This window comes from Mugil cephalus, chromosome 5 (assembly GCF_022458985.1).
Source record: "Mugil cephalus isolate CIBA_MC_2020 chromosome 5, CIBA_Mcephalus_1.1, whole genome shotgun sequence".
NCBI lineage: Eukaryota > Metazoa > Chordata > Actinopteri > Mugiliformes > Mugilidae > Mugil > Mugil cephalus.
The window spans coordinates 11566352-11635374 of NC_061774.1; the positions used below are offsets into that span (position 1 = coordinate 11566352).

Sequence of the window (69023 nt, forward strand, 5' to 3'; positions counted from 1 at the left end):
GGGCCACAACACAGAAGGTGGTTGAGGACAACAGGGCCAAGGTTCTGTGGGACTTCAGCTTCCAGACTGGTCGGGGCTAACCAACCGGACATAGTGGTGGTGGACAAAGAGCAGAAGAAGGTGGTGGTGATAGATGTGGTGATACCAGCTGACACCAACATCAGAAATAAGAAACACAAAAAGCTTGAGAAGTACAAAGGGCTGGAAGAGCAGCTGGAATGGATGTGGAAGGTTAACTCTTGTGTGGTGATAGGAGCACTTGGGGCAGTGACCCCCAAACTGGGAGATTGGCTCCAACAGATCCCAGGAGCAGCACCTGAAGCTCAGTCCAGCAAAGTGCCGTCCTAGGAACAGCTAAGATACTTTGCAGGACCCTCAAACTCCCAGGCCTCTGGTAGAGGACCCAGGCTTGAGGATGACACCGATACCACCCTACGAGAGTAAGAGAGACGCTTTATTTATTTAGTTATTTGTGTCACCTACATAACACAAGGTTTTTATTTTTAAGGGTGCAACATATATCACGTACCGTTTTGCATATACTCCCATAAAACAAACGGCAGCTTAACTTTGGCAGAGACCTTTCACTCATATCTGGATTCAGCAACAATGAATTCACATCTTTTATTCTGTAGTGGTGCTCATGGTGATGTGTAGAGATTGCTATGTCTTTAGAGATTTAAACAAAATGAGATATACAAGTACATGAAAACTGCACTGATGGTGAAAACTGTCAGGGAAAACATGTGAAAGTTTGTGTTTACATTTTAGGGCGGCAACATGAGACTGTAAACAATGATGACTTTTTAGAATTAAAAGGGAAATTGTGGCCAATGTGTCACTGACAATGTGACAGTTTAACAAGCTGCAAGGACAAGTTGCAACATTTAACTTGTGAAAAACTATAACTACTTAGCTCTGATGTTCCATCAAGATTACATTTGATTTAAAGCAACTTGAAGTTGTGTTCTCCAAACCATTCCTAAACCATTTTCCTTTACGACAGGACGTATTATCCTGCTGAAAGAGGCCACTGTCGTCAGGGAATACCGTTCCCACATCTTGGCTCCATGTGCTCTGACATATACTATATATATGTAACCACAGGTCTCGTTCTTTCATGTGTACTATATGTATATAGTCGTTACATTAAATTAATATTTACACACTTATTGGTTTATGTTTTAGTGAGTTAAATACAGATTTACATTTTTGCAGTATAGTAACATTTAAAGTACAAAGGTGATTGAGACAGCAAAGATAACACCTGTGAAAGAAAAAGACCTTCATCAGTATAGTTTTGGTATTTCCTTTGTTACATGAAACATATTTTGGTTTATTTATCTTATTTGTTTAAATCTCCATTTAGTGTCAGTGCTCACCTCCATCTGGATGTCTCCTTAGGCTGATCACCTGCTGAATTTTAAAAAAATTTCCACCAAATCTATTTTTCTTCATATATCAACCCCCATATATTGATGAAGTGCAATGATAATGAATTTATCTGTGGTATTCCCTTGATGAGTTATTATGACCAGTCAGTCATGGTTCTTGGACATAAATTCTAAAATGCAAAAAAAATGGCATCTGCTGAAATGAGATGCTGAGAAGTTGGTTTAGTTGCTCTCTTTAGTGCTTTTATAAAAGCCGTCAGCTACTAAATAGGAAATCCATAAAGATTCCCCTGTCCGACAAAATCAAGCAATATATTGTATTGATGTATATTATATATTATAAGGGCCACCAGGAACAAATGTTTCAGTGTGAATAAAATAAAATAATGCATTGAATGCATTGTGACCTTTACATTTACTGTACAATTGACTGATTATTGATCCCAATAACAATGGCAGTGAGATACATTTCTTTTTTATGCTGACTGACAGTGTTTAAAAATTATTTCCTTTTATCTCCACAGTAAAATTGTGCGAGTCATGTTGTAAAGCTCACATACATGCCTTCATTCCCTGTGGTACTTCATTAGATATCTAAAACATGATGACAACAAGAGAAAGACTAGAACCAAAACAGCACGTTCAAATGCAGAAGTGAAAATGATATCACGTTGCACTTTCCAGTCACCAATCAGCACCACCCCAGGGGCTGAACGAAGAGTATTTAACTCAAGTCTGTGACTGAATACACAGAGACAGACCAGTTAACAGACTTGTCTAGAGGAGGTCTGGAGCACTATTCTACATCTCTTTCAGGTTACTGCTCTGTTGTACATGATGACTCCAAGGAAGATGCTGCCATTCACCGCTGGAGCTCTGCTTCTTCTTTTACCCTGGTTTGGTGGCCTGACCTCTGGAGAGCTCAGCCCGTCAAAATTTACCATGTGCCAAAAGTTCTTCTACAACAAAACTCCACCAGAGGGTTTTGGAACAGGATGTCAGGCGATATGCCAGCGCTACAAAAATAAATACCGCTTTGCAACCCTTTATGATCCTCAGAACCGTACAGCACTGTTCTCTGCATACCTGATGAGCTCCTCAGATGAACCGAGGCCAGAAGATGAAACTTGGATGTATGAACCACAGGTAAGATATAAGCAATCATAACTTCACTGAAACTGAGGACCTATTGTATTATTGTTAAGAATATCCAAGTAGGAATGTTCACACACAGGTGCTTGTATTTTGTAAAATAAATAAATAAAATTCTTGGCAGTCTGTCTGAAACATAACACACTTTTTTATCGTCTGAAGAGTAGACACATTCATGGGTGTGTAATAAAGACATAATGTGTTTTTCTCTCACCATCAATAAGTTGGCGTCTGAGAAAGAACGGGAAATGAAGCCTTTTCCAGATCCTGTTGGCCAAAAGGTGATAGACAGCCAGGCTGTGCTTGCAGACTACACGAATAGTGGCTACACCAAGGGTCATCTCGCTCCATCCCAGCACCTGAACACAGAGGACGACCTTAAATCCTCCTTCACTCTGACAAACATTGTTCCACAGAAAGCGGAGTCCAACAACGGGCCCTGGAGTAATCTGGAGACAGAGGTTTTGAGAAGATTCAAGAACTACTGCAATGGACAGATGTATGTGATCACTGGCACCATACCTTATAAGTCAGTACGTCTGCTCAATAACCGAGTGTCAATTCCTGAGTACATATGGTCTGCTTACTGCTGCCCATCCTTCAGGCCTGACCCAAATGTGAAAGGCTTTTTCCCTACATATGCTGCAGTGGGAAGAAATGATCCCAACACAGACTATGCTGTGGAGAGGATGTCCTTGGAGAGACTGGAGAAAGTCCTGTTAAAACGTCTGAATAAGAAAATCAGTCTGTTTTACCAGAACTGTCAGGTTTCCAAGTCTTAGCTCTTTGTTTAAATCAAGTTAACTTACCCACAGAGACACAAAACACAGGTTTCAACCTCAGACTAAATGTTTCATCAAGATGTCATGTGTCATGATGGCTGGGAAATAAATGCTCACAATAAATATGATACATAATGAATATTTCCTCTGTGTTGGGAGTGTGTTTTCAAATAAAGACTGAAATGGATAAAAAGCCTTTTGATTATCTCATTTTTTTTTTTAAATAATGTGACTAAAACACAAACATACAAAATGCTTAACTGTAAGTGACGTTCAGAGCCAACCAAGGTCATCAGCTTCAACACGAGTTAACCCAAGAACAAAACTTCACTTTATCAGTGTAGTTTTGTTCAGGGTGTACCCCGCCTCTTGCCCGATGCCAGCTGGGATTGGCTCCAGCAACCCCCACGACCCTAGTGAGAATTAAGAGGTACGGAAGATGAGATGAGATGAGTGTAGTTTTTGTATTTTCTTTGTTAAATTAAACATATTTTGGTCGTTGTGTTTAAGTCTTCATTCAGTGACAGCACTCAGCTCCTTCTGGTGGGATAAAGAGTGAGGCTGATCACCAGCTTTTCAACTCGGTGGTGAAACCATTTTTACAAGACGGGGGCAATAGAACATTATTAGTGTTGATTTATGTTTTTAGTTCATTCGTGGGTATTTCATTAGATACATAAGGCGCAATGACAATGAGAGGAAGACTAAACAAATAACGACATGTTCAAATGCAGAAGTGACAACTAGCAACATATCACTGTCTTCACGTTGCACTTCACCCTGGAGGCTCAAGTCTGTGACTAAATACACAGCTCATAAACTCACGTGAGTACACAGATTATCTTACTTGGCCATTTCTCCTCCTTCAACTCTGTGGACAAATGTTTGTTTACTGTTTAATATCTCCCACACACTGACAGGTGCCACGAAAAAGAGAAAATCAGTGTTATTCACCTCACCTTTCGGTAGTTATAATGGGATGGCTGATAGGTGTAAACCCCTCTTTTATTTATTTAAAGTCATATTCATTCTTCTATATACTTGATGAAGCCTTTCAGGGGGTGTGCACCAGTTTTTCCCACAGTGAAAACAGACCGGTGGATGATGTAGTTAGTATGAAATGACAAAACAGTCTCAAACCTCCAGACCCCACTGGAGTATGTTCAAGGATCTGTCCTCTGCTCATCCATCCCACCCTGCTCACAACATGTTCCCACTTCTCCCCACTGGTGGGCGCTAAAGACCACTTTATGACAGAGCCGTATATTTCACAGTTTGGCCAACTAGGGAATAGACCGTCCCGCTATGCTGATTGGTCAATACTTTGATTGTAGTTTTGTCATAGACAATGTACTGAGATAAGCAAAGATTTAGATTATTGTATGTATTCCAAGAACAAGTAGAGCAAATAAGTTTTGATGTTGGTCTATGAAGAAGTAGCACTCCATTTAGTTGGATCAATTAATGTGTGTATTTATACCAAGGTCTCCTCAAAACTGTAAATGAAAACTTTACAGTTAGGCTCATATGTGTTTGAAGACGGACACAATTTTTCTTATTTCTAACGGTTTACCTAAAACTATTCTATGTGTGGTCAATCAGCCAATGTAGTTGTGGAAAACCATTTTCTGGATAGATGAAACCAAGATCAACCTGTACCAGAATGATAGGAATAAAAATGCATGTGGTCCTAGAATGACATCATCTTTTTTCTCCTGGAATAGCTCATTTTCTGAAACGTACCTTGCATTTGCTAAACACAGTGGAGGCAGAGTGTATGCATGGCTTCCAGTGGTGCTGGAATATCACTAGTATCGGTACTGTAGCTAAAAACAGATGCAGCCTTTTACTCCATATATAACAATTGTCCAAACATTTCCTCCAATGTGGATGTGGATACCCTCAGAGGCTCACATGATACCATAGAAATTCTATATAACCAATGAGATTAAAAATAAAAAAAATACAGTAGGTGTACACGAAGAAAAATCTTCAAATATATCCAACAAATCTAAATTTCTTCAAATATTTAAACACAAATACATTTTGTACAGAGACTAATTCATCTTTAATGAGGTCATTTTACCACTGTATACATTCAGTTGCTATTTGGACCCAAATGAAAGTTTAAAAACCGTTTAACTTCAGAAAAGTAAATATAATATTATCCTCCTGAGAACCAAGGTAAAAAAGTGTCTTACAATTTCTGTATTTTTGTGATTTCCTATCTATTTGTGCCCAAAAAAAACACCTTACAATTTTAATATTTTTAAATTTATTTATTTATTTATTTTTTAATTTCACAGCATGTCCACTGTAGAGGATAACAGGACGATATCCGTGTGAAAATAGAAAAGAATTTAGAAAATGAGTAAAAAGGAGCTGATTATATCTTTAGAGTGATATTCACCCAAAAACAATAAAATTCTGTATCACTCTTATGTTACTTGTTGCTTACAAGGACACTGGTCACTGCCAGCTCAGGCCTCGTCTGGACCCTCGTCACTAAAGCCCCTCTCCCTTCTTTTCTCAGCTGCTTATCTTCTGGCAGCTGGCATTGCTTTGGAACCCTGTTCTTCATGATGGTTCCAGTTGCTGGAAGACCCTTTGAGAGCAAAGCCTCCACGAGGTCGATCGTTGTGAAATATCGATCAAAGAACACATAAGTTCCTGTAGGAACTGACGCGACCATTCGCAAGACTGCTGCAGCTCCAACTCCCAGCCTTTGGCCCCTGAATGTGTTCTTGCCCTGATACACCTTGAAATCCAGGACCAGGCCATTTGGGGAGGCAAGCACAAAAACCTTTAGGCCAGTAGGGTTTGGCTTTCCTGGCACATACTGTCTGACTGGGCAGCGGCCTATGAAAGAGATGATTTGCTAATCAGTGCACACCTTGGAAGGCTGAGACAACCTTGCCTCACATGGTCAAGCAAAGGTCTGACTCTCCAAAGAATGTCTGATTTCTTTGCCTCTTCAGTTACATCCAGGTCATTGACAATCTGTCACACACGCGGTGTGGTCATGTCTTATTTTGGTATGTTTTGTCTCGTGATTTCCTGTTTTATTTTGGAAAGTAACTCTCCTCTCGTTTCAGGTCACTTGCCCTTCCTCATGTGTCACCAGTCTGATTGTCTTCCCTGATTCCTGATTGTGTTTAAATAGTCTGCGTCTCCCTTGTCTTTTGCCAGTGTGTTCGTCATTTTTGTCGTTTCCACCCGTGCCTTCGTTCCATGCCACAGTCTCTCATGCCGGTCTGCCTTGAGTTTCCTCGTAAGAGTGATTTTTTGTTGTAACTTTCTAGCATAGTTCTAGTGATTAGGTTCTGTTTAGGTTTTTGCTGTTTTTGTTTCCTCCCTCTGGAGCGTTTTGTGTTTTAGTCCTTCTTGTTTTTTTCTCCCGTTTAGAGCGCCTTTTGTTTGGTTACCTTTTAGCTGTGAGTTTCTTTGTTTTCCTCCTTAGGAGTGATTTTACTTTAGTAAGGTTTCTTAGCCATCAGGAGCTGGTTTCATAGCCCTTTTATTTTCACTCTGTTCGAGTTCCGCTTCCCATTTATTCTGTATAAATAAGTCTCCTTTGCCGCCTACCCTCTGCGTTTGAGTCCTGCCTTGAACCCGGGCCTGACACAATCTTGAGTGAGCTCCTCAGCTTGTAGAACCTATCCCTTGTCATTTTCCTGTTAATAATTGGCATAAAAAATGTGTTCACTGCTTATCCATCACCCTCTGGTTTGGACTGATGACCAAACAGGCAGGAAACTCCACTACTGATCCATCCCACTCTGGTCACAACCTGTTCCCACTTCTCCCCACTGGTGGGCGCTACAGACCACTGTGTGGAAAAAACAGCCACACAACAGTTTCTTCTCTCAGGCCACATTTTATGAACAGTTATAATGAATAAGAGTTTTACGAAATACAGAGATATGTCTGAATTAATTAATTGTTCACTGTCAGTGTATTGCTTGAACACAATGTCTGCTAGAGCATATGAAGACAAAATTCCATACTGAATGCAGGCCTCCACTTCACTTATATTTATCTCATTTCATCTTCTACTACCACTCATCTGGGGGGGGGTACTTACATTTATTTTAAGCTTATTTAATTTCTGTCATTATTAGAGTGTTTGTGGACTGGAGCTTGTTCCAGCTGACATTGATTAAGAGGCAGGGTGCATAGACCAAAGAAAGGCAGCTACTCATCGGTGAATTTGAATCCACAACCCCTCTTTCTGCAAACCACTGAACTGTTTCTTCCCCCAAAATGTCACCAATTTATGGCAAGACCACAACATATGAGTGTGACTGGCGGGGGACGGTCCACACCTACTGCAGGCATCACTAACAGAAGAATAGATTCTGGTTTAGCATTTCTATGTTGATTTTTATGAAGAACTTTGCATTGAATTAAACAATGTCATGCACATACATAGATGAGGAGTGAACTAAGTTTAAGGCAGTATCCCATTGCTCATCCTCCCGCGCACTCCTTGGCAACACAAAGAGTAATACAATATTTAGATGCATTTCTTTTGACTGGGGTTTACTGATAATAGGATATCTATCAAAGTTTCGGGAGGTTGATTCGGGAAGTAAGGGAAGAGTTTTTTTTTTTTTTTTTTTTTAACAAAATGTCTAACTTGGAAAACCTGAAGAGGTGAGAGTAAAGTAGTGGAAACAATTGGATTTGTGTGAGAAACTAGAGAGGAAAGGGGAGACCATGAACATAAAATGGGCAGTAGGGAAGGTGAACCTATTTTTTCTAGGTGCACCCACTCTCATCACAACACCTGTATGGAAGTTTTTGCATATTAGCTCGTGAAGTGAATGAAATTAGGGAGCACCAAGCCTCCACCGCTCTTAAGAGACAGTAGAATCAATTTACGAATTCTTGCCAGTTTATTGCCAAACAACAATTTGGATATCATTTTATCTATTTATCAAAAAAATATTTTATAATGAGTACAGGAATGTGTTGAAACATTTGGAGGAATTTAGGGAGGATGGCCTTTTTAATTAGACATATTCGATCCACCAGAGACAGTGCACAGTGGCTCTTAAATTTAGACCCAGAGTGCACAGCAAAAATTGTTGAGTGTTGAAATTTCAGGGTTAAACATGTTAGAGTTGATTTCCATTCTCACAGTGTCATTTTAACACATTCTGATTCAAAAAGTGTTCAGTGTTTGAGTTATTTGACAGAGTTAGTCAAGCCTAAGCAAATTAACCCTATAGAGATGTAAAGAGGAGGTTAATTACATCTCTACAGATTTAATTTGCTTGGTAACCCGTGGATCAACTAATAGTTTGCTCTGCTGCGCCATTCTTCCACGTGCTTCTGCTGGTTTCACCACTGATAGACGTTGTGTTGTATGGAGACTGTAGGTGCATAATAATAATAATAATATCGGCTGTTATCATTATCGGTTTTACCGAACAGATAATGAAAACAGATAACACAATGATCGGGTTGTGCTACTGCGCGCTCCTGCTGCTGCTTGTGTGGCCCTGAGACATTTACTGGCGGGCGATTGAAGAGCACCCGGAGCCAAAACAACATTATACAACAAGTAGTTCCGAGCATTTGATTGGTCAATAAGACATTTAGAACGTGCTCTAATCAGCATTACAGCACTACTCACGACTCAGCAAGACTCATCACTAAATATATCACTCCGCCATCTCCACATTGTCACGTCCTGAAAATCTATAACATGTAAACAAATGCGAGTAAGTCCACTGGAAGTCAACTTCAATAAAGTAATACATCTGAATTTACAATTTCAGCTCTCTTTAATAAATATTCTGTTTTGCGAATCTGTTAGACCGCCTTGTTAGCACAGGTGTAACTCATTTGTGTGCGGCACGTCGGAGATCAAACAGTTCACTGAGAGCAGAGAAAATATTTTTACAGTCTAAAGGTGGACTAATATGGACTGAAGAGGAATATTCCGTTAGATAAAAACATGATGTTCATGTTGGAAATTATTCCATCGATCTTTGATCAATACATTTTGACTTTTGGACTTTACAGCTCTGTGTGGTTACTGGAAATGTTTGGAGCGTCAGCTGTTCCGGTGAGTCCCAGATACGGCGCAGGCTTCAAGGAGGCCAGTCTGTCTATGGAAAAATATATTTATCAGCAGACATGTTAATCACCACAAGACTAAACTAACGAAGCAGTTTAGTGTTTATATGTGCGCTATTTATTCAGTTTGGGCAACTTCGCGATCTTTATAAACTTTGACGGTACTAGAAAGTTTCTCCGTTGCTCGGTCGTTACTAAGGCGCGGGCTACTTGCTGGAGTAGTAAACTGTGGTCCATTACACATAAGCGTGTGCTGCTGTGACTGATTGTTTTCCAGGTATTAGTCAGGCCCCATGGAAACGGGAAGTACACTAGCCAAAAGCTTTACATTTTGAGAGCAAAATGTCCATCAACATGAATATATATTTAATTTTACACTTTATTTTGTTGGTAATTGTTGTATAATCACAATATTACCCTCCAGGGTGTGCTTAAAAGCTTCGTCTTTGTAACTCTGTCAAACCTAGTTTTAGCTGGAGCTAAAAACGAGCTAATATGAATTTCACAGTCTTTCACCGGTGTGGTGTAGTGTTTGACACACCAATGGCATGTTTGACACTGAAAAGGAGCATTTTCTTTCTAGTTTTCATTGAAACTAGTTGTGGAATACATTTTGAAGTATTTGCAGTTAATTTCATTCTTCTGACTCTTTGTCCACAGCCTTTGACTAAGAGGTGGCCTCCCTGTTGTTACTGTACTTTCTCCTTCCGCCACCACCAGGAAGATGAAGCATCCAAAAATCAGCACCTCTGATGCAATTGAGAGACTTGTGGTCTTTCATAATTTAATATTTAGAATTTTTATGATAATTTGTCATGTCACTGTCTTAGCCTCATGTGTAAATGTGGGTAAAAGGTGGATGAAACAAATTACAGTGGAATTTAGGATGTTTGAATAGTCACTTCTGTAACACTGTTTTCTCTGACTTGCTCCTGTGTCTAATGCTCAGTGTCTTTGTGTTAACCCCAGTCTTGCTGCAGTTTGGAAGAGCATCTTCAGAATCAGCAGAGCCAGCAGCCGTACCTAGTAGTGTTAGTAGTGTTGTAGTAGTGTTAATTTAACCCAGATTGGTGAGTTAAAGAAGGAACACTGACATAGTGTTGAATAATTAACTCTCAAATTTAACTCTGTAGAGTGTGGAGCTATATAAACCCTGAAAAACTGTTAAAATATCAGTTTTACAAAATAAAGTTTTGTCTCAATTAATTATCGTTCACTGTCGGTGTAATCTGTCTGCCTGTCTCTCTGTCTGTCTGACAGTCCAGCACATAATAGCAGGGTGTAAGATGCTAGCTGGGTCAGTGTACATGGAGAGGCACAACTAAGTGGCTGGGATAGTGTCCAGGAACATCTGTACCCAGTATGGAATAGAAGTACCCAGGTCCCAATGGGCCACAACATAGAAGGTGGTTGAGGACAACAGGGCCAAGGTTCTGTGGGACTTCAGCTTCCAGACAGGAAGCTAACTGGTCGGGGCTAACCAACTGGACATAGTGGTGGTGGGCAAAGAGCAGAAGAAGGTGGTGGTGATAGATGTGGTGATACCAGCTGACACCAACATCAGAAATAAGGAACACAAAAAGATGAGAAGTACAAAGGGTTGGAAGAGCAGCTGGAACGAATGTGGAAGGTTAACTCTTGTGTGGTAATAGGAGCACTTGGGTCAGTGACCCCCAAACTGGGAGACTGGCTCCAACAGATCCCAGGAGCAGCACCTGAAGCCTCAGTCCAGCAAAGTGCCGTCCTAGGAACAGCTAAGATACTGTGCAGGACCCTCAGACTCCCAGGCCTCTGGTAGAGGACCCAGGCTTGAGGATGACACAGATACCACCCTACGAGAGTGAGAGAGACGTTTATACTTTTATTTATTTGTATATGTGTCACCTAAATAACACAAGGTTTTTAATTTTAAGGATGCAACATATATCACGTACCGTTTTGCATATACTCACATAAAACAAACAGCAGCTTAACTTCGGCAGAGTCCTTTCACTCGTATCTGGATTCAGCAACAATGAATTCACATCTTTTATTCTGTAGTGGTGCTCATGGTGATGTGTAGAGATTGCTATGTCTTTAGAGATTTAAACAAAAAGAGATATACACGTACATGAAAACTGCACTGACGGTGAAAACTGTCAGGGAAACCATGTAAAAGTTTGTGTTTGCATTTTAGGACGGCAACGTGAGGCTGTAAACAATGATGATTTCTTAGAATTAAAAAGGAAATTGTGGCCAATGTGTCACTGACAATGTGACGGTTTAACAACTTGCAAGGACAAGTTGCAACACTTGACTTGTGAAAAACTATAAATACTTAGCTCTGATGTTCCATCAAGATTACATTTGATTTAAAGCAACTTGAACTCAAGTTGTGTTCTCTAAACCATTCCTAAACCATTTTCCTTCATGACAGGACGTATTATCCTGCTGAAAGAGGCCACTGTCATCAGGGACATTTCCACATCTTGGCTCCATGTGCTTCTAACATGTATTATATTGTAACCATAGGTCCCATTCCTCCACATAAGTATAATATGTATACGTATACAGTAGTTATATTAAATGAATAGTTATTGGTTCATGTTTTGGTGGGTTATATAAACATTTACATTTTTATTTATGCAGTGTAGTTACAGTTAACGCAGAGGCCATAATGCCTGTGTAAGAAAAAGAACTTTATCAGTATAGGAGGAGGGGGGGGGGGGCAGAGCAGGTAGAGAGTTTAGTTTCCTGACAGCCTGGTGGATGAAGCTTTCCCTTAGTCTGCTGGTCCTGGACTGCAGACACCACAGTCTCCTCCCTGATGGCAGCAGACTCAGGCAGGAAGCTGTGTCACGGGTGGGTGGCATCACACGTAATGCAGGGGGCATTGCCCGAGAGGCACCAATTATCCTTTCAGCTGCTCTTACTGTACGCTGGAGGGTCTTCGGGCAGGATGCGGTGCAGGCTCCGTACCAAACAGTGATGCAGCTAGTCAGGATACTCTTGATGATGCCTCTGTAGAAGGTGCACATCATGGGAGCTGGGGCTCTGACTTTCCTCAGATTGCAGAGGAAGTAGAGGCGATGTTGAGCCTTCTTTGCCAGTGATGCTGTGTTGGTATTCCAGGAGAGGTCCTCTGTGACGTGCACACCCAGGAACTTGGTGCTGCTCACCCTCTCCACAGCAGCACCGTTGATGGACAGAGGAGCATGCTGGGTGTGCACTCTCCTGAAGTCCACAACAATCTCTTAGTGGTGGTGGCTTTGTCCATGCACTTGGTGATGTAGGCAGTTACTGTCTCTGTATACTCCCGGAGATCAGTAGGTGCGTTCACATGCACGTGAAAAAAAACTGATGCATTACATATTAATCTGACTTGATATGAAGTGTGCGTATTGTTAATTGTCTTACTTCAATCCTTTCTTTTAATTGCCAAATCATCATGTGATAAAACTTCAACTTAGTGTTTTTGCTTTTTCCAGTTTTGGCACCAAAAAATACAGCAAGATGACATTTACATGATAGAAAGCAACAATGTTGGCCTTAAACTTCCCTCTGTTTTGCCTCTAGTTAACAACGTAACCTCACAGTCACGTAGGCAGTGAAGGGGTCTATATGTCAGCACAACAACAGTACCACCACTTCCACACTGATGCAGAAGCAAAGCACATCTCCATACGTCTCCATAGGGCCATACAGAATAAACTGTGATGTACCCTTCTTTTATTCTTTGGACCACATTTGATAGGTATTGATAACTGCAGACTAGGAACACCACACAAGAGCTCCAGATTTGGAGATGCTCTGAACCAGACTCGACAAATTGGCCCTTGTCAAAGTTGCTCATATCTTTTAACCTGCCCATTTCTGCTGCCTTTAACAAAATCACTTGCTGCCACTAGATCCCAAACTGATCAAGTACCTGTGGGGTGCACTGAAAATATCTCTCTCATATCTCATCTCATCTTCTACTACCGCTTATCCTTACTAGGGTCGCAGGGGTTGCTGGAGCCTATCCCAGTTGTCAGGTGGGGTACACCCTGGACAGTTCGCCAGTCTATCACAGAGACAAACATTCACACTCAGACTCACACCTTGGGTCAATTTAGGGTCACCAGTTAGCCTATGTCTTTGGAGGTGGGAGGAAACCCACGTAGACACAGGGAGAACATGCAAACTGCACCAAGAAAGGCCCGAGCTGGAGGTGGGAGGCATCAGTGCCGCTGTGCCGCCCTGCCTGATCTATGTAAATATTAATGAAATTTCCAGCAAATCCATATTTTTTCAAATATCCAGACATTGAACACAAATCTGTTTTCTTCAGTGGCGAAGTTGTCGACCTGGTGCTATTAGCCAGCTGCAAAGAGTTGCAGTAGACAAGGCGGGAGGTAACCAGGGAGTGGCTGAGGATGGCGGTGGATTTGAGCGTGAGGACGGAGGCAGTTGATACAGTGAAGGTGGAAGTAGGGGGTCCTGGTGACATGATTAATGTGGTTCTGTAGTGAGAGGGTGGAATCAAGGAGCAAGAAGCAGTCTCAGTCTCAGAAATGCTGAACCGGAAAGCAGCAGTTCCTCAAATCTTCTGTTCAGTTTAGAAAGTTGAGATGAGATGTAGATACCAGCGGGCAACGGCGGGTTTCCTGGCAGCAACATGAAGTCCTGAACACCCTCTACAACAGCAGCAGTAGCATGCATGGCCGCCACTGGTGCAGGCTTGAGGTACACTATGCAGAATACCACAACACTAATAAACTTATTGTTTGTTCCCATACATAATTTATATTGTCACCAATTAGGTGACAATATAGTGTCATAGTATACTCAATACTCACTCACAACTTGACGTAAAAATATTTTCCGCCACACACAGTCTCCCTCTCTCCCAGTTAGCGAGGATGAGGCTAAAAAAATGCCATTGCTATGATTTACAATAATGGCTGGCTGAAACAGCTCCAAATACGCTAACTCTTCAAAGTTGTACAAGGAAACACAAAGGTAAAACCTCCGGTTTTAGTTTCAGTAACAACTGTAACTGTAACAATTTTAAATGGCTTACATCTAGCTCCTCATGTTGACTAGATGGGAGATTTTACCATTGACTCTGATGGGAAGAGCAGAAGCTGTAAGAATGAATATACTGTCAAGATTGTTGTTTTTGTTTTGGTCATTGCCTATTGTGATTTTAGGTGCTTTTCTAAAAAAAAAGAAAAGATAAGGCTCAGAAGAGACATCAGACAGGTAACGAGTGGATCAGTAGATCACTGTACATTTGGTCAGTAGTACGAAAGAAGCTGAAATTGTCCAATTTTGTATTCAGGGCTACTAACATAGCAAAGAACCCAGACTTTATACCATCTACCATCTACTCCTTTCCTGGCTGAATACACTGTGACCTTTTACATTTACTGTACATTAGACTGATTGATCCCAATAACAATGGCAGAATGGGATACATTGTGTTTTATGTTGACTGACATTGTTAGTGTTTGAATTTTATTTTCTTTAATCTGCACAGTAAAATTGTGTGAGTCATGTTGTAAAGCTCACATACGTGCCTTTTTTCTCTGTGGTATTTAGATATCTAAAGCACAATGACGAGGAGAGAAAGACTGAACACACATTGGCACGTTCAAATGCAGAAGTGAAAATTACATCATTGTATTCGTGTTAACTTCCCACCCAGAAATCAGCACGTCAGGGGCTCACCGAAGAGTATTTAACTGAGGGTCAAGTCTGTGACTGAATATACAGCCGATGAATTCTCTTGAGTACACAGATCATCACAGTAGGAGCAACTAACTGCATTGTTGTGCAAGATGTGGCGATTCACAGCTGGGGCTCTGCTTGTTCTTCTACCCTGGTTTGGTGGCCTGGCTTCTGGAGAAATCTGTGTAAAATTCAAAGGATGCCGTAATTTCTTCTATAAAGAAACTCCACCAGTGGGTTTTACTGGAGTCCCGATATGTCAGCGCTACAAAGGCAATTATCACTTTGCCACCATGTATGATCGTCAGCATCGTACAGCAAGGTACTCTGCTTATTTACTCACTCCTGCAGATGGTAACCGGCCTTCTAACTCTTGGATGTATGAACCACAGGTAAGACAGAAAAATCTGTTATGAAAGTGTTTTGTCACATTTTGTAATCATTATTCATTTATATTTTACCATGTAATGTAATGATATTGATTAGCTAAATAAGAATGCAAGACTACACCAATTAGTTATTTTGGGAAATAAATCAGCAAATTAGATGAGCATGCTATCAAAATATCTCAATGTGTTAGAGAGTTTGAACACTTTGCCTCTGAATCAATAGATGTATATCCTTAAAATTTTGCTCTGCAGACTTTTACATGGGACGTGTGAATCAGTTCTTTCTCTGTTTGAAATCTAATACTGTAAATAGACCTTTCGTCTGAAAGAGGAGTGGACACACCACATTTTTGAATAAGTAATAAAGACATAATGTGTTTGTCTCTCACCACCAATAAGTTGGCGTCTAATGGAGGTGATCGAGAAATGAAGGAATTCCCACCAAATTCCATCCCCCAAGATGTGATTAGAAGCCAGGCTGTGCTTGAAGACTACACGGGTGGTAACTACACGAAAGGTCATCTTGCTCCGTCCCAGCACATGGGGACAAGCGATGACCGTGCGGCCACCTTCACTCTGACCAACATTGTTCCACAAACAAACTTTTCCAACAACGGACCCTGGAGTGATCTGGAGAAAAGGGTTTTGCAAAGATTCAGGCAATACTGCACAGGGAAGATGTATGTGATCACCGGCACCATACCTTATAAGCCAGTACGCCTGCTCAAGGGACGAGTGTCTATTCCTGAGTACATATGGTCTGCTTACTGCTGCCCATCCTTCAAATCTAAACTTCCAAACGATACGAGCTTTTTCCCTACATATGCTGCAGTGGGAAGAAATGATCCCGACAGTGGAGAGGAGATTGTGGAAAAAGATCCCTCACCCTATGCTGTGAAGGAGATGTCTTTAGCAAACCTGGAGAACATCCTGTGGCAGAATTTAAAAAAAAAAAAATTAAACCTGTTCAAAGGGCAGTGTAAACAAGGCAAGCCTTAGCTCTTTGTTCAGAACTTAAGTGATCTGCCCCCTCCCCCAGAAACATCTGTTTAAAATGCAATGTAAGCATGTAAATCCTTGCCTCTTTGTCTCTGAATAAATGTTTGACAAAAATGTTGTCTTGTCTCAAGATGGCAGGAAAAAAAAATGGAATCTGTTACTTTTTATCTGTTCTCAAATAAAGCACGTCGAAAGGGGTAAAGAGTCTTCTGATGATCTGAAATGTTTATTTCTTAACAATGTGACAAAAACACAAACATACAAAATACCATACTGTCAAATAGTCTTCAGAGGAAATCAAGGCCATCAGCTTTAACATGAGTCAACGATAAAAGACAGAAATCATAAATAAGTGAAAGCTTTGTACATAATGAGAACAGCTCCAGTTTTACTTCTCCTCCTGTACAGAAACACCATGTACAACTGACTTCCCGCCAGCTCTGGAAATGTGCCTTTTTTTAATTACTGGACAAGAAGTGTACACACACGTATGTGCTTCATTGTCTTTAAGATAATCACTGAGAATAACACAAGGATGTACCAGTCACATTCATCAGCTAAATTCTACAGAAATTAAACACCAGCTCTTACTTTCAAGGTCCATCAGATATTTTAAGGAGGAGGAGAATCTAAAAACATTGGTGGTTCTTTAGTTGCTCCACGTCACTGAAGCCTCGTCCACAGCTGGAGCACTGGAGCGTTGCCTTGTCACTGTTGTGTAAGAGCTGATGTCTCTTTAAGTATTCCACACGACTGAAACGTTTCCCACAGGCTTCACAACCGTACGGACGTTCCCCCGTGTGGATGCGCTGGTGCCGCTCCAGGTTGCCAAGGCGACTGAAGCTGCGTCCACACTGCGGGCAGCGGTGCGGCCTCTCGCCCGTGTGCACTAGGTGATGGCGTTCCAGCGAGCGCGAGTGTGTGAAGCGCTTCCCGCAGATCTCGCAGCAGTGCGGCCGCTCGGCAGCGCAGGCACACTCGTGGTTCTTAAGAGCCCAGGCGTGGCTGAATGTGTTGCCACAGTGAGCGCAAGGGAAAACGCCATCCTCCGCTCCGCCGCTCTGTAAATGGGCGCCCCCTAGTGGACAAGGGTGCTCCTCCAGCTCTGCCTCCGAGGTGAAGCCTCCCCCACACTGTGGGCAGAAGTGGAGCAGGTCCGCGCCACCCTCCTCCTCCCCTCCGCTCTCCCCGACACTCCCTGGAGCAGACAGGCTGGGCAGGTGCTCCGACTCCCCCTGCTCCATCCCATCACAACCGGGCATGACCGCAGCCGAGTCGCCCTCTCTCAACTTCTTCGACCAACCCAGCCTGAGCTCGACTCCTGCGACCACTCCGGCCCTCGCGCCGTCCTTCGACCTGCCTTGCCCTATTTGGTCCTCTCTCTCCAGAGTGGGAGGCTGAGGCTCCAGCTCTCCGTCCTGCTCCATTCCATCAAGCCCGATGTACTTCGGGGCCAAGCTGATCTCGCTCCCTCGCACTGCCTCCGAGTCGGGGCTGACGGGTTGAGAGGTCGTCATGGCAGCCTGCTCGCGGCCTCTCTCAGCCCTCAGCGCAGACTCCAAGCCCCTCAGCTCATCCATGGTCATGCCCCCCTCCGACGGTTCCGCCGAGCTCACCTCCCAGTCCTCCTCTTCTTTCTCTCCCGAATGAAGAGTCGGGGGGCGATCTGATAGTTCTCCTGAGGTGGAGGAGAAACAGAGAGAGAAGGTGTGAGTGATCGTTTCCACTACGAGCTTCTGAACATTTCACTAAATGGTTCTCCCTCAATCAGTGAGTCCTTATCTCATTACCTTCACTTTGGGCCCTGGAGACGGAGTGGAAGTTCTGGTTGGGCAGACCCATCTTCAAAGCCTCTTTGATTAGTCGGAGAGAGGCAGGTTGATAGCCCTCCTTTTGAAAGTGAACCAGAGTTAGCTACAGAGCAAATAAGCGGAGCTCGGCGCCACGGCAAACCGACATTCATCACAGCCACATATCAAGGACATAACTGTATATATACACACACATGTATCCAGTGCACCTGAAAATGAAGATATAAAGCCGTATGATAGCTCGTGTTTGTTTTGGTGGAACAGTTGGTTAGTTACCCCCCTACTAATGAAAAGACATTACTTAAAACGCGTTTTTTTTTACGCTGATCATTCAAAACACTGATTACGTAAGAGCACACCAGTTTAGTAGCATTGTGTGCAATAATGTGGCACAGACCACTTCCAGACATGGCCTGAGTGATCCGATCCCTAAATGCCTAAATGCACACTGGATGTGTCCACACATGCACCTTACGCCAGTCAGCTGTGATCAGATCACTCAGGACCCGTCTTATCGCCAGGTCTTTAAAGCAACCTTAATTATTAACCAAAACACCTTCAAAGACCTCGCATGAAGGCTAATAATACATTTGGCGTGTTCTGAATATTTAAATCAAGGAGAGGACTGAAGAGTGGATCTGTGCTTTTGCAGATTGGCTTAAGCAAAAAGCTTTTCTAAGTGGGATCTCTACTGAAAGCTTGTTGTATCTGAGAGGTGAACAGCGCCACTCAACAGGCTCTTCTGGACGCTACATATCAAATAAATAGCCTTCTCTTTATCCACTACATCTCTGCGGTGCCTTGACGGCTGATAAAGAAGAGTAAAACTCTCTCCGTTTGTGTCTACATTCTTCCTCAGTCTGTGCGAAGCCGCTGAGTGGTGCAGAGATGCTGTGCCACTTTCTCCTCCTACTCCTCCTCCTCCTCCTCCTCTGAGAAAGCCCGTCTCCCTCACCTCCTCTTTGATGTTGGCCGTCTCCTCCCCCTCACCGCTGAGGCTGCCCTCCCCTTCCTCGTCCTCCAACATCCCTCCCTCATCTTCTTCATCCCGGGGGAACTGGATAAGGTACATCTCTCTGGCCTCTTTCCCCCCTCGTCCTCCTGCTCCTGCTACCTTCCCCACGGCTCCTCCACTTCCTTCTCCTCCCCCACCACCACCGCCGCCGCCGCCGCCGCCACCTCCTCCTCCTCCTTCCTCCCACACACCTCCAGGCCAGCCTTTGCCATAGGCTGCTGCCGGGCCCTTTTTTGACTTGCCTCCTGTGGAGAAGCGAGGGTGAAGAAGGTAGAGTAGGAGTCAGGTGGGAGCGGGTACAGGAGAGATGGAGGGCATGAGGAGAAGGAAAAATTGAAATATGGGGGAGAGAGAGCAATAAGTGGGAGGAGATGATTGGAAAGCCAACAGACAGAGATGAAGGAGAGAAGAGGGTGGAGAAGCGGGAGATGAGGAGGAGGATCGGGTGGGGGGGGGGTTGGCAAAAAAAGGAGAAGAACAGAGGTTAGGGAAAAAGGAGTGAGAGCAAAGGGAGCAGGGAGAGGAGGAGGGAGCATGATGAACGAGTGAGGAGAGGGGGCGGAGAAGGACAGACAAGAGAGCGGGAAGGAGAGAAAAACACGTGACAGGGAGGAGAAGAATGAGAGAGGCAGAGAAGAGAGGAAGAAGGAGGAAGGAAAGGAGAGGGAGGACATGATGAAGAAAAAGATGAGGGTCGGATGAAGAGGCGAAAAGAGGAGGGAGAGAAGGAGAGAGAGAGAGAGAGAGACAGAGAGAGGAGAAGTGAAGAGGGAGTGTGTAATTATGGAGGGTGGCAGCGGTGGAGAGGAGCGGGGGAGGAAAGGAGGCGGGAGAGTATGCATGCAACGTGATGAAGGAGAGAACAGAACAGGAGGAGGTGGTGGGGGCAGGGAGCAGAGGAAAAGGAGGAGAGGGTGTGAAGGAGAGAGGAGCGGGAAGGGGAGGAGGCAGAGTTGGAGAGAGATTCAGAGAGGAGTGAAGGAGGTGGGGGAGGGAGAGGAGCAAGGCAGGAAGAGAGGGAGGGAGGAAGGGAGGGAGGGAAAGAGTGAGCAAAAGCACAGAGGAGTGGGAGGGACAGAATGCAGAGGAGAGAGAGAGAGAGAGGAGTGAGGAGAGGGGGAGGTGAAGGACAGAGGGAGCGATCATGAAGAGGAGGAGGAGGAGGAGGAGGAGGCGGAGGAGGAAGGGAGAAAGGGAGGAGGGAGAGATCAGCTCTTGCCAGATGGTTTCCAACAAAACAAGTGCGTATTCACATAAGCTACGACGACACAATCAGAACCTCAAAACACAGTTGTACTGAAATATGGAGGATGTGTTGATGAGAAGAATGTGTAATTGGCGTGGCAACTGTGTACGTGTGGCCAACTAAAGCAGGAAGAAAAGCTAAGTCATGTATCACTGAGCAGATAAATACTTACGGGCCGTGTGAACTTTTCGTTTCGGTCGCCCTCCGGTTCCCTCCTCCGCCGTGAGCCCGGCGCTGCGGCGGGTGGCCGCCCAGCCCAGCCCGTACTTGCGCTCGGTCCTCAGCTTGTCCTCGGTGAGCCTCAGTCGCAGCTTGAGAGCCTCGTTCTCCTTCCTGTTGAGGGACAGCTCCACCAGGTAGTCGTTCACCGTCTCCTGGAAGAGTTTGGTGATCTCACACACCGACGCTCGGATCAGACTGTCCATGACAGCCGTCAGATGCGTCTCAAACGCGGTCACCGACTCCTCCATCATCTCCGTGGGTGGTTGCTGATCTGACGGTGGTCCAGTAACAACTGATGTCAATCACAACAAGGCATCACAACAGCTCCAAGCACCGTGAACGTTAAAGTTACACATCGTCTAAGTCATCGTCTGAGGGGGCGTCAATGATCAATGTCGACTGTTAACTTTACCAGTTAGCTTGCTGCTACATCCTATAATAGCGACACTCTGTAAACATAGCATTGTATATATCCCGCTACTGCAGCTTTCCCGTTTATTTAAACGGCAGCATTGACGTTTCGCAAATCATAAATATCGGGTTGGCTTGTTAGTAAACTTGTAATAGTGATCGACACGGTCAAGCTGAAGCGGAGCAGCCGCCTCTCCGCAGGGTTAGAGAGGGCTAGCGCCGCGGCTAATTTGGCTTTATATACGTACCGTTTGTTAGATGAAACCCAGAGGAGTAACTTCGACTTAAACCGACGACACACGGTGAGATTTCGCAGTTCACAGAGGAGCTCGACAGTTGTTCGAGGGCACGAAAACACGGCGACAAAAGGGAAGCGCCATCCAACTTCTGCCCCCTCTTCTCTCTCTGAGTCCGTTTCCGTGCTGCTGCTGCTGCTGCTTATGATGACTGACAACACTGCGCATGCCCAGTGCCGGTCTTACGCGAGAACCAGTTTCCACGTCGGGTTATGTTCTCCCGTTGGGCCGCCCACTGGAAAACCAACAGCGTGGAGGACGCCCACTATAAAACAGCGCGGAGGACGCGCATTCCGAACAAAGCTCGCCTACGAAATACTAATGCAAAACACTGCCTCGCTCCACGCATAGGTTCTACTGATTACTGATGAGAAGTTCGGGTCTTTTCCGAGAGCCGACTCCTTTGCCAAGGATCACAAAGAAGAGCCGACTCTTTCGTCTCTAGAACGACTCTTTATGTTGTATCACGTAGTAACATTTTTGCCCAACACAGCAAATACATGCGTTGATAAGCCCTTTTGTATTCAGTGTTTTTATAAGACGCCTAATTTGGTTTTGTGCTGTTATTCATTTACAGTATTATTACTTTTGTTCAATATTTCAGTAAAACCTAAACTGTGCGAACACATGTACAAAACACTGCAATCAAATCCACAATCGCAAAAACAGAGCAGAACTCAAACAAATGGTATAAATGTCTTTAGTGCATATTAGCATCAAACCCAGATGCGTCAGCTTTGATGGGCTGATGCGACTTCTTCTCTCCCTGAGTATCTGAATCAGAGAATCAGAGTTTTCATCGGATAATGCGTGTGCGCATCCTCCACAACCACTGCGCTGGGGTGTGACCCCGGAACAAAAACATCCAAGAAAGCCGATCGCAGAAGAAAAAGAAGAGAAACGGAGCCACTAGAAGAACCGTCTGAGGGATAGCACGGATCTTACCTGCGCCAGAAGTAGCACGAACGTTAATGTACGAGATAAAAAAAAGTACTATTATCAGTCTGGTTGTTGTTTGAAATGCCGGTCTGCCGCATGAACGACTCTTGTTTATTATATCGCGTAATAGGTCAACTGGAAATCGGGCCGTATTAACGTGGTATTATCCCGCTGAAAAGACACGTATCGCCACCTAGTGTGGAGGAAGAGAACAGTTATTCGATTTCTTGCGCTGCATGTAAAGTGGGACAAGGACTGTAGTCAGAAAGTCGAATTTTTCGATTAAGCTCTGCATGTAAACGCACTGAATCGGATAATTAGAATTCCGATTTTAATCGGAGTAACGTGTTTACATGCACTTAAGTTCTCTTGTTATAGTCCGGTTAAGGCAATCATTTGTTTTGTTTTTATTTCACGTCCATGTAAACGCATAGAGACACCCAGATAATGCGATTGGAATTCGATTTTCTCTGGCATGTATACAGTGAATCGCATGTTTCAATCGGATAATGCGTATGCTCACGCTCATGATAATCAGATTAGAAAATTCGCTTTAGCTTTAAAGTGAATATGTCCCCAAATCATACAATTATATTTACATTGTAATATACACAGATCATGCATAACATAACAAGCCTTCTGAGGATGAGGGTGTCTTGTGGTGTCTGTCAACAGGACGTTGTTAGTGGGGGTCTTTGGGTCCTGTGGGTTGAGGGGAGGCGTCTCTGTGGATCATACCACAAATAATCAGTTTGGGATGTAGGCAGTCCACATGAATGACAGGTTCAGAAGTTTCCCAGCAGAATATTGCATTGTCACAATTTACTTTTCCTGTTAGTGGTTTAAGTGTTATGGCTGATCAGTGTATAAAATCTCCAGACAAAGCACCAACAACGGAATTTTTGTCATCAAACACAATGGCAAAAAGCAGCTAGATAACTTTGGGCTTTGTGGTTCTCCTTACATCCTCCTTAGTGCGAAGGGAGGGGGCGAATGGAGGGGGAACAAATCCCGACAGGGAAACATATTTAAATTACCCTGATCGTACAGTTGCACCCAGAAAAAAAAAACAAAAAAACAACAACAAACAAACACTCTCATCAGTTTCTACATAGTGTTGTCGCACTGGTGGCGGTAGTGATTATTGAAATAAATAAGTCAATTTAAAAGAAAAAACGTATGTAAATAACGTAAATAACTATGAAATACAAGTCGGTTTCTGTGGTATTCAGCCTGTGTTGCTAATTGTCTTCCGAGGCGAAAGGAGGCGCTGTGGTCCGCGTAAACATATTATGGCGCGATGCCTTGGAGGAAAAGAGCTGTTTGATTCTTTTTCCGCCTATGGCCAGGATATCAGCATCTGCAGCTTCGGTAGAGTGAAGAAAGAGAGCAGCGGTAAGAGCCTAACCATGCCGATGTTTGTGGTGAACACCAACGTGGCCAGGAGTGATGTACCGGCGGCTCTGCTGTCCGAGGCCACCGAGGAGCTGGCCAAAGCTATGGGCAAACCTGCACAGGTAGGCCAGGGCGCTTATTTTTCATCTATCATGAGGTTGCATAATGTATCTAAATCAAAGGGCTGTCCGCATGAATTCTTCTTATACGTGTGTCAGTTATATATTTTTGTTCCTATGAGTTATATATTTATGTGTATATATTTATGTGCCCACTTTAAAAAAAAAAAAAAAAAATATTTATATTCTTTTGTTATTATATTCTCGTGCTCTTATTTTGTATACCGCTCTTCGCCCTCTAATTGCCCTTAGGGGATAAATAAAGTTTTTTCTGATACTGAGGATTCGGATTCTAATGAGAACGATACGACTGTCACAAGAACCGCAGTGCACATTTACCATTGAACTGCTGCTTAAAAAGAAAATATGGAAAAGGTTCTGCTGACTGAACAAGGAAAAACGTGTTGTGCAATTATGCAAATAGTGATGTGACTATTATTGGTATCATTGGTAAATGATTGATCAAGTTAAAGGCAAATCTTTTTTTTTCTTTCCAAGAAACTTCGACCAAAGTGCAATAATTTTTAATGTGTTTGACATAATGTTGAGTCCACCAGAAACATAATGGTTATATTAAGAAACATAAAATAAAAGGTCCCCTCTACAGACTTAACTGTAGTGTGTATGTATGAATAGTGAAATTCCTCACTTGTTTGTCATTCTGTTTTGCTTATACTAGTACATTGCTGTGCATATCAACCCTGACCAAATGATGATGTTTGGAGGAAAGGGAGACCCCTGCGCACTCTGCTCCCTCCACAGCATTGGCAAAATCAGCGGCGCTCACAACAAGCAATATTCTAAACTCCTGTGTGGACTGCTTAACAAACACCTGGGCATCTCGGCTGACAGGTACACATAAACCAGACATTTATGCACATTTATTGTGCAGGATTAATGAGTAATGCTAACACAGTGACCTGTAACACGCTTGGATAACCTTTGCTCTCATACCTCTCTGTGTCTGTTTCAGGATTTATGTTAACTTTGTGGACATGGATGCCGCCAATGTGGCCTGGAACAACACTACATTTGGCTGAGATGGAAGTGAACATGCCAAGATGGAAGATCATTCCAGTATTTTCCTATGTCAAAGAACATAGTTAAAAACTGATTAAATGAAGAAGCACTCGGCAGTCCATTAGCCTAAATCTTAAAAGCACTTAGCTGGACCCTTAAGCTTTGCACTGATCCTTTCCCCTCTAAATGCAATAAAGCAGATCCTGTATAGCACAAACGAATCCTTGTTTTATTCTCTTCCTACATTTACAGGCCTAGTGTTCGTTGTTAACTGGAATCCTAAGTATGTGAAATGTGAATTTATCCATGCAAATTTCTCAACTGTGCTACTCACTACCATCCAAGAACACTCCGATATATGGGCCCTGGTAGTAATATAAATATTACTCATACAGAGGATTTACCCAAAGGAATGGGAGAAGATCTTCAGACTGGAAGGTTTCTTGCAAGCCCTAGGATTTCCATGAACTGGATAACTAACAATCTATAAAGACATGCTCCCTTAAGCACATGTTTTCTGGTGGAAAATGTTCCACTTGTCACAACACAATCTCGTTATTCTTAATTTTGGAAATGATATCTGTTGAAAACTGGCCTTTCTCTGCAGTAGTCACATTACCGGTATGCATATAATTGTTTAATTAATCCGGAGGTTGTTCAAATCTAGGCCTTCAACGAATAATACACTGAACATTAATATACCTTTATTAAATCGGTAATGTATATACATTGTATACAATATACATTGTAATATACTGATCTTTGATAGAGATTGAAGATTAATCAGATCAGATGAATGTCATTAATGCACGCGTGTTTTTGTGTTTTAAGCATAGACTGTATTTCCTTACCGCGTTAACGTCATCATTAAGCGCGGCGGAAAACGTTACTGTGCTCTTATTTTCCACATCTGTGCCCACATGCCCTCCCCTCTTTCTTTTTATGGTTTCATACAGGTCCTGAGAAATATATCTTGTATCGCGCAGATTTACAAAGAAACAGGTCAGTTTTTTCCTCTTATGTTCCTATTTTCTCGCTTCTCTGTGCGTGTGATCTAAATATCTCCGTATGTCGTTTATCGTTTATTCGGTCCAGATTGGTTGCTATGGTGATCGTCCAGGGAACCAAAGGCACAGCAAGGAATGCAGGCATACATATTTTCGTTTGGGGTTTTAACTGTGTCAGAAGTATTGAGCGATTCAGTAGATATTTGTGTTTACTTGCATTTACACTACCAGGGCTCTCACGTTTTGAATTTAGCTTGAAATGATTTTTATTATTATGATTTGAGCGGGACGAAGGTGAAGTGTGTTTGAAGATAATGTATTATTATATAGATATAATAAAGGACAAATTTCTTTAAACCAAAGAAATAGTGTTTTTTTTGCGTCTTTCAGGGCAAAAAATAAAAAAAAATAAATAAAAAAAATGCGCATTTGTGGAAGGCGTGATTATGTCGCTACTATTTCACCTGGCAACGAGAAATACTATTTTCTGATTGGCTGAGAGGAGAGCAGTCTGCCTTCGCTGCGTCCATTCATAGATAGATTACTAATCTCTTTTATATGCATGTGTATATATATGGGGTGTGTTACTAATGTGCGGCGAGTTTTATCACTACTCGGCGTGAGAAATGTTGTGTGCGGCGTGCGAGCGTGTGAACCTATTGAAATGCGTGAGATTTGAAAGCCCTGTACTAATATTGCGGGTCGACGAAAGATGACGGGGTCGTACGTAACCGCTTCCCGGTAGCAGTTTCGAGAAAAAATGGCGGACCTGGTGTGGTTATAATTTGTTTTCCATTGGCTTACGAAATAGAAATTGTTCGAGCATACCTAATAGTTTGACAACAAGCGCGGACAAACCGTACAAGGTAATACGTTTTTGCTTTCGGACCGTTAAGCATCTCGGGCACAGGGAGTCTTTGTACCCTTACAGTTAGTGTTTTTTTTTTTTTTCACATGCAAGTTTAATTACCCGCCATTTGTATTCACGTTAGTTTCTCACATTTTCAGTAGATAAAAGCCAGAGAATGTTCTCCAAGGAATTACGTAACAGATTTCCTGCATTTGTATACCTCCAAACCTCTTCAATAAACCCACGCATACTGGTCTGTATTAGTCAGACTAAGGACGCTGTATAAGCATGGAGTCTGTTCATAGTTTTATAATCAAGAATACATACACTAAAGCCACACAAACTTTTCACTGGGGTCCTGAAAAAAAAGGCTGCTGACGATGAACGCATCGCGTCCTCCAATATGCTGTTCAATCTGAGATATTGATTAACGTTAGCGTGTAGCAGCAGCCCTGGTACAATTACATTTCACCAACCAGCCACGACATTATGACCACTGACAGGAGAAGCAAATTGACATTGATCGTCTTGTGACAATTCGGTGTCCCACTGGGACACACAAAAACGGTTTAGGAACTAAAAAAGCACCACAACATAATCTTGACCTGGTAAAATCACACAAAATGTCAGACCAAAACATTTTTGTAACCATAGTTACCACAGGGGTTAAACGTCATATGCCTGAAATAATAACCTGGAAAGTGTATCCTCAAATGTTATGATAACGTGGAGTTGGATGCATGGGACATGGGAGGGAAATGACTGGGGTTTAGAGAACACTTATTTAAAGAATACTAATGGGTCTCAAACTTTTCTTTTTCTTTTTTTTTTTTTTTTTTAAAATAATCTTAATCTGATCTCTTTTTAAAGGGCATCTCACAAGAATCTGGGGCATCTGGCGTCTGCTGACGGTCACCTTCAAAGATGTCTGACTACCTGACAAAAGGGTTTAAGACCCAGCTGACAACAACTATGGACTCAGTCTTGAGGAGAGCCACCTTTGAGATAATGTCGATTTTTGAAAGTAGCCTGCATAACCACCGCTTGGAGCTGGCGCAGAAAGGAGAGGAGGTGGCTCAACTCAAAATAAAATTGCAGACAGCAGAGCTAAAGCTGAAAGAAGCTGCTCTGATTAAAACTCCGATAGAACAAAAGCAGAAAGAGACTGAACGCACTGTGGATACCCCGGGACAAACTTCTCGTGTTCCTGAGATTGACTTTGAAGGTATACTGTTTAAGTGTAGCTGATAACAGGACTAAATGTACTGCCATCTATCACAGAAGCTAATTTATGATTAAATATATAGTCCCCTTCAAATACAGTGAGACAGTAAATCTGATGGAGGTCACTTTGCTTTAATTAAGGTGTGACAAATATTTTTAAGTGAAATACACCTGTGTCCTGCTGGATTTTGTGCAAAAATAATTACAATTTCCCATTAGCCACAATCAGATTGTGTGTATATAAACTTCCTCATTCCTTATTTAAGAAAAAGAGGGGGTTAATATTTCATGGCTTCCATATGCCATCTAATCGTTTTGTCTCTGTATAAACGATTCTGCAGTACCTGATGACTGGTGCGCTCCCCTGGGCTGTGAGATCGCGAGCAAGCAAGACGAAGGAGTGTGTCCTAGTGTAAGACTGCGGCCTTTCTCCATCCCTCTCTGGCACATTCCGGTCGTCAAGCACGAGGTGCATAACTGAGGAGGGAAATCTAGTGGTGGTGGTGGCACTTTTATTTTGCATCACATAAAAACCCACAAAATACAGCCTCATAATTTATGTTGTCAGATTAGGTCAATCCCATGGATGGACATTTGTGTTGGTATTAAATGTTGGTAGGTTATCAAATGAAGTTGACCTTTAATGAATTGCTTGCAGGAGACTGATGCTTTGTGGTATTACTGCAGCTGGGGTGGTAGGTGTGTGATCTCGAGACCTCTCAGTTTTTCCCTCTCCTTGAGTACTTTCAGTGGCGTTCGTCTCTTCTGACCAATAGTAGTAAAGGCCGTCAGAGGCCACAGCACATACACAACTGTTATTTCCATTAACTTCTGTTCCTTTACTTTTATTTCAAATAACTTTATGTTACTTGGCATAAAGACATGTAGCACCCACCTAGACCAGACCAGGCACCCCCACCCCATAGTAATGACACTCCTTGATGGCAGCATCCATCCCCAGCAGGATGCAGCCTGACACAGGCACATACACAAAAAATGTGTTCAGGAACAACTCAACAAAAAAACATGAAAACAGCACAAGATGTTGACCTGGCCTCCAAATTCACAAGATCCCAAACTGAGAACAAATCTGTGGGATGATCCACAACTGTCCGTCCCCTCAGCCCATAGGACCTAAAGACCCCAACTAACAACATCCAGAGACCACAGGACACCCTCAGAAGGCCCATGTCTATTCTCTGATGAGTCCCAACTATTTTTTAAGCACAAGGGAGACTATAGGGAGATGGTTTTAATGTTATGCCTGATCAGTGTATAATGTCCTTATTTTAGGTGGAAAACAATGACTTCCATGAGGATACCAGTGGTGGCAGGAGATCCAAGAGACGTGAGTCTCCTTCTTAATTATGTTGTGTTGTGTTATGTGCTGTCTTGTAATATTTTTAATTTTCCTTACAGAATTTACAGATTCCACGTGCGAGACGGCATTACCGTTGAGTAACCAAAGAACACGTCTGTCTGTGAGAAATGACGTGAAGAGATCGCTCCAAGACGATGTCACCAACACACATTCTTGCCAACCAAGTTTTGAAAACCGTAAAAGAAAGGCAAGAAAAGAGCAGGAGAACACAGAGAAGAGCGAGAAGAGAGAGCAAAGACAAGATGCAGCAACTGAACCCGAGTCTAAAGAACAGGTGACAGAGGAAAATGACGCCCAAAATATGTACCGTTGCAAACACTGCAAGAAGATGTTTGATACGGAGTTTGGCCGAGATGTGCATGCACGAATGCACAATACGTGCAGAGGCTGCAGAAAGATCTTTCCTCTCGCAGGTGCTTTCAGGTCTCATAAACAATCTTGTGCAAAACTCCAAAAATTGTTAGCAAAGCAAGCCACCAGAAATGGAATCTCCAAAACTCCCTCTGAAGAAAAAAAAACCCCCGCACCAAACAAAAGACAGGAGATAACACAAAAACAGAGCGCGCCGTCCTCTAGCACCAACATTGAATTATCCACCCAGAGAAATAAATCCACCAAAAAGCACTCGTGTACATATTGCAACAAAGTTTATGACTTCCGCTACAAGCTCCAACAGCACGTTCTTATTCATACGGGTGAAAAGCCATTTCCATGCAGCATTTGCCCAAGAAAATTCCGCCTCAGTCAGACTCTAAAGATGCACATGAAGAGCAAACACAATCTCCAAAAGAATTCCAGTAAAACAAACAGAGACCTTGCTTGGACCAAACCCTTAGAGGAGACCGAGGATAATGGAGACGGCAAAGACGCAAATCAAGAAATCAAGGCAAACAACGTTCGAAGAAAGCGCAAAGGAAAGGAAAAGATAAGGTGGCAAACAATGGGCAAGTGGTGCCGAAAGGGTTTCACGTGCCTATTATGTGAGAAGTTGGTGAAAAACAAAAGAGCATTAACTGAACACTTTCGCCTCCACGCAGGAGAGAAGCCCCTCAGCTGTGACAAGTGCCCTGAAAAATTCCATACAAAAGCGCAGCTGTACGTGCACAAAAAAAAGTGCAGCTCTCCAGTGGTGGCGTTTTAACGCGAGTGCGATATGAAGTTCCCGTCGCTTTTGGGATACAATTGACATGGATCTAAATGTCAAGAGGTGTAATGTGAAACACTGAATTTTGACACGTCATCTCCCATATATGAAGTGAAACATGTTATTTATGGGAGATGAAATGGTCAAACCAGTATCCCAAATATCAAATCCTCCTCCAGGAGTTTGAATTAAGAAGCTGCAATAATATGGAAACATGCGTCTTTATCTAATTCAGTATATTGATGTAAAAGTTAAACATCCAACATTGCCTTAAAGTGCACCTACTCTATGATGAAAACATCACTGCAGTAGTCTACAGAAGTACATAATGAAACGAGAACTACCTCTGTAGAGGCTGTACAGCCAAATAGCTGCGCTTTTAAAATCTCCTGTTTCACAGTGTGCAGTACGTTAGCAGATAGCTCAACCCTGTTTTAAAATTTTTTTTTTTTTTAATTAAGTGAAATTCAACAGGTTTGCCTTCATCAGATGTTGTGCTTTTCAAGGTTACATAATTTGAACATGTCACTCAAACATTCTTCTGAGGATGTGGTTCGTTGGGGTTTTATGATGTTGACTGTATTTCTTGGAAAATGACAACGAAACGTTTATCCTGTAAAGTTCCAGCTGTTTTCCTGGGCTGTTATTTTGTATTTTATGTTATATTTTGCTGTGTTTCGTTGTTCATTGGTAAATGTAGATGCTCTTACAAGCTGATGTTTGTTTTTCCTCACGCGAAGGTGGCGTTGCCAGTGTTACGAGACATCTTATTTTAATTAATAAAATTCAAATTTTACACCTTGCCATTTAATTATATTATTTTTTTTATTCTAACGTGCTTTATTGACAAATAATGCACTGAATGTCCAATCCTTTGCCAGTTCGTTAAGTACATTATAGAAAACGAATGTATTTCAATATAACAGTCCTGCACTACGTATTCCTTCCCGACTGTTATAATTTCCAGTTTGTGTAAAAAGAAAAAAAAAAAGTTGGTAATTCAGCTGTATGATCATACAGAAGTTATTGTATATCTGTTATGTAGCCTAGCCCACTGACTAAACTGCGGTACTCAAAATAATAGAAGTACATGTATTTCATCCATCTATAGCATTCAAACCACAGACTGCAGAATGAAAACACACTTGAATAACTCTGTTATTTGAAGAAAAATACCGAATACGATAACCTTGAACATAACATTTAAATACGGCCAGTGTTAATACTTTTCTATCTGTGTACCTGATGATTTAGCCGGGGAGCGTACATCTATCTGCAGCCTTTGAAGTTTCCGTGATTGTTATCGCGAGGCTTTGGACGAGAATCACATCCCGGGTACCAACCTGCTAACTGCTGCATCTCTGAATGACAAGTGTTTAAATGGATTTAGTGTTAACCAGTGACGCTTTTTGCCACCGACTGCCAACAATGAATGCCCAGCAGTGTTTTTTTTTCATGGTTTCCATTGCAGTGCCAGCTACAAGGATCTAGTAGTACATGCTACGCTTCGCTGACTGTGTCGTTTACACGTTAACCGGAGGTAACCGTGGCTAGCTCGGAGCCGGAGCAGAGCGTTCACCCCATTACCTCTTCGCTTATAACTAGTTTTATTAGCTATAGCTAGAGTTTCAGTGTGTTTGTGTCCTCATACAGTTCAAACTAAATCCATGCATTGATTGTCATCACTTTAATCATCAGCAACGTTTAGCTTGTAGTATAAACTGATTGGTACTGAAACTGAAACGGAGCGCGGGTTGACTGTCCTGATATATGTTTACCGATAAGAGACATAAACCCAGATCGAATCGATAAACGGCCGCTTGAAATGGCGTGAGTTAGCCGCTTAGCATGTCAGCATCAGATGGCAGCGTTTAGATGCCAGGGCAGGGCAGTGGTAGCCACAGAGGCCGGCCACAGAGGAAAGCAGCGGGCCGGGTTCACTCAGTCGTTGACACCAAAACAGTATCTCTGATGCAAAGGACAATGGAATCGGTGAGGAGCGCCTTCCACGCTCAACTGGCCACCGTCATGGACTCGCTGCTGGCGGCCGCCGTGTGCGAGATCGCCAAGATCTTTGAGAGCAGCCTGTGTGAACAGCAGGCGGAGCTGGCGCAGAAAACGGAGGAGATCTCCATCCTCCGGGGCAAGCTGGAGAGAGCTGAGAGGAGGCAGAAGACCAAGGGTGGAGGCAGCGAGGAAGGAGAGGTGTCATCGGGGGACAGGGAGGCCAACCTGAGGCAGCAGACGCTGACAGCATCAGGTTTTACAGCTGATTATGTGTCTTCTCCGTCTTGTTATCTGAGTCTATTGCACGGCCCCAATTCTTATTCATCTGTTTATCCCGATTACTGAACCAGCACCAAAGGTCTTGATGACTAACTACACTTCCCTTGCGCAGGTCTGAATGTGGGAAAGGACGTGTCTTCTCATCCAGACTCGCTGGAAGGACTCAACCAGAGCCACGGCAGACTGAAAGAGGAGGTCACGGTCCAGGACGGAGCGTCAGTAAAACACGAGGTCAGATCCCGTCTTGCCTCTCCTTGGATCAGAAGTTAAACCTGTGTGGTTTCTGACCACGATGAATTTGCACACACACCATGTCTGCTGGCTGCTGGCTTTTGTAAGCGTCACAGTCTTTATATGTTTCTTTACAGCGTGCTGGGTCGTGTACTAACCTAGGATCTGTCACAGTCCAAGTCCCGGAAGGAAGCCTCTCTGCTGGGGACCAGAGGCAGATCGATGGCCTGCCTGCTGTACAGGCCAAGACCAAAAGTAAGAGAAAGATTCACTTCTCTTTCTATCAATTGTTTAGCGTGTGGGTAATTTTAATTCAGTGAGATAAGAATGCACGAATTGTGTTTTCCACCCTCTCTGCAGTGTCTCATTGGGATCAGAGTAGTCGTGGTCCAGATAACAGAACCCTCCAGGATCAAACTTCTGCCCCTTTCCTCTCCATCTCCCAGAGCGGACGTTGCTCCCCCAGGCCTGACACGAGCCTGGCTCCACCAGGGGATTGGTTACCAGGGTCCTGTCTGGAGAACCTGCAAGCGGACGCCACCAGCTGCTCCGGTCCAGCTAGCAGCAGCGCCGGCCCGGATGCACCCTGCTTCCGACCTGGTTTCGGTTCGGACGAGACGAGCAACGAGGACGACGATAGCTCTTTCCCGTTCTTGGACCAGGAGCCCGAGAACCAGAACTCCAATCAGAACTCGGTTCAGGGCCAGGGCGCGGGGCAGAGGGCGGCTCGGCAGGACCAGCCCCAAGCCCCCTCCGGTGAATCGCCGTGGAGACCCAGAGACGACAGGGCGCACAGAGGCCCCTTGAATCACACACGGCGAGTCGCAAATTTTGGTAACAGGGACCCCCTCCGACCGCAGTCGAATTCACAGTCGCTCACTTTACGACACGCGAACGCTCTCGGCCACCCTCCAGCTCCGGGCGGGGGGAGCGGACGACCGTACACCTGCCCCTACTGTACGAAGTGTTTCACCTACCCCTCCCACCAGCGCAGACACTTGCTACGCCACACGGGAGTCAGACTACACCCCTGTCAGTTTTGCGACAAGAGCTTCCTCACTCCCTCTGAGCTCACCGTGCACACCCGCACACACACCGGGGAGCGGCCTTTCGGCTGTGCTCAGTGCGGTAAACGTTTCGCACGCAGCGGGAACCTGAGAGCCCACCAACGGGACGTTCACATGGGGAAGAGACCCTTCGCTTGCTCCGAGTGTGGAAAGAGATTTGCGCACAGGGGGAACCTGAGAGTGCACAGTCACAGAGTCCATCAGGGAGATCCCTACTACATGGATGATCAGCAAGATCCTGACTTGGGCCCTAGTCCCATTTAAAGAGTTTTTTTTTTTTAATGTTGGTTTTGCACTTTTAATTTTAATTTCAGGATTGTCAGTAGTTTCCTTCCCAATCTTATTACTGAAGGTTTGAAATGTTTTTTGTTCTGTTGATTCAAACCCAACATAGAATTAACCACCAATCCAAATTTATTTTATGATTAATCATTTAAGTACATGGTCGCTGTAAATTTACTCGAGTGACTTAATTTAACTTCAGTTTTGATTCATTGTCAGAATTAGGCCACAGTAAAATGGAGAGGCTTGTATTTGGCTGTATGGTAAATGTTAGGTTATAATTATTCAGTGATGAGAAATATCGGCTGTTGTGAAGAATTTAACGTCTCCTCCAGGCTGACCATCTTCCAATGATTTTCTTCCTAGTGAAATGGCACTGAGCACCTTTTTCCATTTCATGAAATGTCTAAACAGCAAAATCATGTCTTTGCGAAGACAATAAAGAGAATCTAGTTGGTATTAGATTTAGACATGTGGCATGCAGAGGTAGGATAGCGCATCTCTTCCTTCAAAGTTGTGCTTTTGTACCATAAACCTTTAATTTGACCGTGTGAAATGGAAATATGTTGTAGAACATGTGTACAAGAACTATGTTTTTTCCCATCTTGTTTGGAAAAGTGAAATTAAACAGTTTAGTCACATATAAACTGTTTTTTCTCCTCATCCTGAAACATTAATACATTTTACAATAGAAGTTAACGCTGTTGCACTGTCGTTTATGAGCCACCAGAGGGCAGTGTCCCCACTCATTTTTTTTTCATAGACCCTTTAGACTTCATTGCAAATGGATTTTTGTCCTCTCAGCATGTTTTACCATGTGCCCTATATATTTTTTTTTAGGTCTTTTCCCCTGATGCATGCACTTGTGTCATCATGCCATCTCCCATGTAGGACCTGCGCGATATTGCATGTGCTTATTAGGCAGAATCAAAATGCAAGTCCTTGGATTTCTTTGTTTACCTGCACAAAAATATTTTTTCTCCTCTGGCTTCTGCCATTAATGTCACAAGGGTGCTATGCGATATTCTTTTCTTTGCTCTGCTCCTCAGAGAATATTGCACTACACTCATTTGGCAGTTTATTAGTTACACTAGCTGGAGCAAATTAAATAATACAACATTCCTGCACTAAATTCCCTTCATCACTGCTATAATGTGGAAACAGTGTGATCACGATGAAAGGATGCTGTTAAAATGTATTAAATTAATAACCTTTAGCCTAGCCCACTGAACAAAGTGGGGTTGTCGCAATAACAGAAACGTGAGTACAACACAGTGCAGTAGCACTACAAACCACACCCTCCAAAATAAAAACACAATACAATCAACAGCTCTCAGTTATTTAAAACTTAAATTTTAGTGCAGAACACTTGGATTAGAAAGTCTTTATTTTTACCTGTGTACCTAATGAACTGGTATGTGAGTGTATGCATTTATCTACAGTTTTGTCACATCCTGTGGTGATTCTTCTTCTCCACATTATCTCTGAAAACTTCCTACCTAATGTTCTCCCATCATGTATAAATGACAGACTTAGTTACGTGCGTATGGGTTTAATACAAAAAAAACCTCATTATGTTTTTGGACAGAAGCTTTGTGATCACAGAGATGGATTATTGTTCTACTAAAACTCCATCAAATAGCCAGTCCGTGGTGACGACGGCTAAATCCCCACGTTGGCTGCAGCTGAACCCAAGGATGTATTTTTTACACGTAGGCCTAAAACTGCCTTGAGCTCGTGGGCCGTGTGGAGGTTGCTGCGATGTTTGTCCAGGTTTCTCCCTCTCACTCTCTTTCGCTCGCAGTCGCAACTGCTGAGCGAAGCCTGGCCAAACCTCCGCGCGCGTATTCCCCAGGCTGCTGAGTCCTCGCTTTGCTCGTGGAAAGATTACAATTTAGTGACCTCCCCCTCCCCCAAAGGTCACCTGTGCCCGTCTCTCCCTTTGGGGCTTTTGTGCTCACACTTTATAAAAATGGAACATTTTTAGGAGTGCGCAACCGAGGGGGCAACTCTGACCTGGGTCTTATAGAGGACAAGGAGAGAGGCAAACGCTATACGTGTCTCATTTACAGCGCATTCGTGGACGTGCACCTCAGACCAGGAACTGTGGGTGTGTGTGTGTGTGTGTGTGTATGTGTGTGTGTGCAAGTGAACTATGGCTGATGTGAGAGGATTGAATCCCCACCGAGTAAAGCCGCAGGCTCTTACAGACCTTTTATGTGCATGTACTCTTTAAGTACTGTATTTATGTGCGGATGAAAGCATCAGGTCAAATGGAAACACAAATATATACACAGATTTGTGTCTGTGTTTGTATGTGGGTTATGTGTGCAGGGTTTCGCGGTGTTTTTCTGTTTGTATATTTGGTTATGTGTAATCTGCTTTCTCGTCTAAGCGGCTTTGCCCAAAAGGGGGTAAGGCAACAAATGAACAGTTGACCAAGGCCAGAAAGACATTGCAGTCTGAATGGTTTGAATTTGTTTAAATATTCGTGATGAAAGCGTTGCTTGAAGGCGAGACGTGTGTGTATATGCAAAGATATTTAATCTAAAGTGCGTTACCTGTGCTTTTCTCCCTGGAGCAAACAGATGAAACCACGTGACTGGAGTCTAATGGCTCCACAGTCCATTCCTCCAGTGGTTTGATTCGGTATAAATCCAGCCTTTCTGTTTGTTCTCGCAGTCGGCGTGTAATAAAAGCTATATCCTTGTCAGGTAATCGTGTTGTAGTCAGGGTTTATCACCAGGTCATAGTGTTCTCCCTCCATGGATCAGGCTTTAATGTGCTCTTTACATTTAATGTCGGCATGTTTCAGTTTATTTGCTCGTGCCCTCCAGGCTGCAACTTTAACTTGCCAGAAAAAAAAAGAAAAAAAAAACACGCTCAGCCTCCTGCCGTCTATCTGCCTTTGAGCAAAAAAAAAAAAAGCCATTCCATCACCATCCCATAAACCACCAGCAGTGAAACGATCCCCCCGACGCCCAGTAAGTGCACCCCCCCTCCCCAAACATGTCATGCAGATGTTAAATGATAGGAATTATTTACCCCCACTGAAATATCCGTCATATCGTAACTCAAGACGAGGCGTGCGCATGTTCATGCGTGTATTGTGCGTGTTGTGGTTGCGCACATGTGCCAGCTTCTTTTCTGTGTGTGCGTTGGAGCTACGAGGGATTTAGCGTTGCCCCAAGGCTGCTCATAATCTACCCTGTCCCTCCACTCCCCAGGGGCTGCGGTTTCATGTGAGTTGCCATTACTATAGTGAAACCCCTCCCTTCGGGGGATTACAGTGCTGTCTCCCGCTCAGGGCACTGAGTTGATCCATCGTCTGCTGACTGTATTTAAGCACTCACTTAATGTGCTAATAGTGTTGGACTGGGGAGACGCTGCCGAGCTTTTAACTTTCATCTCTCCGAGCTCTTTGTCTGTTGGAAATGCTGATTTCACGGCTGCCGGGGTTCAGTCCGCCGGTGATCGGTCAAAAATCACGAAATATTAAGAGGAGCACTGGATGTGGAGAGGTGTGTGAATGTAAGGCCTGTTTATGGAAAAAAAACTGATGGGATCGTTTCTGTAGATGTATGTGATAACTCTGTACACGTGTGTGTGTGTGTGTGTGTGTGTGTGTGTCCGAGCCGCGGAGAGCAATCAGAGGGACACAGCTACTGGGCTGAATCTCCTCCAGGCTCTGAAGATGGCTGTGTCTATTCATTTTTTGGGGGTCACAGAGCGTGATGGAGGGGTGGAGTGAGAGTACATTATCTTCCTCCTTCAGAGTTCCTGGGTCTTCTGTGTGTTTGTGTGTGTGTGTGTGTGTGTGAGTGTGAGAGAGAGAGAGAGAGAGAGAGAGAGAGAGAGAGGGTTCGCACGAGTGAGTGTGTGTTCTCCATAGGCTGTTCTCGGGTTGCTAAGCAACCCTGTGTCTGCACAGTGAAGTGGGGGTGGGATGGGAGCGCAGCTCCAGGTCAACAGAGGCAGACACAAGCATCGCTGCATCTGATTGGGCTCATCGATGCTCCCGATGAATGATGCCGATCATTATCGTGTTGACTGCGTCGTGCTGACTCTTCCAAGTCCATTTGTCTCTATCAGAAACTGCCTGAGATTTACACGCTGCTGAGTGTGTAAAAAGAACAAGGAAAAAGAAATTAAGCATCTGTGTTCAAGAAGTTATCTAAGTTTGTACCCATTGGATTATACAATGTATTCACACATACATCCATACATACATAACAGTTCCAGTAATTTGAGGTCATGGGACATACATTTTATCTTTCAGTGCCTCCGTTTTTCTGACAGCGGCTTATCAAATATGCAAGAAAGAAATCTATTTGCAATGCTGTTAAATCAATTTGGCTTTCTTGAAGCGCATATAAATGACAGGAAATGAGGGATGAGGGATGAGAGATGAGAGCGCCTAATGAGATTTTAATGTCCTGATCTGACCAGTGCATGAAAGAGTCATGCTTAGAGATTTTGAGTGCTATCAGTAAAATAGTATCACTTTCGTCCTGCGTGGGGTGAGCCCCGACCTTATTATAAACTGCACTGTCCAAAAAGATGACTAAAAAAATACAGCAATCTCACCATGGTTACATGCAGTGAAAACACCGGGAGTGCTATGCTACACGAGATAAATGTGGGTTAACTTTGTGATAAACTACTGAGGTGACCTACAGCTGTTTATCATTTCATTTTTTATTGGTGCTTATCTAGTTAAGATTGCAGAGATTTTATTTGTGCGTTGATTTGATAATCTGCGAACAGACCAATTTAGCTAAAACAGCCAGAGCTGAGAGGCCTAAATTATCTAAGACTCTGCAGATCAGCTGTAAACCATCTAATGCATCTTGTTTGATTTTGTTGTTAATCCCCTTTCTCCTCAGTAGACCCAGACCCCAACAGTCAAGACAGTTCAGCCTTTCCTCAACAGGTAGTCTGCCTGACTACATCTGTCACAAATAATCCCATCTGTCTCTTTGAATGCAGACTTGGATGTCCTGGTTAAATGTTAAATGAAGATTACGTACCATTATGTCCCTGTCGTTTCTACTGAAGGAGATGATGTGAGGACACGTACAAAAAGCTAAGATTCACTGCAGGGCATTGGGTCCAAATGAGGGAGGGGATGGTGTGTGGTCACGCTCCGCTATCACCAAGGTAACAGGCCCGGTCCGAGGCCAAATCTTCACGGATGAATAGCACGGTCGCTACAGGAGACGGACCCGAGGCTGCTGCTGGCACACAGGCAGGGTCAGGGTCGGGGATGGCAGGTCAACAAGGACTCACTGTACCTGAGTGAAGCTGCCACGGGGAAATGTACACAATTTTTTAAATTTTATTAACATTGTTTTTTATTTTATTTTTATTTTTAATGTGTCTATGATTATGATTTTTTAACACACACACAATATAAAATAAAACAAAAATAATAACTAAATAAATATTAAAATTGACTTTATTCCAGAAACTGGTGGTTGCCCACCGTTTACTGTAACAGTTACTGACTAGTTCAACGTGTTTTACCGTTTAGTCATGTTACTATCAGGACGCAGGTTATAACAAAGCTTCATGGTTCAGTCTCACCGTACACCGTCTTTTGTCGTGGCTTTGTTGAAGAAAAATAATGGCTAAAAGGTCAGTGACAATTTGAATAATCTCACTTTAAAACCTGAATTTAACCAGAACCCTGATGAATGTTAGGCAACAGTTAGCTAACATGTTAGCATAGCAATGTTAGCAACATTTCGGTATTTATAATTTTTCAAAATGACTTAAAATTGATTAACGCAAGTTTAACAATTAGTTATTTGTGTTGTGTTTATGGAGGATAGATTATCTCTGGACAAAAAGCTCTCCATGAGTTGGAATATTTCAAAAAGTCAAGCTACATGCTAACTCATTAGCAACATTAAAGCTTAAAGGGGAATTTTATTTGGTCATGTGTAACCTACCTATTGTCCTCTGGGTCAGATTTGACCCGTTTTTATTGTCTTCATGTGACATAATTTGATATAAATGTGGTCTATTTCCCATGAATTCCGCAAAGAAGTGTCCACTATGGAGTAATTTGTTGATAAGAAGTTGGCTAAAAATGCTAAAAATTGCACAAGAGGGTTAAGTGGAAACACAAGTTTCTTTGGCTAGACTTTATGGTTTTTGTTTTGATCAAATTGTTGACTATTTTACAATTAATTACTCAATTATTATTTTCTCTTATAGAAACTAGTTCAGAGTTCCTTTGTGTGGCCTTTATGTCATAAAATTTTGCCTCATAAGTTGCTTTGGTTAAATGTACTGAATCAGTTACTAAATATGATTGATTTTGTTTTTGCTTTGATGAGTAGATGAAACACCTTGTAGATTTATCGATCTTCTGTTTGATGGTTGATCTTTCAGTGATGACAAAACTCTGAGGCACATAATACTGTATAAACTATAACCTCCCTATACACTTTGATAATTGAAAATAGTTGGTAGTTCCAGTGCGGCCTTCAGATTTCTCGTTTTGCATAAATTTTTGTCTTGCAATTTTTGTCCTAAATAAAAGTACAAAGCAAAAAACATCTTTGCTTCATAAATTACTTTTGTTAAATGTAGTTAATCCATTACTAAATATGTCTAAATATGTTTAACGTGTGGATGTAACATGTTATAGATCTACAGATCTACGGTAACCAGAGAGGCTTTGGTGACGTGTAGTTGGGGTGCGCAGGTTAAGATGTGCAGGTAGCTGTAGCTATATAATGGGAAACAGTGGGTGAGCTTTGAGGATCTTTACGGTGGATCTGAGGCTGGTGGGGGTTAATAAAAAGGTCAGGTGTGGCAGCGGCGTGCGGGGCCCTGCCCTTTATTTGTAAGTGAGTGAGTGGGGGAGGGAGACGCTGGCAGTCTGGAAGTAAGTCAGATAAACAGCTCTTGGTCTCGGTCCCTGGGACAGGGGGTTAAAGCCCGGTGGCAGACGGCCAGCACCAGCGATGGCACCAACTGTCACCGGCCGCCACTCGCTCCCTGCTGCCAGGCTGACTGTGTGTACGGTGATGTGTGAACTGAAGTGTTTCTCCTTCATCTGCGGTCATTTCTGGTAGTCTTTATCTATTGATTGTCAGAAAGATAATCCATAGTTATATTTCAACATGCACTTGCCAGAAAATAATGCCAACAATTGCTTCTTCTTCTTCTTCTTTTCTTGCTTGATGCTTAGCAAATCATTTGGTGATATACTCAGTCGCCCATTAATGGTGCCTCCGCCTCACAAGTCATGAAACATTACTACATAATAGAAAAAAGTGAATCTGGCCTCTGAACTTCTGGAATGCTGCTGCTCTAATTTGGTGGAACAATAACTGAATTATTGCCCAGTCCTGCGTTTTATACTGACTCGAGTGGATGAAACTGAGCAGTCGGATCTTTGTGTGTCAGGGGTGTTAGTTGTTCCAATCCATGCAAATTCAATTATGTCTCCAGGTAAATCTTCTTTTGGTCACTGTACTGTGGTTCACATTCAACACTAAGTCGGGGAAACACACTCTCTCTCCCTCTGCCTTCTCTCCCATTCATCATACCTTATAAGACAGTCAGCCACTTCCGCCGTTCCACCCACTCCTCCATCCTCTCCGTGTTGTTATCATATTTAATCACCTGCAGTCAGTGGTCAGGCACATCGCAGATCTGCGACGATTGGCTGCGGGGGAGCAGTGGGCGGGGCTTCCGCTGATGCATCATACCCACGAACCAGCGCAGCAGGACCGATCCTCTCTGGCTCTCCCTCCCCCTCACCCTCTCTCTACCTCTCACTCTGCCTTTCATACATACGCCAGAGCGCAGACTGCAGCAGAACGCAGGGCCGGTAGGACTTTCCCCCGTGTACCGGAACAGCCGAGAAACCACGGAGAGAGTTACCTAGGAGGACGGGGACATAATTCAGGAGCAAACTGCCGATGAGCACCTGACCTGCAAGCTGCTGGTGCGTAGGTGAGTGTGTTTTCATCCCCGCTGCATGTGTGTGTCCATGCGTGCGAGTTCACCGCAGAAGCAGCAGCACTGCAGATACACCGACCAGGGGCTCTGCTCATCCCTCTCTCCCCTCCCCCCACTTTTCTCCTCCACATCTCCTCTTCCTCCGTTGGAGCATCCATTAACGAGCGGGGACTTTGCCCGTTTCTGAGAGTGCAGAGCTTATGTATGCTGCATGTTTGTGCAAGAGAGTGGAATTGGTCAGGCCACACCTGGACTTACCAGCTGCTGGGTGGGCGTGAGATGTGTTTGATTTCTCTTGACTCACGAGTGATCTGTGCGTTGGTGACTCACGAACGAAGCTCACCGGTGGTAGTTTTTGAACTGTCAAATAATCCCTCCGTCTGCAGGTTTTTGCATCTGGCTCTCGGAAGCAGTTGTGTGGACTCCTAGACGCACCCTTCCCTCCCTTTGGGACTACCCCGCTCGCTCCGTACCCGCCTCCCCCCCCACCCCAATCCTCATTAAAGGATAGGATGCCCGGCTGTGTGCCCCGGTGCTGATGCAGCGTCGGCGGGCAGCAGTTATGGGCGCTGTGCTGGCCGGCATCCCCACCACCCCCTCCACCACTACCACCACCAATCTGCCACCACCACGCTGCCCCAACAAGACGGGCGCTCCCCCCAGCCCCGCTGATGGGCGAAGACACTGACGCCACCCCAACGCTCAACCACCGCGGCTTCCTCCCCGACCACAACTATGTGACTGAAGGTAAGAATGTGACGGAGGAGTCTGTTTATAGGTTGTGTTTAACACAGACTGTGCGTTAAACACATCCTTCGAGAGGATGCATTCATCGTGTGTGTCTAACTGTCACCCCATGCGAGTGTGCATCTATGTATTGAACTTTTGGAGAGTGGACATGTGTGACAAAGTGTTTGTGCACTTGCCCCATCAGGCGAAACAAGTTCAGTGTGGCTTCCTAATTCCTTATAAGCTCGGGTTGATAAGTATTGAGATGTACTCGGGAGGAAAACATTCTCGTCTTTGCAGAATTAAACCATCTTAGTCAAGTTTTTCTCTCCTCCTCCTTCTTTCGTGTGATCGTCGTGCACTTTCCCTTTCAGTTATTTTGTTTGTGCTTGTGTCACCACTTTCCACCACTTGTGTAACACAGCTATTTTGTTACACTGCGGGGAAGAATTGATCTGGCCTGTGTGTGACTGTGTGTGCGTATTTCCCTGTCGTCATGTGTCTGTGTGACAGAGGCAGAAGCAGAAGAATGTTTTGTAGAATTTACGGATTTTCCAGAAAACCAAGCCAGAAATTTCCCCTACATGTTTATGCATTTAAGGCTCTCCGTGCCATTTCTCACATCATGACAAAGTCGCACATGTCCTCTCTGTTGCTCCCCCCCACACCTTCTATATAACAACATCTCAAATTGAATACAATGCGTATCAGATCTCAGGAATATTGGAAAACCCAGCAGCACACAAACCGTGCAAAGCACCTTTGCTTTGTTTCGTGAACCAGATGGATTATAACCATGGAAAACTACTTTCTGCTAATCTCAATAACACCGCTAATCTCACCTGCACACAGTACCTCCCTGTCTGCCCGCCTGCCTTTCACTGTCTGTTTCTTACCGCCCATTGTTCCGCACGCCGCTAAGACCAGAACAGCGGATTATCATCTAGGGGTCACGAACGTGTTACAAGCTCATTCGTGATGCTCGTCTCACTGCAGAAAGGGAATCATGCATCCTGTGGCTGTGCTATAATGTAAACCTCCTCACGCTTACCGTACAGTCAGGGGAGACCTGTCGTGCTGCCTGTTGATTGTGTAAGTGTTTGTGTGTGGGTTGTATTGAAGACTGTGGGTGTCTTTGTTCGTCTATACGTGTGAATTTTCGTCCGTCTCCTGTACGTACAGTCGTTTTCCACGTGCAACGTCTTTGTTCAATTCATAAAAAAAAACAAAAAAAAAACATTTAGATGAGTGAGTTTGAGAAAAAAACGTCCTAACATCCGTAGCCACACATCCATTATCGCCATAGAAACAGTCAGTGATAATAAACATGCTGCTTTTCATGCTTGGCTGGTATGAGTGACAGGTCGTCTCCACCCACCAATAATGGCAGTATTAATTATCCCACACATCCAGGGCAGACACAGACATTATTCAGGTTGAATCGCTGATAAGCTAAGGTGGACTCCTCTGAGCGCTGTCGGTCTGAAAGAGCTGTGCAGCACATTGACCGTCTGAATGCAGAGGATGTGGGAGGAAGTACAAATTGAGCTCTAAAAAAAAAAAAAAAATCAATCGTGCAAGAATCCCCCCGACGATCAATCGTAGTATCTCATTTTCTGTCACAAATAAAGAAAATATTTCCCTCTTCTCCCACATCCTCTCCAAACCCCTCCACCTTTCCCCTTCATGTTCACCCCACCCCCCTGTTCTCCTCTTCCCCATTTTCCATCCCCCACTGCCGCCCCCCCCCCCCCCCTCCCTCCCAGTCTTTTTGCCCATCAGTCCTCTAATGCAACTCGCAGAATTGCCCGGTGCTGAAGTGGCGCATCTGCCAAACAATTATCCAACAGCGTTGTAAAGGCTGCTCAAACACAATGCGCTTGTGTATGTGCGTGAGAAAGACAGAGGGTGTTAGAGACAGACACACACACACACAGAGAGGGTGGTACATGTGATTTTATGCTTGGCTGTATTTTGTTATCTTCTGGGTGTCGCCATATTTTTTTTTTTTCTTTTTCTTTTTTTTTTATCATTTGCCTGTTTGACATTCATGTTTTTGTGTATGTGTGAGCAAACAGCGCGTACGTTTTTTTGTGTGTACCTGTGGGTGTGTGTCTGCAAGTGTTTTGTGCGTCCGTACACGTGCGTGCGCGTACATAACTGTGTGTCTGCAGATCTTCCCGTGGGGATTCCCCCCCCCTGCCCTTTAACTCCTACAGGGGAAGGGATGCTTAACCTCCCTCTCCCCCACTGTCCCTCCCCCACCCCTCCCCCCCTCCATCACCCACTCCCCTCCTCTCACTTCTTTTGCCTTCCAAAATATCTCCCTTTGCTAGACACTCACTTCCCGCTGGAGTAGCGTTGAGTTCAAGGATGGACGGGGAAATGCGGGAAACAAAGTCTATATTTTGCCATTTTTGAGAGTTTTGTAAGTAAAAAAATTTATGAACTACTATATTTCATAATTAATACAAGCTCATTATTATTCTGCACAACATACAGGAGTGTCTAACATTAATGCTGCTGGGTGGAAATGACCTGGATTTGAATATGTTTCATTAACAGAACTTGTCAGTGTAACAGATTCTTACAAAATTGTAATTAAACGCAAAAGAAATACATAGTGGACGCTGTAAAATCCACAATAAACACACTGTACATCAGTTGTATTTGTTCCTCTAATTAGGGGTCTATCTCTGTTCATCCTCCATGTTTTGCTAACCCTCCCGCCAAAGCCCACATGTGAATATTTCATGTTACATAGATATAATGTGATCATGAATGCGCCACCTGTAGATTTTCTTTGGTGAGTACTCATGACCGAATGTGGTGATGTAGTAACTCAGTCCCTACCCTTAACCTTACCCGCTACCTCTCCTTGCCCGCCCCCCCCTTCCTTGCTTCCTTCCTTCCTTCCTTCCTTACCCTGTGCTTCCCTGTTGCCCTCTTCCCTCCCCTCCCGTCCACCCTTGCTCCTCTTGCAGGGCTGCTCCTGGCTATAGCCTGAAGAGCTCCGCCCATCCTGTCCACCCCTCTCCACCCTGGAGTCCTCCCCCAGGATGTTGAGCCCCATCCAGGTCCTGTGCTCCGACATCACTACCCTTTCTCTGGAGCCTGAGCCGTTTGCCTCTTACACTGAAGGTGTGTGCTCTATCCTCTTCTCTCCCGAAGGTCATATCTATGTCACACTGCGCCACATCACCCCAGTGTGGAATACGAGAGTTTTACTGTGTGCACCTGCGTGTAATGCATAGCTGTGGATGTGTGTGGAATCGGTGTGTGTCGCTACCTGTGTGCGAGTGAGTAGTTTGAGTCAGGTGAATCGTCACATGAGTGTTATTAATACCTTAAACTTCGCTTTGTCTCCATCCGTCTGCCTCATCCTTTTCTGTGCATCTATTTTTGTACCTGCCGCTTTATTTTTGTCGCAGTCTTTGGCGTGGATTGTGTGTTTGTTTGTGTTTGATTTCTTTCAATAGTTCGACCTGATGACACACCATCTCCTTCAAAGCTCAGCTATCTTGCTTGTATTTAATATTGAGGAAGACACACACAAGCATCCACATCATAGGTACAGACATGCACAGGTTTCTAAAGACATCTTTTCATACATATTTAGGGATGCAGTTATTTTCTGAAGTTAATGATTAATTGTAGGAAAGATGCAGTTGGTTTTGTCTGATATATTCTACTTTAGTATTCATGTAAAACACAAACTTAATCCAAAATCAAATTTAATTGACTTAAGTGTGCAAATGATTACTTATGTAGACAGAGAGAGAAGAAGGTCAGCATAAAAAAAGTGCTCACATTTCAGTTTTTCCGTCTTCACGATGCGTCACATAATCAGAGTTTTCAATATCGCCGGGATTAGATTGGTCATAAACCAGCTAAGCTACTAATCCTTTTACACGTTGCAGTGTCACTGCTGGAAAAACAGCTAGACTTTTGTAAAAAAGAAATCAATCACGTGTTGCAGCTTTGAAACTTCAGGCAGTCGGAAGATGTGTTCGCCACTTTGAGCGGGATTTACAGGTGTATTCCTCACGCGCTGGAGCTGGCTCAGATTGGGATTCTAATTATTTGTGTCTATAAACATTAGGCTCACACTAGCGCCGCTCCATTGTGCCGATGTGTGTTGGAAAAAGAAACGGCGGATTCCCGCTGCGCTGGGCTCAAATCACTCCTCTCCACGCACGTGCACCTCGAACACAAACACATGCGCCAGGTTTTTTTCACTGATAACTCCAAAACTGCAGGACAGGGATCAATTTAACGTCTCCCTCTGGCAGTCTTCCTCCCTCCTCTCCCTTGCTACCCTCAACACATTTATTTCTCTACAGGATAATTGAGTGCACACACGTGCGCGCACGTACACAGGAAATGCGGGGCGCTTGAGCCTCGGCGTGCGCACACACTCGCCAACACACATACACATCTCCTGCTGAGTGGGGGCTTGTCCTTGCTTTTAAGGACTGTGTGGTTTTTGGCTCTGCTTTAATGGCGCGTGTTTACCCAGACCTCAGATATCTATAATTGGCATTGTAGGATGTCTGCTTCCCTCCCTGTCCCTATAGAAACATTTAGAAAAAAATAAGGAATTCCCCCTCCCTGCTCCTTCAGCACCACCCTCTTCTATCTCATAAGCTTCCTCCCTCCCCCTTCCCTGTCCTCACCTCCTCTCCCATCCCCTCTCCTCTGCTCTTCATTTACTGTTTGATCATTAAGATACTTTTGTCTTTAAATACCTGTCAGTGCATTTGATTGTTTGTCTGTTTACAACTTGTTTTTTGTTCTCATGTCACAGGCTTTAATCATGCCTGTGTGTTATTTTGTGTTGATATGTACTGTACTGTACGTGTGGGTGCGTGCACTTGCAGTCACAGTGTGTTCCCTCAGCTTCTGCAGTGTGGCAATGACTCAGGCGAGGCCTGCTGATGCTAATGGACTGTCTGTAGGAGACAGATTCAGCTACCTTGATATACTGTAGCAACACACATCCGCCCCATAAGACAATGACTTACAGCCTGACAGTCTAATGCACACACACACACATCAGTGGACTGGACGGCGGCAGTGCCTGGTGTAAGGGGAGAAGCACATTGCTCATGATGCTGCTTGTCTCCGAGGTGGTTGTTGGCTTCCTTTAGGGCTGTTGTTTTTTTCCGTAGCGCTCATTTAATAAAGGGTGAGAAAGAGACAGATGGGTGTGAATTTTGTGCGCGCGAAGTGGAGAAACAAAGATGAAGATGGTGGAGAGCAGACAGAGGACGAGACAGGAGAGCGTGTGCTCCATATTTTATTCAGCCGCGTGTTCGGCGCGCTGCTCCTGTGGTTTTGCTGAGCTTCACTCTTTCTCTGTGTGACTTGACAGGAGATGCAGTTGTAAAGTGTTCAGACAGTCACTCGCACAGAGAGCATCGAGCGCACACATTCGCCCTGCGTCATTACGTGCGCCCGGCGTGCCTGTGTGCGCTTGTGAACATCCCTGCGTTCGTAGGGTGTTTGTATTAGGGCCGTCGTGCGTGCGCGTGCATTAATCATCTGCATATCCTCAATTAGGACCAGGGTGTCTGCTCCATCTCCCGGTGTTAATTCGGTCACGATGGTTAGTGGACGAAACTGCAGCGGCGTAATTATTTTACCACGCTCCTTCTTCCTGCGAGGATTGGATTGATGAATCCCACTTCCTGCTTCACCAGACTTCCATATACGGCGTTACGAGTACCACCGCTGCTGGTTGGCTGAGCATGTTGCCACGACAACCCCCACTCACCGGAGAAACCCTCCACCGCCTCCGCCCCAGCGCCTCTTCCCTCCACCTTCCTTTCCCATCCTTCCCATTCTTCCACCGCCAGCAGCATCGCCCCTTCTATGTACGCGCTAACGTACAGCCAGGCAGCAGAGGGCCGTGGGGGGAGGGACGAGGGAGGAAGAAGACAGGAGCTGGATGTGGATTGACAACCAAGAAGAAAATAAGGGTGAAATGGGGCAAAGGAGAGAAACCGGCGGGCGAGGGATGAGAGACGACAAAAGAATCCCGAGCAGTAAAGAAGCCACTGCGGCGCCTGAGAGGTCAAGAAACAGTGATATAAAGACTGGGAAAAAAAATGATGGAAATAGAGGGTAGCGGTGTTGTGTGTGTGAGGAACGGGGTGAATCAGGATGCGTTGGTGGAGAGATTGAAGACCGGTCCGGGCCTCTCCTCATCATAAAATCTCTCTCCCAAGGCCACCACGAAATAGGCACGGCTACTGCTTTGAATCACTCTCACTCAATAAATACACTCTCCACGCTCTATTTTTATTACAGCCAGAGCCTATTGAGGATGACATTCTTTTTATCAAAACAAAGCCCAGTGGGTCTTTAAAGCTAATATATATGTTTGAAGGTATTATTTGCCAAGTTGGTAATGCAACATCAGTGTGGAAAAATACTACTGTGGGGAGTAGAGTACAGCACATGGTCAATGAAAATATAACATGTTAATACACCAGGTCAGGGAAATTCAGGCTTGATTTCTTTGATTATTATTAAAAATAACAATGGGTTTAATTTTTTTTAGTATTCAGCTTTCAGGCAAAATTGCTCTGTTTTTAGGTGTGTTACTTAACTCCAGCTCACTGACTATGCAAAGTTAACACACTAGCAGGTTACTTGCACACATTTATATGAACAGTGTTCTGAGATACAGTTGCAGTGGCAGAAAGGCGGATTAAGAAAAAAATAATAATAATTGCACTTTTGAAAATAAGTTAGACAAGATCTTTGCTCTTCTCCAGATGCAGTGACTTTGTGGAGAGTCACTCTGGCGAGAGACCAGAAGGCAGAGAACTGTTCCTTTAAAATAACTTCATTAGCGGCGACTCATTTAATCAGTCGGAAGGAAAGATGCGGGTGAAACGGCCGACATGTTCCCCGCGTATCAGTAACTGAGGGCTTGGGTGGAAAACCGAACCAATCTTTCCTACATCGTTATTAAAAGTGTGTTAGTGGGCTTTGTGTGAAGACATCAATAAATGGGTGAAATTGGATGAAGCAAGCTCGAGAGTCTGCTACTTTGTCGGAAGTGTGACTGAATGTTGTGATTATCCAGACATCGCCATGGTGATCAGCATCGCCGGCAACTGTCTGTCCTTACCTCAGCGTTTGCGTTTGCAGCTCAGTCCCACCACAGATTGGATACGTCGAACCTTGAGCTCACCTCTGTCAGTAGCTGTTTACATATTTCTCACTTAAATTAAGTTTAAAGTGACCGAGGAGGCTGAATTGCATTGTCGCCAGTGAACTAAACTACTACACATACTGACTAATGATGATATTATTTTATGACTAATGCTGTTGTTGTGCATGCGTACGCTGCAGAGATTGTAGAGTACATACTTATCCCTGCACAAGATGAACTCAAGTGTCACTGTAATCTTGTTATTGTCTGTGTGTCATAGTGGAAAGCAGATAACACCTGTGTCTACGCTGAAACCCCTGTGAATGTGTGTTTGATTTCCTGTATGTCTTCATGGGCACGTGTGTCTCTTTAATGTTTTGTTGTTGAAATACTGTTTTATACTGCATATTAATGTAATCCAATCACATGTTAATGCAGTGACGGCCGGTTTGGTTGAATAATTTAGAGTCAGGTAAGTGTTATTGATAAACAATGATGTGTGGTCAATTAACTAATGTCTGCTCCCCCCCCCCCCCCATTCCTCCTTCGCTCCCTCTCTCCCATCCTCGGCTTCACGTCTCGCTCTCTGCAGCTGATATCATCTCAACTGTTGAGTTCAACCACACAGGAGAGCTCCTGGCCACAGGGGACAAAGGAGGCCGTGTGGTCATCTTTCAGCGGGAACCGGAGGTAGACACACACACACCGACGCCCCTGCACACTCACGCGATACACTCGGATATACAGTTTTTCATGCCAGCTGTGATGAATGCACTCTGTTCCCCCTCCAGCTACTCTCTAGATTGGTTGATAAATAGTTGATGCCCCTGCTGTATTAGGGAGTGAATCATTATAGCTGTGTAGGGTCTGCGCCGTGCTGTTTCTTACATGATCAAGGTTAAGGTGACTGAATCCAACCCAGAGTGGCGCGTTGCATCGCGAGCAGGTTTTTCTCCCCGCGCTGTTTCTCTAATTTCCTGCTTTACCGTCCGCAGAGCAAGACCGAGCCATTCTCCCAGGGAGAGTACAACGTCTACAGCACCTTTCAGAGCCATGAGCCCGAATTCGACTACCTTAAGAGTCTGGAGATTGAGGAGAAGATCAATAAGATCCGATGGCTGCCTCAGCAGAACGCGGCGCACTTCCTCCTTTCCACCAATGGTGAGAGAACCCCCCCCCCACACACACACACACACTAACATGGAAGCTGTGACAGAAGCGATGTGATTGATTTATTTTGCCACTGTGCATGAACCAGTTTTATTGTCACCCACAAGCTTGAGATAATGTTGTTTACCATAACTGCTTTCCCCACCAAATGACTAAAATGGTCGAGGTATGACCAGTTAGGTATGACATAGATTAAGTGGAAGCAAAATTGCAACGTTTCATTATGAAATTCTGTTGCTTATCCATTGAGGCTTGCGTCATCAGTTTTGGGCTCACAGTTGTGGCACTTTAGCAGATTGTATATGGAGTGATATAGATTTTTCTTGGAGTTTCTTAGGCCAGAATTACATTTTCCTTTGTTTAGAGTTGCTGCTTGTGTTGCATTAGAATCTGAGCTTGCTTTGATCAGAGGTCCTATATTATAGTTTACATTCTGACTTTATGACTATATTGGAGGACCTATAGATTTTCCCTGAGAGCCCTGTTATTGATTTCTTTGAGTACTATATTATTTATAATTGAGGGTATGAAAAATGTACGACCTGCTTCAGCAGTCTACTCTGCTAAGACGCTTGCTGTCATTTTTTTTTCAATATGATACAAAGAGTCTGAGCTGCCTGTCGATCATAACAGTCTTGGGTGGGGCGTGTTAGCGTGGCTGTTGTGTGATATTACTTCAAGGATTTTAGCTTTGATGAGAACAATTTTGAGATTAAATTCTGTTGTTGGTTTACGATGATACAGTTATTCACATGTGATAAATTCCTCACTCTGAATCATTTCAGGTTATTTCATCATATGATACCGTACCTCCACATTATATCTGTTAGCTGATAAGGACATTGTTTGTTTTCCAGATAAGACCATTAAGTTGTGGAAGGTGAGTGAAAGAGACAAACGGCCAGAGGGATACAACCTCAAGGATGAGGAGGGTCGCATCAAGGACATCTCCACAGTCACCTCCCTACAGGTATCTATCTATCTATCTATCTATCTATCTATCTATCTATCTATCTATCTATCTATCTATCTATGTGTATATATACACTATATACTATACTGTATATATAGTTGCCTGCCTGCCTGTTTCTCATGGCTTATAAAACTGGGTCAGTGGGTACAGATGTGTTTGCATGTGCAAAAATGGGTCACTAGCACAAGGCACATGATTTGAGTGTGTTCCAGTGTGAGGGTGGGTGCGTTTCTCTGTTTCCAGCTACACGTAGCATCAACATCTCTAGTGGATCCACCTTAGCCAGTTAGTAGTTAAAGCTTAGTGTAATCCGTATGCATTAACGGTGGCGTATATGCCTATGCAAGGTGTTTGCCTTTGATAGTGCAGCTACCGTTTTGCTGCACGCAAACAATGACATACGCTGTATCTGCATCGAGCCACAGATCCAAATGTAAACGCAGTTTTGGACAAAGACTTGAAAATGCAATCAAATTAGCTTTAAGTCAAGCTCTGAATTTGCACTTGATCCTCTGTCAAGCCAGTAAGCTTGGGTTATAGCAATACTGTATTATTAATGTCAAAGGGGGTAATGCATTAAAAATTAATTTATGATCCGATGAAATTACTTCAGTTTAATCTACACTCCGTATCTTGACCATCTCTCTTCACCTAATCAGATACAAGCGATGTTAAGCTGCTCTCTCGTTCTGTCGTCTGTCTCAGGTGCCGGTGTTAAAGCCCATGGACCTGATGGTGGAGGTGAGCCCTCGGAGAGTGTTTGCCAATGCCCACACCTACCACGTCAACTCCATCTCCGTCAACTCTGACTACGAGACCTACATGTCAGCTGATGACCTGAGGATCAACCTCTGGCATCTGGACATCACCGACCGCAGCTTCAGTATCTTTTCTGGGTTGTATTTCACATGCATAATGATCATAAGAGAAGAAAACAAGTATATACAGTATATATATATATATATATATATATGAGCATGCATACTAAAAACACACAGGAATAGATTTATTGAAAGTGCAAAAATGGCGATAATGAATGAATGCATTCACACATACATGCTCAGTAATCAATTCCTGCCCCCACACACACACACACACACACAAACATAACTAATCCCACTTTGTTGTATAAAAAAATGCACAAAGACACACAATTTGGGGGGAGGGGGATATTATTCTAGAGGACTGAAAATGTATCTTAATGAATAATTCAGAGGCTGCATAAATATTTCAGCTCCTCTCCGAGTTCTAATCCTGCTCAATAGAACATGGTACATCCGTGACCCAGCCAGGATTTATAATATTACAATTTATCTCAATATGGAATTACGTTTCTCCCAACAATCCCCCTGAGATATGTTTATATTGGTTTGTTTTATTCCTGCTATAAATTATTTAAATTGCGTTGGCTGCGTAGCGACTCACATACACTCATGTTTTTAGGTTTTATGTAGATTATAGGCCTGTGTGGGAGTCCGTATACAATAAAGTTTAATTCAGTGTATTAGTGATTAAATTTGATGAAAAGATGCATGTTTTAAATTAATGGACGTGTGTAGTAGTGGTGATTGTAAAGGTAAAACCAGCTCAGACTACAGGGCTTGAGAAGCTGACTCTTGGTCGTTTCCCTGAGCGATGGCGCTTTCTCTCAGACATCGTGGATATCAAGCCAGCCAACATGGAGGATCTGACAGAGGTGATCACAGCGGCTGAGTTTCACCCCCACCACTGTAACCTGTTTGTGTACAGCAGCAGCAAAGGCACCCTGCGTCTTTGTGACATGAGAGAGGCAGCACTGTGCGACAAGCACTCCAAATGTGAGTACCACTGCTGAGGAAGACAATGGAGATGTCCATGTTGTGTTTCTTTTCAGATATAGTTTGACATCTTCAGAGGAACATTTTGCCAGAAGCAGCTTTCTGTAGCGGGGTCGTGGGGGGGGCTTGAGTCTATCCAAGGTGCCATTGACAAATAACCGTTGACACTTTCATGTACAACATTTTAGAATGATCAAAAAACGTACGTCTTTGGACTATGGGAGGAAGCACCCAGAGGAAATCCACGAAGGTGTCTCAAGTTTGAACCAGGGACAACATCACTCCAGTGCACCGTGCCACCCCTCGGGCAGCTATGAATTTAAAAATACAGAACCCATTACAGTTTTTTTAACTGGTGGTGGTTTCAGAAATGCCAGTGTTGTTGTGTCGCTTGGTTCCTCACGTTCATCCATACTGAAATATCTCAAAGGTTATAAAGTTGAATATTTGTTTCCCAGAGGATGAGTCCTCTGATTTTTCCTCTAGCGCTACTGTGAAGTTCACACTTGTTGTTTTTAATAAAATAACTGGACAGTGTTTGATGGATTGCCATTTGCGAAACACATTCATAACTATGGCCATGTCTAGATTTTTCATTCAGCACTAAGATCAAGTTAAAGTTTCATTTTGGTTCAGAATGAAATACCTGTAAACCCACATCCACTCATCGCTAGTTATCTGTAATTACTAAATGCAGGAAATCACTTTGCAGACACTTACCCGGGGCAGCTCATTCATATTTTGCTGCATTTGTATTTCATTTGTAGTTAACGAACTTAACCATGTAAAACCTCAGATATGTTAATTTACTGAATGAGTGATCTACTGTAAAAGTGTAACAGACGTGTTCTTAGGGTAATAATATTTCTTTGTACCTCAGGTCTGTGGACAGCAATTCACTTTGCAATACATTTCTTTTTCTTGTATTACATTTTTTTCTACACTTTTTGTTCCCAGAGCTGTAATTCAGATGTTTGTTATTTGATTTACAGCTCTGACCATGAGTCACCAGTGCGGTGCCTCTGCGCAAGCTGCGCCCGGCGAGCTGCTACGACTTTCATTCTTATTTGTTACATTCAGTTTTTAGGGGACATTTAATTGAACTATTGGAGAATGAGTGACATTTATAAAGAGTTATTCAGACAGAATCACCATTGCAGAAAGATGCGGATGCTTTCTGTTTGGTCACTTCTTCACAGGGGGGTTTAGTCGCTCTGACCCTCCTCTGCTTTGTTCACCCTCATCTCTCTCACCCTCCCCAGTATTCGAGGAGCCAGAGGACCCCAGCGCCCGCTCCTTCTTCTCCGAGATCATCTCCTCTGTGTCAGATGTCAAGTTCAGCCACAGCGGTCGCTACTTGCTCACCAGAGACTACCTGACTGCCAAAGTCTGGGACCTCAACATGGAGAGCAAACCCCTGGAGACATACCAGGTGTGTGGAAAGCATGAGTCATCTGGAAAAATATACACAGAGAAACACCTGCGTGAATACAGGCTTTTATACCAAGATAGAACTTCTTCAGGCAACGAGCAAATTGTGGTGAAACTGATATTAGAGTTGAGCAAGCTTTCACATATTTTTGAGTCCCAGACGGCAAATAGTGATGACCAGATTTCAACGTTATATTTGTTGAGCTTTACTAACATGAACAGTGCCCATTATCACTATGCTGATGACTTTATGTTAATACCATATGCAACAGCAAAATTAGCAGCAAATTGAAGGAAAACATTTATGGAGACACAACAAATGCTTTTTTTCTGACCACATGGGTTCTCTGAATAGTTTATAACCATAAAATGTATATTCTCAGGCCTTTAGTCACAACTAAAATAGGAGAATCCTTCTGGATTCACTGATGTTCCTCGAGGAGAGAATAACAGCACCAAACATGCACTTATCAAACTATGCAGAAGAACTGTTCACTTACTTGATGCAAATGTTTCTGACTGTTGTGTTTGTCCACGCTTGTGGGTGAGTAACTGTCCCTTTACCGAAAGAAGACATTGTCATCCTTGAAAATATGTGTTATTGGAGACGGGAATGAATCATAGGCAGAATGCTGCTTCTCACAATCAAAGTGCTTACTGATGATTAGATTTTTCCAAACCCTTTTACGGATGATTGAATTGATAACAGGCCAGAGAATGCTCTTCTCTTTATCCCTGCTGAATCACCAGAGACCCTTCGCTCTGGCCAAAGTGTTTAACTTTGGGCTCTAGATGTATGTTAATCCTGACAAAAACATTCAAAGAAAACACGCTGTTTCTGTTTGTGTACATTATCTTCCACGCATGTTGAATCCGTCTCTGGTGCCACGTCTGCATTTACCACAGTCCATACCAGCTCCTGTTTATTTCTTTATGTGCAGTGGTCTATTTATCAAGCCCTATTTCCAAGTGTGTGTTTAGCGTTCCTGCCGCAGGCGTGTGGGTGAACGTGTGTGTACGTGTGTGTGTGTGTCTGCCTGACGTTGGAGGGCCTATGAGGCAGCGTGGAGTGGGCGACTAAGACGCACCGGAGCTATTTATAGGCCGCCGAACCTCCACTCATAAAGTAAAACGGGAAAGAGGGATACCTTACACTGTGCCTGACACCTAGATCTGCAATGCAGCACAGGGAGGGAGGGAGGGAGGACGGGGGGGGAAGGAGGGAGAAGGAGGGAGAAGAGGGGTGAAGGTTTGGGAGGGAGTGTGAGGATGTTGTGAGGAAAGAATGAGGAGAGTAACTGATAGGATGAGAGAGAGAAGGGTGGCAGAGGTTGCATTGAACAGGGGAAGGAAAATAACGATAATAGTTGGAATTATGAATGTTTAAATCTGTATTAAAATATGTTACACGTTAGATTTTGCTGTTCATTAGAAGAATCCGCTGCAAAAATGAGATCTTTGGGCACTTAGGATCAAGAATTGTTGAAGGCGGAGCAATTTACAATATAACTTAGAAGCTAAAGGCTTAAAGGAATCATTGGAGCCGGTCGGCATCTCTTGCAGATCATGATGGTTATGGGGCATCGAGTCCAGGGCAGGACAGACACACAAAAGAAAGTGAGACATCAGTCAGAGGAAGTTGAGTATCGTGACAAGGAAACGACAAGGCAGCAACCAAGAGTCCTCCAGTATGTTGTTCAGCTCCGACGCTTGTTTGGGCTTATTTTCTTGCCGTAGATGGAGTAGACTGTAAATAAAATGGAGATCAGGGGGATTTCAGGGCTGTGCTGCAACTGTATGTGGTAAATTGAAACCCCTGTTCCTCCTAGATCATGACAAATACGGTAAATTCACGTGGGATGAAAAAAACTAAAAAAAAAAAAAGGCCGTATATTGAGATCCAGCTGACACAGCGTCGTTTACCCCCGTGCAGATAGACCCAGAGGGAAAAACTAAAATGTCGCCAGGTTTGATGTACAACCGTGAGGCGACCTCAGCTTGACCGTTTATTGATTTCAAGGCGACTGTTGATTGCTGACTTTATGCAGAATGTGAAAACCGGGGGATTAACGCAGAGGAAGGTTTCAGCCCCTTGCATCACCGAGCAGACACAGTGCTGACACAGACAAGGAGGAGGGAAGCACAAGGGAAAGAGATGTTAGTCAGTGAATGGTGTGTGTGTGTGTGTGTTCACATGTGTGTCTTTATTATCACGCCCTTGGTGGGTTGGATGATATAGAGCTGGATGTTAATAGACCCAGCGATATGGGAAAGGAGTTTAGATGAAAATGCCCCCATATTGCCGAGGGCCAGTGTTGTGTCTCATTAGTGTTTCCTTGAGGGAGGATTGTGTTGCAGCTTCTCCACATTTAATGTGTTTTGTCTGCGCTGAATTTAGTATGTGTGGCATGTGTCCTCTACTCGCCGTTCTATTTATAGTCAGAGTGAAGCAGCTGTGTGCTGGACTCAGTTTTAATCATATCTGCGCGTGTGCGTCTGTTCCCTCAGGTTCATGATTACCTCCGCAGCAAGTTGTGTTCCCTTTACGAGAACGACTGCATCTTCGACAAGTTTGAGTGTGCCTGGAACGGCTCGGACAGGTACGTGATGCTTCTGAAGTCTCTATGAAACAAAAGCAGTTGGACCCAAGCAGGTATGGCCCATGTTAGAGCTCATCATTAGTACATACACTCACTTGCCACTTTATTAGGTACACCTGTTCAGTTGCTTGTTAACACGAATAGTTAATCAGCCACTCACATGGCTGCAGTTCAATGCATTTAGACATGTAGAGGTGATCAAGACAACCTGTTGAAGTTCAAACTGAGCATCAGAATGGGGATGAAGGGGGATTTAAGTGACTTTGAACGTGGTATGGTTGTTGGTGTCAGACGGGCTGGTCTGAGTATTTCAGAAACTGCTGATCTACTGGGATTTACACACACAACCATCTCTAGAGTTTACAGAGAATTGTCCGAAAAAGAGAAAGTATCCAGTGAGCGGCAGTTGTGTGGACAAAAATGTCTTGTTGGTGTGAGAGGTCAGAGGAGAATGAGACTGGTTGGAGATGATAGAAAGGCAACAGTAACTCAAATAACCACTGGTTAAAACCAATGAAAACAAATTACCATCTCTGAACGCACAACACATTCAGCCATGTTGAAGAATATGGGCTACAGCAGCAGAAGATCACACCAGGTGTCACTCCTGTCAGCTAAGAACAGGAGACTGAGACTACAGTTCACACAGACTCACCACAACTGGACAATAGAAAATTGGAAAAACGTTGCCCTCTGACGAGTCTCAATTTTTGGTGGTGTAGGGGGGATATTTTCTTGGCACACTTTTAAGCTAGCATCACTGAGATGGTGAGTGTACCTCCAAGTGCAAGATGACTCATAAGCATTTGTAAATAGTTTTTCAGGAAATTACTCTAAGAGTCCAGATAAAACAACATGTTGACCATGTTGGGCCAGATTCTCAGTTGCAGGTGACCTGTAGTTCACATCACATAAAAATATATTCATGTTCACTGATTTCATGGGACCTTTAACATTCACAAACTAAATGTCTCAAATACACGTGAAATTGGCGGCGATATTGTACTGTATGTACTTTCTAGTTCTGTCAATGGTAAGTAAATGTCACACAAATACTGCTAAACCTGATAAACTAGTGTTGCTTTGCACTAGTTTACTGAGTAAATGTCCGAATGGAAACATTCAACTATAAACATGGTTTGATAAACACCATTATGTTAATGTTAGCATGTTAGCATTTAGCACAGCCTCAGAGAACCGTATGCATGTCTCCAAAATCTTGTCTTGTTGTAAAGTTGCTTTTTAGTTTTTAACGGTGCTGCTAGCTCAGGCTGTATATAATTTGGGCGAACCTGTGCTTTAGAACTTTTCCTTGTAATATTTGGTAATGAAGCACAGAGAAAATAGATGTCCTCTCCTCCTGCTCTTTTCAGTGTGATCATGACCGGAGCCTACAACAACTTCTTCCGCATGTTCGACCGCAACACCAAGCGCGACGTGACCCTGGAGGCGTCCAGAGAGAGCAGCAAACCCAGGGCCGTCCTGAAGCCGCGGAGGGTCTGCGCCGCCGGAGGGAAGCGCCGGAAGGACGACATCAGCGTGGACAGCCTGGACTTCACCAAGAAGATCCTCCACACGGCCTGGCACCCGACCGAGAACATCATCGCCATCGCCGCCACCAACAACCTGTACATCTTCCAGGACAAACTCAACTCTGAGATGCATTAATGAACGGATGTCAACAGTGGATACAAAGTTTACACACCTGCACACGCAACTATGCCAGAATGTACACATCGTCAGACACGCGTATTCTGTCACGTACCCGGGAAGATGCCTGAAACACATCCCTCCACACACACACACACACACACACACTCATGTAGGTCTACAGTTTCACTGCTTCAATCCTCCTCAGCCTCCCAGAACTGAAAGGACCTGGACAGGGCTAGAAAGGGAACGGGCTGGATTACGAAATGGATTATGGATTTCAAAATTGTCCGAAGAGTGGATTTGTTGATTGTTAGCGTCTGGATTGTTCTTGATGGTGTGTTGATTGCTACAGCTCAGCCCCTGGGAAAGGGTTGATCCCCTCCCAGACTGGAGAGACGTTTACATGTGTGTGTTCTTTTTCTTTTTTTTTTATTATTATTCCTTCACTCCTCCTCCTCCTCCTCCTCTCTTTATTTGTGTGCCGGAGCAAAGCCTATTCTTATCCCATGCCCACTGTTTTGTGTAACAATGACCCTTTGTGGTTGTCGACCAGCAGCACTGATGAGAAATGGGGCATTTATATAACGGGCTGGTGGTTTGATTTCAGATCAGCCGTCCCTCTTCGGTTTTTGTAACTTCTTGTTAAATGATGTTGATGACGGTAATTATGATGATGATGATGACGTAAATTGAAATGTGTGATGTATAAGGGTGAACTCGGGACCTCCTCATAACTTAAAGGTTACTGGTTCAGGAGAGGTGACCGACAACTTGGGCTGCGTTCAGTGAAACATTTACGGTCCGGCAGATAGAAGTCAACAGAATCAGTCACCACGGCCTAATAATGAGGACACACACTCATATCTGTATATCCACACGGTGTGTTTCAGTAATCAGTGTTTTCTTTGCTGAAACCGGCCTCAAGTCCTCTGATTGTGGTTTCCGCTTCTGGTCTGGGGCTGTGTTGTGTTTCGACGATAAATACTCGGATCAAGCAAAAAAAAAATAAAAATAAAATAAAATAAAAATAATAATAATTTCAACAATCAAGCAAAAAGATGCTGCATGTCAAACAGATTTAGCCTAGGTGTTTATAAATTGACTGACTGACTGACTTGGCTGCCTTCTTAACCATTTAGACCCAGCTGTACAAAGGCTTCAGGGGCCGCGGGGCTCCTCGCAGCACGAGTAACCGTAGATGGCCGAGCTCTCCTACCTTTATTTGTGTCTTCGGGCACTGAAGCATGTTTACCAGTGTTCGGTTCATACACTTAACACGTACATTTTGAATGAAGCCGTTCCACGATTCAGTTTTCGACTGCGACGCTGAAACTGAGAACCAACAAGAATGGGGAATGTTTCTAATTAATGTTGTACTCTAAAAGAAGAAGAAGAAAAAAAAAAAACTAAGGGCCTAAATGGTGTCTGTATATATCAGCTCTGTTTTTGACATGTTTGAGTTTTTCTTTTTTAAAAAACAGACTTGATCGTCTGTATCGATGATTGCCTCCAAAGCTACAGCAGAGAGACGGTTCCTTGATCTCTTCGGCCTTCCTCACCGATTACTTTGCAGATGCGCAGAAGCTTTTATTTTTTAGAAAAAAACAGCCTATTCTTTTATCTGTCCCTTTTTTTTTTCTTTTAGTTTGGAAACATCTGTCAGTACTACTCCACTAACTAACGTTGATTCACATACCTTTGTCTTCATGTGCGTTCGATTGACGAAATTGTCAAATGGACAGTTATAAATAATGTTAATATGTTTTTTTTCTGAATAAAGATTTCAACGAAATTGCATCCAACGAGCGTACAGTTGTGATTTTTATTGCAGTCTAATTATATACCGCCGCTGGTAATGTGCCATTATGATGATATGCATCCTTTATTACTTCAGATAAAATGGGTGTAGAGAAGCACGAGGCTCCACCTAGCGTCACTACACACTCATTACATCTGGACATAAATGGATTCTTGACCCAGAGGCTGCTTAGTAGAATTTAAAAGATTCACCAGCGTTCAGGTTATTATCACAAAAGTATTTTTACTTCTGAAATAATTTCCTCACCTACAGACACAGGACTACGGGCCTCCTTCAAAATTTGGGTTTAAAATGAATGTAATGAAAATCACATCGAATAAAAACAGTGAGAAGCAAAGATTTCATCATATTTATAGGTCACAGTCAATAAAACAGTAGTGGTATCCTAACTTAAAACAAACATCATCGCCCTAGGACAGTTCAATATATTAGATCCCTGCACAGCAGAGATGGAGACAGGACACACGAAAGCAGCTAGAGACGGAGGAGAAGGACACGAGGACAGAGGGCTGAAAGGAACGTGTTAACTCCTCTGTAATAAATAGACGCTCTGATCACAGAGACACGATTTAGTCCATCGCCTCCCGAATTATTTTTGTACTTCCATAAGGCACTTGAAATCACTTCAGAATGGCTAACGGGACGTTTACACCAATCAGGCATAACATTACGACCACCTCCCTAATACTGCGTAGGTCTATAAAACAGTCTGGTGGTGGATCATCCCACAGATACTTGGATCAGTTTGGGATCTAGTGAATTTTGGAGGCCAGGTCAACACCTTGTACTGTTTTCCATGTTTTTTTAGTTTTTGTGTCAGGCTGCATCCTGTTGCCATCAAGGACTGTCATTGTTATGGGGTGGGGGAGACTGGTCTGGTCTGGTCTAGGTGGGTGGTACGTGTCTCGGTAACATCTATATGAATGATGCCAGGTCTAGAAGCTTCCCAGCAGAACACTGAATGTTATTCACTCCTCCTGTCAGTGGTCATAATGTTATGCCTGATCGGTGTACTGTATTATGTTAAATTATTAAAGTTGTACAAAATAAATATACAACCTTTCCTCTTATAATCGTAGGCTACGCAAAAATGAGAGCAGAGTACAATGAAATGGTCGACACCGATGGATTTTGGCCGCGAAACATGTCGCTCCATCCATCAGCACACATCAACTGATGTGTGTAGCAGTAATAGTGTGTACAGATAGAAAAAAGAATCAAAGTGCCTTCATTATTAACCGACTCACTATGGTGAGCGCACAAGCACCTTATCAGGAGGTTTATAAGAACCACAGCCGTTTTTTCCTAGAGTAGTGTAGGGCAGTATGATACTTTAAAGCCTCATTGGTTTGTGTTTCTCCCATTAAAATTTTTTTTTATATATATACATGTTCTATCAAACATTTTGGCTCAAAAGCTCTAAGGATGCAAACACACGCGTTCTCAGTACAGATGCAGAGGATCTGTTCGCTCTTCTACAGTAAATAACTCTCCAGTATTGCAGTTAGATTCTCCTGTGATCAGTGTTGATCGACCATGAAGCTGGAGATAAAATTCTAATCACACATCTCTTGTCCCCTCTACCCTCCCTCCGTTAGCGCAGTCTCTGTCTCGGTCTCGCCGTCCGGGTGTTGCTCCAGCTGAGCGGTGAGGAAGGGGTTGAAGAAGAAGTCGAAGCCGAACTGGAGGGCGTTCTGGGCGGTGCGCCTCCAGTCGTGTTCGATCTTGTACTGCCGGCGGCTGGGAACGTGGGCGCCAGCGCACGACAGGCAGTGAATGGCCTTCAGCTCGAACACGGGCCACTTGGAGCCTAAACGCCCCTCCAGGATGGTGCTGAACTCCACCAGGCTGCCGGTGTTCAGGTGCAAAAGCACCGACTTGAACTCGTTACTAGCCCTCAGGACTATGTCCTTGGTGGCGTCTTCGTCCTCTATGATCGTCCCGTTCCTCGTCTTCCTCTCCAGCGGCATGCCCATCGTGACTTCAAACTTGTAGCGGTCGAAGCGCTTCACGTGGCATTCGTTCTTGGCCAGCTTTCTGAGCTTACATAGGGGATCCTCGGGAGGAGGAGCCGGGGCGGGCAGAGGCTGAGCTTTGGCGGCTGTGGCGTTCTTCGCCTCGTCGCACAGAGGGTACGGCTCGCCGTACAGACACCGCATCCAGTTCCCCAGAAACACGGGCAGCAGGTTGATCACCGACTGAGGCCCGTTCTCGATGTCGGTCACTCGGACGTACTTGAAGCGTCCCGTCCAGGTGACGCGGTGGCCTTCGAGGTGGGAGCAGAGGATCTGGGTTTGTGCCATGTTGGACTCCTTCCAGGCCAGGGGGCCGCAGAGGTTGCTGTACTCGGGCCACGTCAGGGTGGAGTTGTACACCTTCATGCCTTCAGATCTGTAGACGTACATCCAGCAGAAGAGCACCACGGCACTGAGCCACACCAGGATGAGCTTGACGATGCTGCTCCGGGATAAAGACCGGAAAACGACGATGGGGTTGAGGCTGAAGCGGGTCCAGAGCCGCAGCACTACTGGCACGAAGCAAATAGTCAGCGTGACCACCATCTTGGTAAGCTCCAGAGTGAGAAACCACTGCAGCACCTGGATGATGAGCATTGCGGCCATGCCCAGTGAGATTATGGGAAGGGCGAACATGAAGAGGAAGTAGCCCACGCAGGTGCGAATGAGTCCTATAATCGTGGCGTTGTTGAGGAACACCAAGCAGAGCTCACACCAGGTGAAGCAAACCAAGTAGGGGACGAGGCACAGGTAGGTGCCTTTGAAGCCTCTCAGCTGAGCCATGCGGAAGAGGAGATAGAAAAGGTGTCCGTACAGGAGCCACGGCATCCCCAGATTCAACACCACGACATCTCCGAGAGGCACGGTGAGGAACGTCACCCCAAAGATCTTGAGGAACCAGAGGGAGTCTGGCAGCAGGTGAGTGAGGGAGCACGCCCCAGAGAGGACCTCCGTGGCGAGGGCTTTGCGAGCGAAGAGCTGAGCAGAGGCATGGAGGCTGAGGAAGGCAGTGATGGTGAAGAAGAGGGCGACGGCAGCCAGCTCGGAGCAGGGGATCCAGGATTTATCAGCAACAGGGAAGGAGAAAACCACGAAGACCACAGAGAGCAGGAAGTACCTGAGAAAACAAGAATAACACAGATTATCTGATGTATGAGGCAGCAAGTTGAAGATTTTGTATCAAAGTTCATGTTACAACAAGGAAAAGGGGTGAAGTGGAAGGATTTGAGTGGTTTTGACAACAAACTGTTATAGCTGTGACTGGGTCAGGGCAGCTCTTAAAATGCAACTCTAGTGGGGTTTTCCTGGTCTGGAGGGGTCAGGATCTATCGAATGTGGTTCACGGAAAAGCTTTGAACGAGGGACAAGATCATGGACGACCACCGATGCACATGGGGGAGCAAAGGCTTACCCAGGCAGTCAAGTACAGCAGATGAGCTACTGTAGCTTCAGTTAGTGAAAACTTCAATGCTGGTTCTAATAGAAATGTGTCTGAAGGGCAGAAAGCTCCCACAATGGACATGTAAGGACCACGGAGCGATGGAAGAAGGTGGCCTGGTCTGATGAATCGTGTTTTTTTCACATTAAGTCGGTGATCGGATACATCGCTTATCTGGCAACATCCACGCAGATGCCAGAAGAACAAGATCATCAATGTTTGTCTCTTCTTTTACTTACTTATCAAGCAAAAACCCTATGTGGGAATGAGCAATGAAGTCAAGCTAGTAAAACCTGAACAACAGCAAACTTTGAATTACATGGTGCAAAACTCAGGTATGAACGAATTAGCATGTTCACATGTGAATGAAGGTAAACAGGGATCAACATACAGGTAAGGCTCCAGGTGAGTCCATCCAAAGTTGGTCTCAGCCTGCTCCAGATCAAGGCCAGGTTCAAAGTGAGCAAGCAGGTCGGTCAGAGCCCGGTAATTCTCCCACGCCTTAGAGTTCTGTAGAGGAGAGGTGTTTTTTGTTTTCCATTCATGTAAGTACGACTTTTCTCCACATTTAAATTGGCTTCAATATGAAAGGGTCTCATCGCTAACCTGAAACACGCGCAGCGTGCAGATGACCATTGAGAAGAACGCGAGGTAGAAAACCAGCAGAGGGATGAGGAAAATGAAGAACTCGATTGTGAGGTTGGAGATGATGAAGAAGAAGATAAGCGCGTTGACATGGTGGGTGGGGATCAGAGCGCTGAGCCACTGCATGCCCGCTCGAGACGCCCAGTCGATGAGGTGCTCCTTTATCTCCAGCAGGGCGTGCAGGGGGAACTTCATCATCTGGGGGCGCCACAGGAAAGGAGGAGGACAGAATTAGAACATCGTCCCAGGTCCCAAAATCTGACCAGAAAGAATACGTCCTCCCAAAAACATTAGATAGATTGAGGAAACAAGTAAAAAGCTGTTTTTGAATTCTTAAATGATTAATGCCAAATAAATAAATTGACGGAGAGTTGCAGGTTTACAAGTTGCAGGGTGCAGTCAACACAGTTTAGATACTAACAGAAAGAAATATCTAGGTCTTCAACAGGGGTCGCAAAATCTTTGGTTGAGTCCACATCTTTTTTTCCCCCCACAAGTTGTAATTTCTTTAAATCTGCACTAACATGAATAAAACAGCATAAGACTGAAAAAATATGTCACACTAACTGCACGACACTGAATCTGCACCTTGTGACATTTAGTCTGTTAGTCTGTTTAAATCAGATGCACAATGTGCCAGTGTGATCTGATGACCTGGCTTGAATGTTGCTCCGCTCTCAGGGTTTGAGTGCACCAGAGTCAAATATTTATTCAGATCCCAACTCATAAAACTCCTTTTCACAGTTAAACTGAAAACGCAGCGTAAGAAGCAAAAGACAGGAGGTCCAATGAGAGAAGAAAAGTTCCCTACCTTTTGATGAAGAGGCAGTTCATCTGGGTTCTTCACTACAACATACTCGTCATCGTCGTCATCCTCACCTCCAGCAGCAGCCATGAACGGCGATGGCGTGATACCCTGTGCATACCTCTTAGTCATCTCAACAAAGTCGTCCAGACCCACGTGGGAGCCGGCTGCGGAGAAGTGCAGGAGACACGATTATTTCACTGTGTTTGTTTTCAGTGGGACAGTTTGGGCTTGGAAGAGTTGACGTAATACACATGATCAGCTCTATCAGTAACCTCAGATCACACGTACCCTCGCTGGTGACCATCGTCTCCAGGACTCGCCTCTGTTTCTTAGCAGAGCTGTTCAGTGGGCCGGGGGAGACTGGTTTCCCTGGTAGGTGGAGGAGAAGAGAGGTGTGAGATACATTCAATATACATCTCGTCTGTACTTCTATATCTGTTTTGCGATGCCTCTTGTACCTGGATCTGTGTGGACATGTTCAACGTTTTCTAGCATCTCAGAAACCGCCACTGCCCTCTTCCTCTCTGGATTCAGCTTCCAGTACATGAGCAGAGCCGCCTTCCTCACCCCCCTCTCAAAACGTGTCTCTGTGCACAACTTCTTCACCTCCTGGAAGTTCTCCAGAGTGATGCCTGAAGAGCGAAAAAGAAAGTAAACGAGCCGACCGAGGAGACGAGTCCTCGCTAATAGCTGCGGGCTGAAGGCAGCACAGGGAGATTTCGTTACCTTTCCTGGAGGCCAAGCACTGCTGCAGGAGTCTGACGGCATCCTTGCGGCCCTGTTTAGCAGCCTGGACCAGCCAAGTGACCGCTGTGCAGTTGTTCAGCTCCTCATCGCTTTCTTCTGCCAGGGCCAGGAAGTAACGGCCCATCTGGACGCACACACACACACACTTAGAGATCAGCATGACTGAGACTTAACGACCTGTCCTTCCTGTCAATATGTCACTCTAAAATAAAAATTATCATTACTTGGCTGATCTGTTCCACCATATGGCCACTGAAGCGTTTGCAATATGTTCACTGACACTGACCTTCGTCTGTGCTTTCGCATCGCCCGACTTTGCTTTCTCCTCCAAGTCCTCAAAACTGACCTCCTCCTCTGTCTCCTCTGAAACAGAACATAGTTCGTTAAATGCTGTTCGGTACATTTTATGAGTCTGTATTTTATGAGTCTGTACACTGAACTAATGGCAATCAAAACACAAAAGCGACGGGACGTCTGTAATCAGGCGATCGTTTTTAAGAATAGGAGTTTGAATGCTCCGAGCACATGGTTCAGGAAAATATAAATAGAAACCAGTTTAGTTTGGCAGTGTGTGACATGACAGCTGATAATAAGCATGTGTCAGATCCTTCCAGAAACAGCTTTGTCCTTGATAAGACTGTGAAACCTTCATCTTGGGGTAATTATTCAGAGTCAGAAAACTTTATTTGTCTCAAGGGGACAATTGAAGTCACACAGAGCTCAGTTAAAAATTGAAGTAACATAGGATAAACAATCTGGAATAAATATATCCATAAAATAAATAAAAAAGAAACTCACTGGTGATGAGTGGTGCAATGACTGAACATTATATGCAATGAATACTTACATTTGGGTTCAAATTTGGCAATGAGGCCTTCGTGTTCTGTCCACAGTGAAGGTTGATGTTTTTATGGAGTGATGTGTATGTATAGGAATGTTTATGGGCTGGGCCGTGGGAATTGGGTTGTGTTTATTATATTCTTTCTATTATTTCAATTATATTCTTTCAACTGATGACTCCTATTACTCCCAGTTCGCCAGAGAACTTATAGGCCTTCTTCCTGTAACGTATAGTGTCACATTTGTTGGGTGTTTAAAAGAAGGTGGTGGAAACACTTACACCAAGATTTAAAACTGCAAAGTTTTGTGACAGCAGGGAGAGAAGTGGCGGCCTGTCTGACAGTAAGCAGCGCGATCTTGCGTCGTATGTCAGATGCCTGTCAATGTTCCTGTTACTATTCTCATATAGCCCCTGCCTCAGCCCGAAAAAAAAAAAAAAAACCAACTATTTGTTTAGTCAGCAGCAGCTGCAAGCTTTCCCAATACAACACACAGCGATGCAATCTGTTTTTACTTTCACTACCCACACTGCAAGAAAATGATTAAATTATCAGTTTAAAATAAAGAGTTACGCTGTACGGTGTGTGTATTTTTCAGAAGACTGATTTGAGTCTAATGGAAAACTGTGATGTAATTAAGCGGCAAAGGTGTACGGTTTCACACTTTCTAGTAACACTCATTATTTATGTCTCACGGAGAAGGTGTCTAATAGATTGAAATGTGCTTTTTGCCACTGCAGATAAGAGATCTGCT

At 44.0% G+C, this 69023-nt stretch overlaps 7 protein-coding genes across 14 annotated transcripts in view; 5 read left to right on the top strand and 2 right to left on the bottom strand.

The window, feature by feature from the left end:
- The first annotated feature begins 2149 nt into the window (after nucleotides 1-2149).
- LOC125007718 (endonuclease domain-containing 1 protein-like) lies at nucleotides 2150-3517 on the top strand. The gene is made up of 2 exons (XM_047584469.1): nucleotides 2150-2540; nucleotides 2771-3517. Exons 1-2 carry the CDS (start codon nucleotides 2229-2231, stop codon nucleotides 3326-3328), a joined length of 870 nt encoding a protein of 289 aa, XP_047440425.1. The 5' UTR covers nucleotides 2150-2228; the 3' UTR covers nucleotides 3329-3517.
- An 11588-nt stretch (nucleotides 3518-15105) lies between these two features.
- LOC125007789 (endonuclease domain-containing 1 protein-like) lies at nucleotides 15106-16691 on the top strand. Its single transcript, XM_047584596.1, has 2 exons — nucleotides 15106-15498; nucleotides 15895-16691. Exons 1-2 carry the CDS (start codon nucleotides 15217-15219, stop codon nucleotides 16492-16494), a joined length of 882 nt encoding a protein of 293 aa, XP_047440552.1. The 5' UTR covers nucleotides 15106-15216; the 3' UTR covers nucleotides 16495-16691.
- Nucleotides 16692-16699: 8 nt separating this feature from the next.
- On the bottom strand, nucleotides 16700-21999 carry si:dkeyp-121d2.7 (zinc finger protein 852). 2 transcript variants are annotated; one of them, XM_047584589.1, is made up of 5 exons: nucleotides 21448-21999; nucleotides 20739-21059; nucleotides 19261-19565; nucleotides 18285-18384; nucleotides 16700-18172 (listed from the first exon to the last, which is right to left on the bottom strand). In XM_047584589.1, the coding sequence occupies exons 2-5, from the start codon at nucleotides 21037-21039 to the stop codon at nucleotides 17124-17126; spliced, it is 1755 nt and encodes a 584-aa protein (XP_047440545.1). In that variant the 5' UTR covers nucleotides 21040-21059; nucleotides 21448-21999; the 3' UTR covers nucleotides 16700-17123. The 2 variants fall into 2 exon arrangements, with proteins under 2 accessions (XP_047440545.1, XP_047440544.1); XM_047584588.1 differs by having other exon boundaries at nucleotides 20739-21080; nucleotides 21448-21996.
- mif (macrophage migration inhibitory factor) lies at nucleotides 20450-31377 on the top strand. 4 transcript variants are annotated; one of them, XM_047584595.1, is made up of 8 exons: nucleotides 20450-20561; nucleotides 23692-23951; nucleotides 24628-24800; nucleotides 24922-25970; nucleotides 27696-28050; nucleotides 28391-28518; nucleotides 29343-29397; nucleotides 29469-31377. In XM_047584595.1, exons 1-4 carry the CDS (start codon nucleotides 20465-20467, stop codon nucleotides 24986-24988), a joined length of 597 nt encoding a protein of 198 aa, XP_047440551.1. In that variant the 5' UTR covers nucleotides 20450-20464; the 3' UTR covers nucleotides 24989-25970; nucleotides 27696-28050; nucleotides 28391-28518; nucleotides 29343-29397; nucleotides 29469-31377. The 4 variants fall into 4 exon arrangements, with proteins under 4 accessions (XP_047440551.1, XP_047440549.1, XP_047440550.1 ...); XM_047584593.1 differs by lacking the exons at nucleotides 20450-20561; nucleotides 23692-23951; nucleotides 24628-24800 and having other exon boundaries at nucleotides 24995-25970; XM_047584594.1 differs by lacking the exons at nucleotides 20450-20561; nucleotides 23692-23951; nucleotides 24628-24800; nucleotides 24922-25970 and adding an exon at nucleotides 26507-26841 and having other exon boundaries at nucleotides 28391-28461.
- A 503-nt stretch (nucleotides 31378-31880) lies between these two features.
- On the top strand, nucleotides 31881-35103 carry LOC125007787 (early growth response protein 2b-like). The gene is made up of 4 exons (XM_047584591.1): nucleotides 31881-32834; nucleotides 32973-33091; nucleotides 33229-33346; nucleotides 33452-35103. The coding sequence occupies exons 1-4, from the start codon at nucleotides 32450-32452 to the stop codon at nucleotides 34420-34422; spliced, it is 1593 nt and encodes a 530-aa protein (XP_047440547.1). The 5' UTR covers nucleotides 31881-32449; the 3' UTR covers nucleotides 34423-35103.
- A 7092-nt stretch (nucleotides 35104-42195) lies between these two features.
- LOC125007931 (serine/threonine-protein phosphatase 2A 55 kDa regulatory subunit B gamma isoform) lies at nucleotides 42196-61755 on the top strand. 4 transcript variants are annotated; one of them, XM_047584875.1, is made up of 12 exons: nucleotides 42196-42414; nucleotides 42807-43167; nucleotides 45486-45577; nucleotides 46134-46290; nucleotides 50907-51004; nucleotides 51310-51475; nucleotides 52342-52454; nucleotides 53163-53340; nucleotides 54110-54274; nucleotides 55537-55706; nucleotides 58214-58305; nucleotides 59679-61755. In XM_047584875.1, the coding sequence occupies exons 4-12, from the start codon at nucleotides 46209-46211 to the stop codon at nucleotides 59971-59973; spliced, it is 1359 nt and encodes a 452-aa protein (XP_047440831.1). In that variant the 5' UTR covers nucleotides 42196-42414; nucleotides 42807-43167; nucleotides 45486-45577; nucleotides 46134-46208; the 3' UTR covers nucleotides 59974-61755. The 4 variants fall into 4 exon arrangements, with proteins under 4 accessions (XP_047440831.1, XP_047440829.1, XP_047440832.1 ...); XM_047584873.1 differs by lacking the exon at nucleotides 45486-45577; XM_047584876.1 differs by lacking the exon at nucleotides 45486-45577 and having other exon boundaries at nucleotides 42196-42406.
- A 356-nt stretch (nucleotides 61756-62111) lies between these two features.
- wfs1b (Wolfram syndrome 1b (wolframin)) overlaps nucleotides 62112-69023 on the bottom strand; it is an 8781-nt gene continuing 1869 nt past the window's right edge. The window contains exons 3-10 of the mRNA XM_047584872.1: nucleotides 67717-67793; nucleotides 67410-67554; nucleotides 67142-67315; nucleotides 66972-67052; nucleotides 66687-66847; nucleotides 65837-66073; nucleotides 65622-65740; nucleotides 62112-64909 (exon numbers count right to left, since the gene is read on the bottom strand). Of these exons, the coding sequence (XP_047440828.1) occupies nucleotides 63358-64909; nucleotides 65622-65740; nucleotides 65837-66073; nucleotides 66687-66847; nucleotides 66972-67052; nucleotides 67142-67315; nucleotides 67410-67554; nucleotides 67717-67793 (2546 nt within the window). The 3' untranslated portion in view covers nucleotides 62112-63357. The remainder of the gene's footprint in view (nucleotides 64910-65621; nucleotides 65741-65836; nucleotides 66074-66686; nucleotides 66848-66971; nucleotides 67053-67141; nucleotides 67316-67409; nucleotides 67555-67716; nucleotides 67794-69023) is intronic.

Bases quoted from the DNA above. Each gene is read 5' to 3' on its own strand.
- LOC125007787 (XM_047584591.1), top strand. From the start codon at position 32,450: ATGCCAGGGCAGGGCAGTGGTAGCCACAGAGGCCGGCCACAGAGGAAA. The intron at 32,835-32,972 runs GTTTTACAGCTG...TCCCTTGCGCAG, and splicing joins GCAGACGCTGACAGCATCAG to GTCTGAATGTGGGAAAGGAC. The intron at 33,347-33,451 runs GTAAGAGAAAGA...CCCTCTCTGCAG, and splicing joins TGTACAGGCCAAGACCAAAA to TGTCTCATTGGGATCAGAGT.
- LOC125007789 (XM_047584596.1), top strand. From the start codon at position 15,217: ATGTGGCGATTCACAGCTGGGGCTCTGCTTGTTCTTCTACCCTGGTTT. The intron at 15,499-15,894 runs GTAAGACAGAAA...ACCACCAATAAG, and splicing joins CTTGGATGTATGAACCACAG to TTGGCGTCTAATGGAGGTGA.
- mif (XM_047584593.1), top strand. From the start codon at position 27,750: ATGTCTGACTACCTGACAAAAGGGTTTAAGACCCAGCTGACAACAACT. The intron at 28,051-28,390 runs GTATACTGTTTA...ACGATTCTGCAG, and splicing joins TCCTGAGATTGACTTTGAAG to TACCTGATGACTGGTGCGCT. The intron at 29,398-29,468 runs GTGAGTCTCCTT...TTTTCCTTACAG, and splicing joins TGGCAGGAGATCCAAGAGAC to AATTTACAGATTCCACGTGC.
- si:dkeyp-121d2.7 (XM_047584589.1), bottom strand. From the start codon at position 21,039: ATGATGGAGGAGTCGGTGACCGCGTTTGAGACGCATCTGACGGCTGTC. The intron at 19,566-20,738 runs GTAAGTATTTAT...GCTTCTCCACAG, and splicing joins ACGAAAAGTTCACACGGCCC to GAGGCAAGTCAAAAAAGGGC. The intron at 18,173-18,284 runs GTAATGAGATAA...CCTCCACCTCAG, and splicing joins CTCCAGGGCCCAAAGTGAAG to GAGAACTATCAGATCGCCCC.
- LOC125007931 (XM_047584875.1), top strand. From the start codon at position 46,209: ATGTTGAGCCCCATCCAGGTCCTGTGCTCCGACATCACTACCCTTTCT. The intron at 51,005-51,309 runs GTAGACACACAC...TACCGTCCGCAG, and splicing joins TCTTTCAGCGGGAACCGGAG to AGCAAGACCGAGCCATTCTC. The intron at 52,455-53,162 runs GTATCTATCTAT...CGTCTGTCTCAG, and splicing joins CCACAGTCACCTCCCTACAG to GTGCCGGTGTTAAAGCCCAT.
- LOC125007718 (XM_047584469.1), top strand. From the start codon at position 2,229: ATGATGACTCCAAGGAAGATGCTGCCATTCACCGCTGGAGCTCTGCTT. The intron at 2,541-2,770 runs GTAAGATATAAG...ACCATCAATAAG, and splicing joins CTTGGATGTATGAACCACAG to TTGGCGTCTGAGAAAGAACG.